The sequence below is a fragment of the Lolium rigidum genome, chromosome 5, assembly GCF_022539505.1.
Source record: "Lolium rigidum isolate FL_2022 chromosome 5, APGP_CSIRO_Lrig_0.1, whole genome shotgun sequence".
Lineage (NCBI taxonomy): Eukaryota > Viridiplantae > Streptophyta > Magnoliopsida > Poales > Poaceae > Lolium > Lolium rigidum.
Genome location: NC_061512.1, coordinates 206844420 through 206916508, shown reverse-complemented (window position 1 = coordinate 206916508; position 72089 = coordinate 206844420). Strand labels below are relative to the sequence as shown.

General features: G+C 47.0%; 2 protein-coding genes and 1 long non-coding RNA gene across 3 annotated transcripts; 1 reads left to right on the top strand and 2 right to left on the bottom strand.

Moving 5' to 3' along the window:
• Positions 1–24277: 24277 nt before the first annotated feature.
• On the bottom strand, positions 24278–25849 carry LOC124655289. The gene is made up of 5 exons (XM_047194208.1): positions 25836–25849; positions 25343–25760; positions 25110–25259; positions 24730–24993; positions 24278–24499 (listed from the first exon to the last, which is right to left on the bottom strand). The coding sequence occupies exons 2-5, from the start codon at positions 25562–25564 to the stop codon at positions 24347–24349; spliced, it is 789 nt and encodes a 262-aa protein (XP_047050164.1). The 5' UTR covers positions 25565–25760; positions 25836–25849; the 3' UTR covers positions 24278–24346.
• Positions 25850–25900: 51 nt separating this feature from the next.
• On the bottom strand, positions 25901–26869 carry LOC124651503. Its single transcript, XR_006987423.1, has 3 exons — positions 26676–26869; positions 26293–26430; positions 25901–26206 (listed from the first exon to the last, which is right to left on the bottom strand). It is a non-coding gene; the product is annotated as an uncharacterized LOC124651503 (long non-coding RNA).
• An 18977-nt stretch (positions 26870–45846) lies between these two features.
• On the top strand, positions 45847–47376 carry LOC124651304. The gene has a single exon (XM_047190403.1). The coding sequence runs from the start codon at positions 45937–45939 to the stop codon at positions 47137–47139; it is 1203 nt and encodes a 400-aa protein (XP_047046359.1). The 5' UTR covers positions 45847–45936; the 3' UTR covers positions 47140–47376.
• Positions 47377–72089: the final 24713 nt, after the last annotated feature.

Below are 72089 nucleotides of genomic sequence, written 5' to 3'. Positions count from 1 at the left end.
AAGCGAGGCCGGGTAGGATGCACAAGACATGGATATTTGTGCCATCACACCGGGCTCGCTTGCTCCACCCCGAGTGTACAAGTGACCAACCATTCTAATCATCGGCATATGCAAACAAAATTAACGACCAAATCAAGTGCGGAAAACGACAGAGCCATATATATAAGTTCACAAACATAGTCGAACTAGTAATTAAACAGACATGCAAGTAAAGTGCTGGATAAAGTTTATTACAACACAAGCTCGTCTTTAGTTCACAACTACATAACTAGGCTCGCACATCAAGACTCGGCTATGTGGACTTAGGAGCGTGGATAAAACCGCCGCCTTTCTTCAAGCACATCCATGAGCGGTAGTCATCACCCTGCATTTGGAGCACTGTGTCTATTTCATTGTTCGACGGCTGATAGCCGGCATAGAACTCCCCCGCGCTTCTAATGACATCCTGAAAGATGATTTCACAGAACTCTACTTGGATGCGAAAGAAGTCTTGCTTGATGCCGTCGTCAGGGACCCGCGACAATTTGTTGGCCCAGTCTCTGAGATGCTCAGGTAGCATAAGCTGTTGCTGGTCCCGTATGAACTTATCCATGTGATAGAGGGCGTAGTAGGCATCCTTGTTACTAGAAGGCGGCTTCTTAACGCAGGGAAACTTTGTTTGGTGCTTGAACACATGCTTCCCGTACCTAACATTTGGCCTCTGCATGTGGCCTTTCGCTTTGACGTAGCCATTGAGAGCATCATCAAGTACGGCCTTGACATTCGTGTAGTCCGTTTTTGACTCACCGTCCGCATCGAGGTATGTGGCCACGGAATGTTTCGGGGTTATGGAGATGAGTGTGCAGGTTTTGTCTCTGCGTAGAACACATAATGTTTAAGAACATGACGATTGAAATCTAAAAAAATCACGAGTTAAGACCGGTACGGTGAGGGGTGACTTACTCGGGAAATAGAGGCAGGAGGAGGTTACACTTCTTCTGGTTCGCTAGGAAGAAGTCTTTGAGGTATCCACTCGCGATTGCCCGGTCTCCGGCGGTGGCCAAGTGGACGGCACGCATGTAGAAGGGGTCGGCTATCGCGATGTCCGGGATGTTGTTTCTAATGATCCGCATCGCCTTGCTGAGCGAGTATAGGCGAATGAAGGTGTAGTGCAGCGGATAAGCTGTTCAGCATGGCGAAGATGTCATCATACCGCAGGAAGATCTTCTCCGCGTAGCCACTATCGACAAAGCCATGGCCCGAGGGCACCTTCGCAACATACACTGGGTATCCATGATCTTTCTCCTTGATACGCCGCTCCTCCATAAACTGAATACCGTCAACGAGAGATCGCATAGGACCGGGTGCAGCATCGTACAATCTTTGAATTAGCATCCGCTGACCCGACACATGCACCCTCGACTCGATATTCTTGGGCACTGTTGGCCCGTCCTGAGCACGGATCGGTGCCGGCTGGGCCGGCAGACTTGTCGTTCTTATTCTTTCTTTTCCGTCCCTTCGGCTTCGTATTTATTGGGACTGCATTCTCCTCTTCGCAAGCCTTCTTCAGTGTGTTAGGACTGATAACACTTCTCACCTCGGCTATCGGCTCAGTCTCGGTGAAGTCGGCAGCTAGAGGCGTCTCTTGAGAACAGAATAGGCACCGCTTGTTGCAAAAGGTTTTCCCCTCGGCGGCAGCTTGAGAGGGCGGTTGGCTACTGAGATCGTAGTCCGCCCCAAAATCGAAGTGGCAATCCAGGTTGGCGAACGTACTCGTCCTCGTCCGGACCATCGTTCGGATCCCGTGCCATATGCATGTCCTCGTCGGCTGATGGCGGCACCGTTGGGGTGGTCTTGCCATGGCTTGGCGCCGGCACGGCTTGGGGTGCTGTCCGTGGGGTGGTGTCGCTCGCCCCCAAACGAATCTGGCTCTTTGGCCAAACCATGGACCAATTGAAGCATTGGTGGAGGGCAAGGACCTCATCTGCGTCGGCGCCATGGGGTTGAAAGGGAGGTACCACGTCGTCATAGCCACTAAGCACCCGAACCAGTTGAATCCTATAGACGTCGGGTGCCATGGGTACACCGTGTAACTGGCGGTTGCTCGGTTGAACGATTTTGGCCTTGGCAACATCGATCAACTCGCCGTTCACAAAATGCAGGAGAGTGCATGGGACGTCGGCGGCGGCATCCTGCGGAAAACATGTAGGGCGTTAGGGATGGCTAGCGTAGTCAAAGGCAAGGATATGGAAGTCATATCGGAGACGAGGGTTGGTTACCGTGATGGCGTCCAGCTCGGCTAAGGTCGAGGCACCGCCGGCGGCGGGCGTGCCACTGATGGAGTGGCCGCTTGTTGGCGCGGTGCCGGGCGGCGTATTATCCGCAGCGACGGGTGCATTGAGCTGAAGTAATGGCGCCGCGGGAGACACCAAGGTTGGCGCCGCCGGAGCCACCAAGGTTGGCGCCGCGGGAGCCACCAATGCTGGCGCTGCCGGAGACACCATTGTTGCCGCCTGCGGACTCACCGATGGCTCCACGTTGTGGGAGTTGCTGCCCGTGAGCCGGGAACCGGGGGAGGCCCCTTTTTCCTCCCCTATACCACGCGTCCGGACCGGCAACCAAGGTAGGGATGATGGAGCTAAGCGTCGTGCCCACTTGGTCCTCCACTTGCTGTCGTTGCGTCCTCTGTTGGGTCTCCACGATATGTTGCACTTGTTGCCGCACTTGCTCCTCGACCAATGTCTCGACCAATGTCGGGATCTGCGCAACTTGTGCCTTGAGATGTGCAACCTCCTTCTCATCGATGGTGTCCTTTTTCTCCTTTTTCCCCGACTTATAGTATTCTGACCATTTCATAGAGCATCCTTCGCCGACCACACGACCAGCCGACGTCGGCTTACTCAATGGATCCCTCTTCTTGTGGGCATTCAACGCCCTATTTAAAGGGTTGTCCCAAGGGGCACACTGCGAGGAGCTCGTGGACCCCGCGCCACTACTAGCTTCCTTTTCACTTTTCGCAGCAATCTCCTTAGCCTACGGGAGGAACATGCATGAACCATTTAGAAATTTGGATTCATCAATAAGAATGCAACCATAAAGGAGCTAATTAAGCGGGTGCATTCCTTACCAGAAGAGCCTCAAACTCCTTCACATCCGGAGTGGTGGTGAGCTCCTTTGTTTTCGGGTCAATACGGTACCAGGCCAGGAGAAAGTTCCTGGTTTGCTTGTTTTTGTATTGCGGGAAGAGGAGCTCGAGGCCGTTCTTCACACGCTCATCATCCGCGGCGTCCCATTTCGGTTGCACCACCCTAAAACAGCCAGGGCCAAGTTTGTGGGTGCCTAAGTTCAGTTTTCGCATGTCCTTCCCCCACTGACTAGAATCCGACGTTGACTCGCTCTCGCACTTGATCTTGAAATCAGCGTAGTCTTGCTCGGTGATCGAGGGATTTAACTCCTTGATCTTCTCGTAACTCTCACCAATATTAATCATTTTCTTCACTCGGTTCCTCCAACTAGCGAGGGCGGTGCTCATCTTCGTGAGGGCGGCATTGTGCACTTTGTTCCGCATGAGACGCTTTTCTGAGCAGTCCACCGGGAACTCGTATCGTTCGTGCAGCTTCCGGAAGAGGAGGGTGCGCAAATTCGCTCGGTCGGGATGCTCGAGGTTCTCGGTGTTGATCGAGACCGTGCTCCGGAGGATGCACCCGAGTTGGGCCGAGTACCCTTTGACTAACTCAGGGGGCGCCGTTGGATGCCCACTGGCGTTCACTTCGGTGAATGCCTGCTTCACGGTGCTGAGCACATTTGGGCGACGCTCCCTCCATAGCTTCTTCCGTTTGCCGGTGTCATCCTCGCCGGCACCATCCGTGGTGTGGTCATCCTCACCGGCACCATCAGTGGTGTCATCGTCGGCGGCATCGTCCGCTCGTACTCTGGATCGGTGCCATCATCCTCGCCGTCGTCACGGCGAGGTTGTGACTCCATCACCTCCATTTCATCGGTTAGCATCCAAAATGGCTTGCTGCCGCTGCCGCCGGCCTCATCGTTGTCGGCCATGTTCGAACTAAGTAGGAAAAAATGCATAAATTAGCGCAAGATTTCACGGAAAAATTGGGCATGACCTATGCTAATTTATGTACATATGAGTGCCCCATTTTCGCTGAAACGGAAATGAATCAACATTTCGACGATAATGGGCAACTCTGTCGATCCCTGCACAAGAATATGACACAAATACACCAGGAAAACAATCCACCAGCTGAGCACCATGGCACATATACACCATGACACATATACAGTTGATCCTCCATGACACATATACACCATGACACATATACAGCTGAGCACCATGGCACATATACACCAAGGAGCTAATCAAGCAGCAAGTAGCAACAAGCGACAAGCGAGCAAGCAGCAACTAGCGACGAGCGAGCTACAGCTAGCAGCAAGAAGCAAGCAGCAGCTATAGCTACCAGCAGCAGCAGCAAGCAGCAGCTACAGCTAGCAGCAGCAAGTAGCTAGCAAGCAGCAGCAGCCAGCAGCTAGCAGCTAGCAGCTACCAGCTACAAGCAGCAACAATTAGCTACTGGCGGCAGTAGCAAGCAGCAGCAAGCTCACCGTGAGTCGCGTGGAGTCTCCGAGAGGTGAGCTGTTGCTCCGGGTCGAGGAAGATGCGGCAGCGACGGTCAGGTCCTCTTGTTCCAGGGCTGTGAATCTCGATCTGGAATCAAAACACACATCATTAGCAAAAATACTCCAAATGTCAAGAAAACAAACAATTTTTTCAGCCTTCTACTTTTGAAAGCCTACAAGACACTTGTATGCTTTCAACAGAGTAAGGTACCTAGGTTTAAAAATCTTAAATTGTTTTTACCTTGGTGTTCTCTCTATTTTAGTGCAAATTTTAGGTGTGCTGGTATGCAGAATACTAGGAACAACATGGCTTAGGTCATGCATCTTAAATTCTCAATGTTGAAGTGGTAAGTATGCTATTCACTCCACAGTCTACACCATGTTACATCATTTTCCTAACCTGTGAAAACATTCCCATCTGAAAAGCTGTGTCATATGAAAATAATTCAACTACTAACTATTGCAAAATTTGCAAATCCGTAAGCCTCCTACCAAAAAAATAAAAAACCAAGTTACTTAGCAATTTTCTTTTGCTTCACTAGACTATGAAGCATCTTGACAACCCCTAAGTTATCCATGTTAGCATGAACTGCTAGTAAACATAATGTTTTTCTCTCAAAAATGTTTTAAACTAAATCATTTAAAGAAAACTAAGCTAAACTCAAATGTTTTGCATCAATGAATGTCAGTGCTCAAGTCATTATCAATAATGCTGTAGCTAACATCAAAATACAGAGTTAACATTCATCTCTGAAGACACCCAACATTTGGATTCATCTCTTAAGTCATTTTCAATAATGCTGTTACATGTGCAACAAAACAAATGTGCAAAAAAGAACTACTGCAAGGACAAGCTACATTTGCAACAAAAGGGGGTATTTACTTAGCACAACATGGTAACCAAAGGACAACATATTACTACCAATTAACATCATCCAAGTCTTAATTCATGTGTTAATTCAAACAGCTTGGTCTTGAACTGAAATCCAAGCAAGCTTGAGCGCACGAATTACAACACAAGGATCATAAATCGCAAGAAGGTCTGCCAGAAAAAGGTAAAACCTACACCAACACAGATGTGACTTGTACATGACCTACAGAATAGGCTGTGACCAATAATCACACCATAAGGTGCTAAAAGATGACTGCGGCATTCTAACAAAATGGTAGAGGGGCAACCATACTTTATGCCACAAACACAGAGACTAGTAGAATCAAAGTAGAGTAATTGGCACTTGAACATAAATTAAACCTCGGAGATTTTTTGCGCGACAGACATATATGATGGGTTGTTTACTTAGCACAGCATGGTATCCTCAGTACACCACCAAATTCTTAATTCAAACACCCTGGAATCACTTTCTAACTTAAGTAAACGCTGAAACATCCTGAAATGGCTTCCCCATGGAGTAGCCGGCCGGGATATCCCCTGCTTAATCCCCGCCGTTGCGATACCAACACTGACAGGTACCCTAAGCGGCAATATTCGGTTCAATTCATCTACTAACCTCAGGAATCTAGGTTGTGAAGTGTAAATTTCGGTGGCAATAGTAGTGTACTGGTACAGAACATTTAAGCAATGTACACTAGGAGTAATGGCGCTAATTTAATATAATCAGGAAGTGCGAAGTGAGTACTGTAGTTGAGATCTTGGGATCGATACTGACCTCGCCGGAATTCGCCGTAGTGGGGACGGGCCTGGTCGTCTGCGGCGCTCCGCTCGACCTCGAAGAACTCCTCGAGCGGGTTCTGCGCCTTCCTGACCACCGACGTCGAGGTGGCCTGGTTCTTCGGCGGCGGCGCGATGCTTTCCGTGTCGAGGGCGCTCGGGAGGCGGCTCTTCTCCACGGGGGATCTGGCCGCCGGGGTTGAGGAGGGCGTTGCTCAGGGGAGAGGGGTGGCGGCCGCTGGTGGGAGGTGGCGTCGCTCAGGGGAGGCAGTGGCGCAGATCGAGGGACGGCGGCGTCGCTCAGGGGAAGAAGGGAGAGGAGGCAGTGGCGTCGCTCAGGGGAAGAAGGGAGAGAAGGGATCTGGTCGGGACGGGGAAGAAGGGGATTTTCTGCTAAGTCCCGATTCCCCTTAGCAATAGCGCACCTCTAGGGGTGCGCCACTATGAGGCTTAGCAATGGCGCACCTCTAGGGGTGCGCCACTGCCTCTTTAGGTTTAGGTCAAAAGGCGCGCGGCACCTACAGTTGACAAGAACCGCACTGTACCCTAATGGCTAGCTCCCCCTGTTTGGTTTACCCTGGCCGGCCAGGTTCGAACCCTGGCGGCCCCATTTTTTCCTTTTTTTAAAATTGATTTAACACTATAATAAATAGCACAATACACCAACATAAAAGGCATAAATAATTATAATTATGTAGAATATTTAAAATACTATAGAATCTAGAAAATATCCAAAAATATGAATTATATGTCTATTTTGATCGGTACAATGTGTAGATTAACAATATGACGAGCGCCCGCACTCATCACTCCCACAAGGGGAGCGCGTGCGTACGAGGGAGCAGAGGGAAAGGCAGATTTGGGTGGCGGAAAGGGGAGCGCCTTTTTCCTTGTGGGAGTGATGAGTGATGCGGGTGAGGGAGGGAATCTCCGGGAGATTGCTGCCGGTGGTAGGGGCGGGCGGTGCTCCACCACCGCTGAGCGCGCGTGATGGGTGTGGCAGGCACGCCATGAATGGAACAGTGGCTCGCTACAGGACCCGGGAGGGAAAAGGTGGAGCCGACCGCGCCGTGGCGGTGACAGGGAGGGAGGAGGCGGAACGGGGTTTGGACGTGCGAACCTCGAGGCCGGCGGCGATGTGATCCGGCGGCGGAGGCCGGGGACGAGGGGACGGTGGTGACGCCGCGAGCGAGGGATGCGCCGACCGATGGCGATGCGAAGGTCGTATCGTTCGGATCTTTCCGCGCTCTTCTTCTCCTTGGCAGCGGTGTGTTTCCCTTGTTCTGTGTGGTGGGTAACGTGGCCTTGTTGTGTTCGGTCGGTGATGGACTCTCCGTGGTAGGGTGCGAGCCGGTCCGTCTCGTCTCGACGCGACGCACTTTTTAGATTCTATAGTACAATAATTATAATTATGTAGAATATTTAAAATACTATAGAATCTATAGAATCTAGAAAATAATTATAATTATGTAGAATATTTAAAATAATTATAATTATGTAGAATATTTAAAATACTCGCTAGGGTGACATAGCAATGGCGCACTGCTTGGTGGTGCGCCACCGCTAAGCCTCTCATCTCTAAATGGGCTCGGCCACCCCCTAGCAGATGGCGCACGAACGACATGCGCCATAGGTAACCTATGTAGCAGTGGCGCACCACATAGGTGCGCCATTGCTAAGCCTATCATCTCTAAACGGGCTCTGCACATGTCCTAGCAGTGGCGCACCTCAACAACGTGCGCCATAGGTAAGGAATGTAGCAGTGGCGCACGACAGAGACGTGCGCCACTACTAGTTTGGGGGAGGAGCTGGACTCATGTCACCACTTACTTATGGCGCACCACAATCATGGTGCGCCACAACTACTTTTGTAACAGTGGCCCACCGTTTTGTGGTGCGCCACTGCTAAGTAGTAGTGGCGCACGGCAGTCATGGTGCGCCACTGCTGGCAGTCTTACGGCTAGGCCTTTTCCTAGTAGTGGTTCCCCTTCACGGCAACTGCACTGTAGCTAGGTAGGCGACGATTGAGCGTCGTTTGTATCGCTGACGCGTCGGGCCCGCTATTCCCCGCCTCGCTTCTCGCTGTGTCCGGCGCGCCAGGAGCGTCCCCTATGGGCCGAGGACGGGCTCGGGGCGCCGGACACCGTATTAAGCCGCGCCGGACGGAAATAGCCTTTGGAATACGTGGCTGAAAACGAGAAAATGTCCGGCGCGCCCCAAAACTGGAGATGCTCTTAGTAAGTCTTTTTACATTAAAATGTCAGACTGGTCGTACATCAAGTAGATCTGCTTACATTGGTGCTACCGCAGCTGCTCACTGTTATGCTGTGTTATCAAATAAGTGGAGCAGGTACAAAGGTTTTAAGTTTGTATCTTCAGTTTGGGCTTCAGTGTTGCATCTTCAGTATATGTAATTGCTGGAAATTCAATTCGGTTACCGGGTGCGTATGCTCCTTCTACCAAGAAAACATGTTTTGAAGTGTGGAAAATTTTTGACAAAAAAGTCTACATGTACATCTCCATAATATATGCGTGTGCGTCAAGTTTCACGAAAAAATAATATTTTTTGTGGCCTATGTAAAAAAGAGAAAACTTATCCTGTGAAAAGCATTGTTTTTAGCACTGAATTTTATCTTTTTTACACACGTCACATGATAAGTTTATTTTTTATGAAACGACTTTGTGAGCGCTTAGCACGTGAAGACGTACGTGCGAATTTTTTGTTTCAATTTTTTTGAAATTTAAAATATGTGTAAGATGCATTTCAAAATATTGTTATTAGACTTATTCCACTTGCTAGCACTTGCTACTTTCTCTTCTTACTCATATCCTGACTTTCCTTGCATAGATACCAAGAAAAACTTTCTTATGTTGCAGCTTTAGAAATTCTATCATGCACGTCAATAATGTTGTAAGGTCAATCAAGCACCGTTGTATATAATTTTTTGAGCTGAGGATCCTGTTGATGCCTATTTCCAGATAGAAGTAAAGTTGTCTTCTTACTATAAATAGGAGAGAAAATGATGATTAGTCCAAGGGGTGGATTTATATTATTTGTTCTTGGTGGTCGACTCATAAAGTGTTGTCATTAGTTTAGATAACGTTTCCTGTGTCGTACCGTTGAACATTTGGCTGTTTCCATATTCAGGCTCATCTCAAAAAGATTACACATCTGATGGATGTTGTTTCTGCTATATGTAGGTGTATGCATCAACTATTACAATGTGAGTTTCCCCTGGTAAGAAATATAGTGTTCATGCAATTAGTTTTCTTTTCTGAAGGACCAATTTTCTTTGGTTGAATTATTTTCTTATTCCAACTTAACTGGTTTGGCATGATCGTACAAAACAGGCTAATGAGTAATAACCGGATGATGTGTCATGGATTATATATAAATGGTTGACTGCTCACATGTTTTCCTCTGCCAAGTGTTGCAGCTTCACATCTTCAAATTATGTGCATCTGATTTATTTGCACGATCAGGATTGAGATGGTTTCAAATAACGAGTAACAAGCTCTTTTAAATTCAGTATTGCCCTGAGGGTATGCTTATCTGATGTATAATAGTGTGATCCATTTCTCTACATTGTGGATGAGAGGAGATGAGCAGAAGTTCTAAGCACTAAGGTTGGTGAAGTTACATGGCAAGGAAAAAAGAATTTATACTTCATCATTTACCCATCAAAAAAATTAATGTTACTGGCCGTGAACTAATGACGTTTATTATCTCATATGATTTTTTATTTCTAAATATCAGTCATATGCAAGGCATTTTAAACCAAACTGTAACATTGCTAGAAGTAGGAATAAAATTTGTGTAAGTTTGATCCATTTATGTGGTTGCCTCCGCTATATTGGACACTCTAACAGAGTCAAAGCGGTTAACCTTAGAGATTCTATGCCAGGTTTTTTTTTTTTTTTCGAGGGTACGCCAAAGGCGTACCAAATCTTTATAGAAGAAAGCAAAGCGTCATTTACAAGAAACCAACCCCACATCTGCGAACAGCGAGGGCTGGGACTCCACCCACGCACACCACACTCAGCTAAGCCTACTCTCTCGCGATCTGGTGCTCCCCTCCTCTCTTGGCTAACTTCCAAAGCTCAAACTCCTCCTTAATTCTAAATAGAAGCTGCGTGGTGGAGCATTGGAGCTGGGTGTTTCCGAAGACTCTGGCATTGCGTTGTTTCCATATCTGCCAAGCAATGAGAATCACTAGCGTATCGAAGCTCCTTCTATCCTTCCTTCTGACCAGCTCTCTCGCCGAGGACCACCAAGATTCTAATGAACTGTCTCTGTTTGGCTCCACAATATTCAGACCCACCGCAGTTATACAGCCAAACCAAACCTGGCGAGCATAGGGGCAGCGCATAAGCACATGGTCAAGGGCGTCCTCCTCCTGTAGGCACCAAAAGCATGCAGCTGATCTGTCTTGCAAGCCATGCCCGAATCTTCCGTCCGAGGTCCAAAGACGGTATCTCAAGGCAAGCCATGCAAAGATCTTACATTTTGGCGGAGCAAAGGAGTTCCAAATTGGGTCATGCATGCTGAAAACCTCCTGTCCCATGCACAGCAGCCTGTAGGTATCCTTTGCCGAGTAAACTCCATTTGCCGCTCCAATCCAGGCAAATCTGTCCGGTCTGCTGCCATCCCTTTCCACCAGCTCAATTTCCTCCCAAAGGTTGATGCATTGCGCCCAGCCATCCAACGACAGCTCGGGACCAATGTCACTTAACCAGGTGTTGTTGAGAAGAGCGTCCGCAACGGTCCTCGAGTTCTTTCTCCTGGTGGCCACCGATTCAAGCACAAGGGGTGCGATGTCCTGAACACAACGACCTGTAATCCACCTATCTTGCCAGAAGAAGATTCTGGTACCGGCGCCCACCTCCAGCTTGGCAAAACTGCGAAAAACCTCCTGCGCCTTGGCATCCGCGATCAGGTTGAGGCCCTGCCAGGGGCGCGATTCATCAGTTCTGCGGAGCCATTCCCATCTCACTCTCAAAGCAAGCCCCTGAAGCCGTAAATCCTTGACTCCTAATCCTCCATATCTCTTAGGCTTGCTGATGTTGTCCCAAGCCACCAGGCATTGTCCGCCGTTTGCTCGTTTCTTCCCCACCCAAAAGAAACCTCTAAGGTGTTTCTCCACCTCCTCCAGGAGCCATTTGGGCGGGTCCTCCACAATGATATGGTGTATTGGTCTCGCCAGCATGACAGCGTTGATCAAAGTAAGACGCCCAGCCCGGGCAATAAGGCCACGTTGCCATGCTGGGAGTGTATGCACCACCGCGTCTAACATGGGCTGCCACTCCGCTTTGGTGAGGGGTCTCAAGGCAAGCTGTAGCCCAAGATATTTGATCGGGAAATCCTGGCTCCTACATCCAATGATAGCTTTGGTCCTAGTCAGCTCCTCCTCAGTTCCGCGGATCATGGTGGCAGTAGTTTTGTTATAGTTCACCCTTAGGCCCGTGGCCTCTCCGAATAACTCCATGATCCGTTTGATCGTCGTGAGCTCTTCCTCGACAGGCTTGCAGAAGAACACGACGTCATCCGCGTAGATAGATATTCTTTGAAGAGCCGTAGTCCCTGCCAAGCCACCCAGTAAATTGTCCTCCACGGCTTTGACCACCATTGCTGTGAGCACTTCCATACCGATAACGAAAAGCATAGGCGAGGTGGGGTCGCCCTGCCTCAGACCCCTGGTATGCACAAACCTTCTGCCTGGAACCCCATTCACAGTAACCCGGGTGTTGGCTGTCTGCAGGAGCAGAGCGATCCATCTCAAGAACAGCACCCCAAAACCCATGTGTTGAAGAACCTCGAACAGAAAGCTCCAGGACATCGTGTCAAAAGCTCTGGATAGATCTAGCTTGAGGAGGACTCCTTTCTGTCTCCGGGTGTTTATCCTTCTCGCCACCTGTCTGACGAGCATGAAATTATCGTGTAGACACCTTCCTTTTATGAATGCCGATTGGTTCGAGCTGACCACCTCACCCAATCGGAGTCGCAAGCGATTCGCCACCAACTTGGAGAAAAGCTTGGCGAAGCTATGGACTAAGCTGATTGGCCTGTAATCACTGATTGTCTCCGCGTCAGGTTTCTTCGGAATCAGCGTAATAAGCGCTCTGTTCAATCTAGCAAACCCTCTTCCGTCGCCCACACCTAGTTTGGCAAGGCAGGCCATGATATCCGTTTTGATGACCGGCCAAGCCCTGACGTAGAATGCCCCACAGAATCCATCCGGCCCCGGCGCCCTATCCGCCGGCATTCCTTTGATCGTTTCCCAAACTTCGTTCTCCGTGAACATCTCCTCTAACTCCTGGAGGTTTGCCGTTTGCACTCCAACCTTCCCCAGGTCGATCGTGTGCTGTCTGGTGCTGATCGAGCCGAGCAAATCCTCGTAAGCATCAGAGAACGCTTCCACCTTGCGATCCTGCTCAGTAATGATCTCATCTCCCACCCGCAGCGAGGGAATGAAGTTTTTGGTCCTGCGTCCATTGGCGATTGTATGGAACAGTTTGGTGTTGGCATCTCCCTCCCTTAGCCATCTGACTCGCGATCTTTGTCGTGCCATGGTTCGTTCAAGCGAGGCAAGGCCGAGTACCACGTGCTTGAGCGTGGAACGGAGCCATCTCTCGCCAGCCGAAAGATCTCGTCTCTCCTGTGCCGCATCCAGGTGGAAGATCAACGAATTGGCTACTGCCAGCTGCAGTTTGATGTTGCCCGTTTTCTTCTGCCCCCAGGCCTGCAGCGACGCCGCGACATTGCGGAACAGGGCGTCCAGTCTCTTGAAGGGATCGGAAATCTCCTGATCGCAGATCCAAGCCTCCTTGACGGCATCATCGAAGCCTTCCAATTTTAACCAGTACATCTCAAAACGGAATCTCCTGCATGGGCGGAAGGAGGCCCCCAGGGACAGGTGGAGCGGCGCGTGATCCGAAGCCGACGAGGATAGCGCCTGAAGAAGCGCATCTGTGTTATGCAAATCCCAATCCACCGAAACCAGACAGCGATCGATCCTGGACATTGTGGGGGACGCCCTTTCATTGCTCCAAGTGAAAGATCTGCCATGCATGTATAGATCTTTGAGCTCCAATTGTAACGCAAATCTCCGAAACCTGGCCATCATAGCTCTATCCAGGTTAGTGTTGCTTTTTTCCGACGCGTACATGATCATGTTGAAATCGCCTATTATCATCCATGGGCCAGGGCAACTCGCTCTGCGCTCCTCTAGCTCCGTAAGGAAATTCAACTTGTCCTCCCTGCGTTGTGGCCCATAAACCGTGGTAATCCACCACGAATTTCCCTCCTTCGTGGTGATCTCACCCGTGATGGCGTACGAATCAAAACTCACGTTGGCGATATCGATCACGGTGGAATCCCAGGCGAGGATAATTCCGCCCCTGGTATCAATCGCGGGGAGATACACGTAACCGTCGAAAGACGGTCCAAGACATTGCATTACAACGAAATCGTCCACTACATCAAGTTTGGTCTCTTGGAAGCACACTATGTTGACGTGCAAAGATGCTACAAAGTCACGCACCGCACTCCTCTTTGCCGGATCATTCAACCCACGCAGGTTCCAATTGAGAATGCTAGGACTAAAATCCATTAAGTACTGCATAAAAACTCCGGTCTCCTACACGCTCAAAGCGCGTGCACCTCCCTCTGGGGCGGTACGTCGTCCTTGAACTCCCTCGGCATGACCTTCCCAAAGATGGAGGCCGCCACTTGCAGGTGCTTGTTGCTCAGCGGTGAATCAAAGAGCTTTTGCAGCGACTGAATGTCTTCATCGGACGCCGAGAGACCCTCCGGTGTGATGCCCAGTGCCTTCAGCAGGGCCGTCTCTGCTGCCGTTGCCTTCTTGATCTGCCTGCTGTGCGCGACCACCGGTGCCGCCGCAGCCCTCCTTGTGATTCTCCTTGGAGTGTAAGGCTCCGCCTCAGCATTCAGCTTCCTGGACGATTCGATCTCATGCAGCAGCGGAGGCGCAAGCATTTTTAGTATTCTAGCACAGAACGTCTTGATCCGAGCAGAGTCATCTGCAGAGCCCGGCTGTTGGTCGCCTGGTTCATCAAGGGGAGGGCAAACTGGCCGCAGCTCCCGTACCGCTTTGGCCGCAGAAGATCCACCCAACCCATGATTGGGGGAGAGCCCACAACCGTCCGTCTGGGAGATGGAAGGCCGGCTGTGGCATGGTGGCAGGTCCCAGCACGTGTGATCTCCTTTGTCTCCTTAGACGACGATCCCGAAAAGGAATCTTGCGCCCGCTGTCCAGAACCCTGTCCCTCATCGTGTTCCAGGGAGGACCCAGATTCCGAGCTGGCCGGCGAGCACGGGTGGGGTCTTGTCTGGCTGCTTGATGCTACGTTGGCACTGTGGTCCGACAGGGACACCAGAAAATACTCCTCTTTGTTAAACACGTGGCCCTCTTCCTCGGGATCACATCCGCCAGCTAGCGAATCAGGGGCATCTACCCAACGAATGGCCGCATCCCGATCCTCGCATGTGTCGACGGTTTCCTCCGTCCCGAGATCCAAGACGGTCCCAGCCTCAAGCGAGACCAACTCTGCGTGCAGAGGAGCAGAGGGCCTACCGCCAGCTCCAGAAGGGGATAGGGCCGGATTCTCCTCAGTGCCCCGCTTCGTGTTGGTCAAAAGCTCCTTTGACGACTCCTTTCGCACCCAAACTTGCTGGCTCCTGGTGGAGAAAGCAGAAGAAGCCTGCTTTTCTGCCACCCCATGTCCTGTAGCGGCAGCACACCCAAGACCTGCAGCCTTCGTCGATTCAAACTGCACCGCGCCTTGACCGGTCCTCGTCCTGACCGTTTGGGGATGCTCCTCGGTGGGTGAGACGTGGCGCACCATCTGGCTGTCCATCGGCGGCAGAGCCCAATCGAACGGAGCCAGGAGCGCTTGCCTGTACGAACGACGTCCCGTAGCGCCGGCAGGGTCACCGCCGCCGCCGCCGTCGCCGCCGCCTCCACGACGGTCTGGGACTCCGCGCTGCCAGCGAAGCTCTCGACGCCTCCTTCCTCCACCGCCCGGAGGAGCAAAGGGCCGATCGCTCCTGTCACCTCCGCCTGAAGAAGACCGGCCCAGAAAGACACCATCTTCCTCCACGCTGTCCACATGGATGAGAACTTTGTACCGGAGCGTGCTCACCTCCTCTCTGTAACGCAGCGCAAGAGCCGACGATCTAGCCTCCACCTCCTCCGGCTCGGGAATGACCAGCGTGCGCGCCGGCGGGATGAGCTCGATGTTATCTGTCCATGCCGTGAGACGGAATAAATCCAGATCAGCACGTGACCTCGTCTCCGGCGCCAGCTCCTCCACCACACAGGAGGAGCCAAGAAGTTCCTCCGCCACCTCCCGATCCCAGCCATGAGGCGGCACTCCTTCCAGAACGAGATGCACACGGACCCTTTGGTTAACCTGAGTAGCATGCACCAGCCTCGTCCACGGCTTGACGAAAAGAGAAAGCCCTTGATGGACGATCGCCGTATGGGACATAATCGTGGTGCGCAGATCTGCTGTCGCTAGAACGATGAGGAAGACGCCAGGCTGGAATGGGTGCACCGAACAGCCCTCCGCCGTGATGCCCAGTTCCGCTTCCAGAGCTGCGCCCACCTGAGCACACGATACCGCCCGCCGGTCTCCACCGACGGAGGCAAGCACCGCGTGGTGCAGGCGACGCTCGAGCTCCGCCATGTTCCTCGATCTGCGGACGATGCACAGCGACGCACCTGGGGACTCCTCCTCCAGGTCGACGGGTGCCGAAAGACGCCTCCTTTGAGCTTGCGGCTCACCTGGGCTCGACGGCCTCAGCAGGTTTGGGCGGGGCGGCTCCCTGCCAGGAGGGGGTGGGGGCGGGCCAGAGTCTGCCCTGGGTGGTGGTGGCGGCCTGGCACCCGGCTGACGACGAGGATGCCTAGGATCGCAAAGCCCGCGCGGGGACTGGCGCGCGAAGTTGGCCAGCGCCGTCCGCCGGAGCTCGTCCTCCGACGGGGGACTCCGGGGCCGCTTGCAAGCCTTAGCTTCGTGCCCATCCTGCCCACACCTGAAGCAAAGGGGGTCGTTTTGGCAGGCCAACTTGTGATGCCCAGGTCGGAAGCACTTGAAGCACAACCCGGCCATCTCCGGCGCCACCTGCCGGTTAGAGGAGGGGCCGACGACGCCGCAGTTCTCCACGCGGCCGCGCCACTTGGTCTTGCGTGAGGGCTTGGGGCGTTCCCAAGGCTGCTCCGGCGGCTGCGCGTCCTCGAGATCTCCGCGCTTGGCCACTCCAGAGTCCACTTCAGGGCTTCCCGAAGCGGAAGAATCTCCCGACAGCCCCATGCCCGAGACCTCGAGACGCTCGTCACTCCGACGAGGCCCCGCGGCCGCGGACTCCGGGCTAGAGGGGATGCGCCTCCAGATGGACACGGGTTCTTTGCCACGCGCGGCCGCGCCGGGGCCGCCCGGCGAAGCAGGGGAGGAACACGCCATGGGGGAGAGATGGAGAGAGGGAGAGAGGAGGAGGGGGCGGCCGGAGCCGGGGCCGAAGGGGCCGGCGGCGGCGGCGCGGGGGAGGTGTCTACCTTACCTACCTACCCTTGTCTAAACTGAAGAAAACTGAAACATCTAGCTCTACTTCTGAAATTGCGATTTTGCTCCACATATGAGACTTTGACTAGATAAGAGCAAGGTATCAAACCTCTATGCCAGGTTTATGTTTGTTGGTGAGCCACCTGACCTGGAGAAAAAAGAACTGGCGAAAAGGCGTGCAACTGATTAGCGCTATAACAGAAATATTGCAAGTTTTTTTTTATTCAATAGGTAAGTTTCCATGATCGGTTTTTATACTTTGGATGCCATGGTAGTAATGATCAGCATTGCATAACTCTAGCGTGTACCGAATATTCTAATCATTTTCATTTTGGGGTCTTAAACTTTACAGACCAGAAACAACTTGTACCATTGTTCCATCCATGAAATAAATAAATAATGGTAATATGAACTTCAGAACTATTTTTAGGCATACTTTGGATAGTTGCATCACTCTTATTAGGTTAACCACCACTCCCGATTTTTTCCATACGCGGGATTTTGGATTTTTAAAGCTTTTATTGTCAAGATCCTATATTTTTTTCACTAAAACGTCTGATACACAATTGTCCATCAAAATGAGCATACATTAATATAATCTGTAGGTAAATGCCTTGAAACTACAGCTGGCTCCACGACTTGGCTTACTCCTATCATAAACATCTTTATACGTCCAATGCATTACTCGGGTTGTGGCTAGCGGGTTGCACAAAGAGGTGTTCACCTTCGTCAGCCAGTTCCGCTAGCCTGCCAGGTTGGGGGGCAAATGCAAAGAAATAGGCGTACAAGAGGAATGAAAAAAAAGTTCCCGTGTGATACATGTGCTTGGTTGAACATGTTGTGTCAGAAAGATTTTAATTGATCAAAGTTTCAAACATGCATTGCACGTCTAGTGTGAAACTTAAAAAGTAGGCGAACCAGGGAGCGGCCGGCAGAGCGGGGGGGGGTGCTGTATTATGCCGCACGGAGCACGGAGCAGGCACAGCACACCCCCCACATAGATTGTTGGGCCGAGCCCCTATTTTTTGCTTTATTTTCCTGTTCTAATTTTCTTTTTATGTTTTCCAAAAGCTTATTCTTTTTAGATCCGATTTTTTAAAATTTGGAATTTTTAGATTTTTGTTTTTTATTTAAATATTTTCAAAATTTGAACTTTTTTGTTGAACATATTTTAAATTTGAAACTTTTTTCAATTTGAATTTTGTTATTTTTTAAAAAATCATTTTAAATATGATCAATTTCTAAATTTGAACAATTTTCACTTTTGAACGGTTTTTCAAATTTGAACGGTTTTCAAATTTGAACGGTTCTCAAAGTCGAATGATTTTCAAATTTGAACATCTTTTAATCAATTTGAACTATTTTTTAAAAATTATAATTTTTCGAATCTAAAAAATACAAACAAAATAAAAAAAAAGAAAAAGAGAAAAAAGAAAAGAAAAAACAGAAAAGAGAAAAGAAAAAGGAAACCGAAATGGAAAACTGAACTACTACAGGCTGAACATAAAAAATGAAACCCGACTAGGGGGTGTGTGTGGTGCCCTGTAGCCACCGACCTGGTCGGTGTATATGTTTTCTCGGCCGAATGTGCATGGCACGGCTCGCGCGCCAATTTGGCCGGCCGGCCGGCTCCCTTTCCCTTTTTTTTTAACTTTGGCTCCCTGGGAGGCTAATAAAGTAGGGATGTCCAAAATAGAAATTATATTTTTATTAAATTAAATATATTTCAATATATTGATTCATCCAATAAAATATTTAACATATCTTTAGTTGCTATCAGTTCGAGACACCTTCCAAACTATTCCGAACATCTTTCGGATTTTATCGGAATCCTATCCTAGATATGCATCTCAACACCTTTATGACCATCCTAGAAACGGTGTGGCGATTTATACAACGAAAGCATCCTCCGGTGACGGTGGTTAGATATGGTCTCATGGTATAAAGATTAGGTTACTACGCTTTCATAAATATCGTAACATTGAACTTGTTGTGACTTTGATCGCATTATAATACTTATATATGGGATTATCATTAATATCATTTCACTCAATGATATGACTCCATTTGTTAATAACTACGTGTCCATGATCGGGAAACCTCGACCAACGATTGACCACAATGAACTAGTTGTGCACGTGTGTGCTCACTAGGGACTCTGATTTGTTTGCAATAACACAGTGTATCAATGTTTCCGATTGATACAGTTATAGCATGTCACAAAACTATTATGAACTATTGATATATAATAATAAACACTCTTTATTATTTGCCTCTAGGACACTATATCTAACACCTCACAGAGAGAAACACCAATAAGCAACAAAAATATAAGGATGCAAAGTATGCAAAGAATTGAGCTCCCTAAGACGATGTGATCAAGTTACCCAACCTAAATCCCCCCTTGATAGTGCGCATATCTATCCTATGATCCAGTCTCCCAACAACCACCTTGAAACTGGTAAAAGGAAAACCTGGCAAAGCAATACCTTTGTCTCGCGCATCCCGCTTGATCTTGATGAAGACGCTTCATGCTTCATTGAAGCCGGAATGCCCACTTGATTATTGTTACTTCGTGAAGATGTATAATTGTTCACAATGTTGAGACTCATCTTTTTCATGTAGACTTTTTTATCTTCAATAGAGGCATGATTAGATAGATTACAATGGATTGAGATTGGATTAGTTTAGTGAAACACAACACATTTTAACGTGCATCTAAACAAACGGCAAGGCTTCTGTTTCTCCCACATATGAAAAATAGAATTGTTACAACCAATCAAAATGCATAAACAGATCCAAATCAAGCTTCCACTTATACAGCTTGGAGCGAGCCAAGTTGCATACGAAGGGAAAGCCATATGAGAACCAAACAAGACCCTACGGAGAGACGCGGAAAACATGACATCTTTGATGATGTCATAAATACCCCGACACTACGGAATGAGATCATCTATTTTTTCGGTCGTTGACATATTTGAACATTTTTGGTGGAATTTGGAGCTATAGGGGCGGTGATTTTGGAAGTTGGGTGGCTCAAGGATCTATGACTTTGATACCAAATGTTAGATCCTCACTACTGGTTCACTAAAATATGAAAGGATGTTATAAGTTTGTGTGAATTTAGATGTATCTAGACACTTTTTAGTGTATAGATACATCCAATTTAGATAAATCTTCAATACTTTTTTACATATGGAGTGAGTACTTAACTTTTTTGCATGTGGTTCTAGTCAGGTTTTGGGTTGAAAACATGAAAATTGACAGAAAATCGAGAATCTCACAGAAAAATGGACAAAAAAAATTAAAACTCAGATAAACAAACATCCAGGGAAATTCAAGAAAAATAGGGAGGCCTTCTTTGGGGTGAGGCGACGCATATAATCCGAACCGACCCAACTTGATACTCGTTCCTCCAGCTCACCACCGGTCCGTAACCGCTCGCTCCGCCTTACCTCGCCGCTCCTCCCCGGTTCTCCGGCGATGGAGGTCGAAGGTCACCCGATTGCGGCGGCGGAATCGTCGCCCCACGCCCACTCGGGGGCAACGGACGAGAGGCCTGCCGCGAAGGAGGCCGCGGCGAATGGGGACCCTCCCTCGAAGGAGGCGGGGGACGGGACGGCGGTGGCGAGGCCTCCTCTCTCGAAGGAGGCGGTTGCGGGCGGGGAGCTTGGAGCGGAGGGGGAGGGCCTCAGGAAGCCAGAGGCCGACGGGGAGGGCCACAGCAGGACCTGGCCCGGCTGTGCTGAACATTGGGTTAGCTCCTTGGATTGCAGCTAACTCCATTGGGCTGCTTTTGGGGGGTGCACTTCAACAGGTGGCACGGCTCTACGGGCTAGAGGTGGTGGAGGAGCCGAAGCCGGAGGGGAAGCCTGAGGCAGCCTCTTCACCAACGAAGACAAAAATCATCGTTAGCACGGTTGAGCAGGTAGATTACTCTGCACTTCTTGTGCAATTCTATGTCTGCATCTCTAGCGTTCAGCTTTATCTGACATGTCTCTGACCAAGTAGGTGTTCTGTGTTAAATTGCTTTGCTCTGCTCTGCTCAAGTTAGGAAAATGGAGCATTCTTCAGTGTCTTAACTTTCTGAATTATGTTCTGTCTGTTTCGTCTTTGTTAATCTGCATCCTAATTAAGCCGTGTACTATTTGTAGGCAGTAAAGGTTATCAAGTGGATTGGCAACGACTCTGAGGCTGAGGTGGATGTCGACCTGGATGTTACGTCATTCATGGCTATCAAGATTTACGAAGAGTTCTGTCCTTGATCAGTGGAGGAGCCACACTGAAGGCTAAGCGGGCTGCCTTCTACGAGAAGAACGACTAGTCGGGTCCAGGACCCTTTACTGGTTGATTGTTCTGCTGGTAGGAGTTCAGTTCTGTAGGCAGATGTAGCTCTGATGAGTCATTGTCACGAATAGAAAAACTGATCATTCTTTCATTCTTATCGATCTGAAATAGCATTGTAGTATACCCATCAGGCTTGCCTCGTCTCTATGATGAGTCATCATCATGAACAAAAAACTGATGGTTCTTTCTTGTTATCGATCTGACATGGCATTGTAGTATATCCCAGCAGGCTTCCCTCACCTCTTGTATTTTCTGAATTCGGCAAGTCAGTAGTTGACATCTAATTGCATTGACAGCACTGTGGAGTTTCAGCAATCAAAACAGCAAGAAGGCTCTTGCTACATGCAGAGGCTGAGCTCTACAGATATTTTGTCCCAGGGAAGGAATATGTCGAGAATACTCTTGCAAGTATAGCTTATCTCATCACTAAAATTATTAGCATTAGAAGGCTGAGCTTGATATGCCAAACACAAATAATTTTTTCCCATGCTGCACATATCATGTTACTCACAGATAACCTAGACCTACATAAATGACCAAAGCTTAGAAACCCTGCTCCAGTATCTAGTCTCCTGGCACTGGCAATGAGTCCACAGTGCCCTGTAAAATATATGGACAAAACAAATAAACACGTGGAAAAAATTAATAATAAAGAAAAAATTTGTTATGAAAAAGGGAATTAAACAATGCAAAAATTGTATCCAGCACATTTATGCAGCGACGACTAGCAACTTTTTCTTATGAGGAATATCAGAAAATAAGTACATGTTCAGTAAAAAGAAATCCACGAATGCCAATCTATTAGTTATACTACCACCAATTGATAAGCATACTGTCCAGTTGATGGGTGCAGGTGTGATTTGTTTGCTGACAGCTAGAGCAAAAGCTTGCAAATTTTGAGCATGTTGCTATACGGCAGGTTTCTCGTAAATCAGAAAGTACTTGCTACACTGCAGATTTCTCGTATCAGAAAGTACTTGCTACAAGGCAGATTTCTCGTATCAGAAAGTACTTGCTACAAGGCAGATTTCATCAAGTAAGCTAATGATGTATCTCACAGTACTTAGTAACACTTTGTCCTGCACAAGATACCATCAGTTTCACAGTAAAAGAAAAGAGCACGTTGTAGCACTTCAGTTGCATCTGGACACACAAAATTCATCACAAAAGGCAGATCAGATTCATTCTCGGTCCTTTTATGGTACTGATTACTGCAGATTTCTTGTCACAACTCGAAGCAGCTTCCAAAGGAAAGAAAGGATTAGGAATTGAGACACTGGTGTTCTAGGGATTAAGCGAAGAAGGGAGAGCCACACATCAAAAGAGGAAGGGGAAGCCATGGGAAGGGGCAGGGGGGGCGCTCCCAATGGGGAGAAGGAGGGGGCGGTGCCATGGGAGATTGGGATAGTAGACAGAGGATCAAACATTGAGCCAAAGTAGTGTCCTTCAGATAATAGCACTAAGAACTTACTTGACACAAAGAAAAAAAAATGAAAGGGAAGCCTCTATGGCGTTTTATTTCATTGACAGAAGAGTTACATCATGCAAAATAAAAGGGTGGATGAACCCGATCACCATCCCATACAAAACTCTCCTTTGTTTCATAAGCAAATCTAGCTAGTTCATGTGCCACTCAATTAGCCTCCCTCGGATAGAGCTTGAAAGTTATATTCTGGATATTGCTCGCCTTCAAAAGGCATAGGATTGCAAATTTCAATGGTACCATTACAGGCCTGTATCAACTCCAAAGAATCTGCCTCAATCGTCACATTGTTGCATCCCACAAACTCCAAAAGTTTCAGTCCCGTTAGGAGAGCCAAAGCTTCTGCAGTAGCTGCAGATAAAACATTTTCCAACAGACAGTACTCGCCCGCAATTGCCTCACCGCTGGTATTTCTCAAAACTACACCAACTGCTCCTGAACCATCACCAAAGAAAGAAGCATCGGTATTCAATTTATAACAACCCGGAAAAGGTTTATTCCAAGTCGTTAATGTGTCTTGCTGCTAATACTGCCCTTCCCGGCACAGCCCCATGAAGCGCCTTCCAGAGAAAAATCTGAACTTTACTTGGAACCGACAACTTCCAGAGTTTGTCCCAGACAGGATTAACCTGCACTGTTCCTGACACAAAGATATGTTTAGTTGGTTATTGTAATCGATTCCAGGAGCAGATGGATATCCTCTATTACATACATCAAGCACCGCTGCTTACCTGGCTGCTGCTGACGTGCATGAGAGCCTCAAATTGTTGGGTTAATTTAGTTGGATCACAATGAGCAGAATATAGAAAAATGTACTGAACCTGCATAACTAAGGGAAGCTATTCAAATAAAACAGCACAAGAAAAAATATATTATAAGATCATATATAGAGAACTTGAAGCTCCACAGAAAACTAAAGACAAGCAGCTACCTCAAAGTTAGAAACCTATGTATGCAGTATGTAGAAAAATAAATGGAACCAAATGGCATGATATTATTGTTTGTTGTATGGTAGCTGAAACTGTCTCAGACAAAAAGAGATCACCTCTTGGATCATCCACCCCCGAGAGGCATATGCTTCCTACACCACCGGCCAATGTGGAAGAAGAAACCAGAGAATCACAACTTGTTTGCTGAAGCCTAAAGGTTTCCTCCGCCTCCTCCCTGAGAAGATGCATATAGATCAGAATCAGTATTGTGAACTGCATTCGCCTTCATATATGTAGACCCTGAAATGTAGATGTACTTAACACCTTACGATTGCTAGAAGAAGCTTGTTCATTTGATCAGGTGATTCCAACTCCAGAGCTGTCACACATGATGAGATAATAAAAGCAAGCAGTTATCAACACCCAACACCAAATGCATAGAAAAATTAAAGATGCTCATCAGTGAGCAGAATGTTCTGTAGAGAAGGGGATCAAGGCGACATCAGTCCATCTTAATATTGAAGTCTGCACTGCAATTACAACAGTCTAATCTATGGTACATTCGCAGGCTACTATAACTATCATAAACTGTAATAAGATTGAGCGGGTTACCTTTGCAAGCATTAGGACAATGTGCCGTGAGCACAGCACGGTAAAGGAGACATGACATGAAAGATGGATCTCCTTGCAGCCAGAGCACCGGACGCTGCAGATCTCCAGTGCTCAGGTCATGAGTGGCGCGGTGCGGCAGCCGTAGGAAGAGAGGGAGTGGATTGCATTGTCCTCGACCGGCTGGTGATGAAGAGGACATCGCTTGCTGGGGTCACGGCCACCACGCCCGAGCGCCGATGTGCTTAGATGGTATCTAGTGCCAATCTGACAGCAAGAAAGCCCGAGGCGCTGAGGATTTAAATCATGGGATGGGATGCCGCTTTTAATTCAATATGGCAAAACATACAAATTTACATGGCCTTTAAATCAGGCTTGATGTACTACACTTGTTGCTTCCATGGAGTTCAAAAGTACACAGATACCTCTGCATATCTATCTTAAATAAGTGAAAGCTTTGCATGCGATGGGAGTCCCTTAAGGACAGGACCTCTAACCATATCAAGGGCCGCCCTATCTAGTGTTGGGGTTGCTTCATCTGGATCATATGCGTCAGTTAGTCTTTGAGTTGTATCTACAGTCACCCCTTGTATCGCAGGGGCATTCTCCACAACATGCATAAGGAATTCAACTTGGCCTCTTGCTCCTCTAAATCCTGTAACACGTACATTCTTCAGATTCACGTATTTGTATTCATTCGTGGGTATTTGTTGTCTCAAAGGCCCACAATTTGCAAACCACAAAGTAGGAAGGCAAAGAAACTGCGAACAACAATGTCAAAGATTACTACAGTTGTTGGAACAAAATACTAATTAATATATGCTAAGGTTGAAAATAATAGGTGATAAAAGAAGAGTAGATCGAGAATGCTACTCACATGTACTTCAAGCTTTTCAATAAAGGGAGCAGCCCTCAGAAAGGAAACTAAGTAGAGAATTTTGTCAGCGTCTTCATCAGTTGCGATGAGCAGTATCTGCACATGCCTGAGCTGAGAAAACATGTGAGGGCTGTTTAACACCCATCGGTTCTGAAAGATAAAACAGCAAAGGTCATCTTAAAATGCCGTTGCACAAATTAAATCGTAACTTCAATAGTGTTCCAGTAAAATACCTCTAGTCGTTGAAATGAAAACTGCAATGTTAGGTTTCGTACATCCGGAAGCCCATCAAGAAGTGAGGTGATAGCTTGCTGAAAAGTTGTATCGTAAAACCAAATTTTCGCCTTTTCAAGTTTCGAAGCATGACGGAGGGAAACAGGTATGAATGATCCTTTATAAACAAAGGTGGAGAGTTCTGCAGCATGGAAGTCTATCTTGGTTATATCGCAGTGCATGACTCTCAGATAACGCAGGTGGGACAATGGGCGAGTCACCTTCAGTTCATCCTTCAGATGGCATCTCACTATGCTCAGCCACTCAAGTTTACAGCAACTGCCCAAGATATTGTCGAGATCCTGATTTGTGGTGTCGAGTACGTGGAGAGCAAGCTTTCTTAGGTTTGGGAAACCTACGAACTGGGCAGGAGGTGGTCTGAAAGACACAAAGCAAAGCTGAAGACGCTGTAGGCAGGACGCACCTTCCCTGTCTAGAATTTCAAACGGGAACCTGTAATGATCCCCGTGCTTGAGGAAATTGGATGGTGGTGCCAGATCAAACGCTAGATTCTTCGTGTGGGCTGTCATCGCAAACCTGGTCCAGTTATCGAGATGGTCAGCGAGCTTGCTCTCGAATATAAACTTGATCTCAAACTGGTCAACAGCCCTGCCTCGGTGCCTCCGCAGAACCGCGTCGACACGGTCGATGAAAACCTGGGTGCCTTGTTCCGATTTCGCACCGCCACGCCCACTGCACACATCGGCGTCATTGAAGCTCAGCTTGATGCAGGTTGTCCACACGGATCTCCACTTTCTCGACAAGACGCTGGACCGCACGACCTCTCTTGCAGGTAATTTCGATAGAACCGTATGCAGCACATCCTTGAGAGAGAGAACAAAAAGGACATACCACTTATTAGTTCAGGAAATCAACAAGGCGATTTAGATTTAGGCACCCATATATGTACCTCTGGAAGGTCTTCGAGCCTAACAATCGGCCTTCCCTTTTCGTTTGTCAGTCTCCTCGCTGGTCTAACATGGGCATGCTGATCATGCTCCTGTGCCGATATTGTGCTTGTCAGATAGTTGCCCATCTTATTTTATTGCTGAAAATATTTTTTACAAAAATTGGTTATGTTAGATAAAAAAAAGAGAGTATAGTGGAGGCTTCAGCTAAGATAGTTCAGTAAAGCGAAGTAGTAGCAGTATGTTGTGAGCCATTTTTTTTCTGGATACGTCTAAATGTGTTTTCGTACACAACCTCAATTCGCTAGGGATCCAGGATGCATCGTAAAACTGGCATCTGGAACAAAAAGCTTAGCAGAGGAGGACTAAAGAGCAGAGGGCAAACCAGTGGATGCTCCGGCGGTTCCTCTTATTCCCCAATCGCCTCGCCGGCCGGGACGATGGATTGAGAGATCTGGCCGGCGATGGACGGTTTTGGGGTGGGCGGCGGAGTCGGCAACGAGCTCCTGATGCGGGCAACGGGTTCTCAATTCGGCCTCCGAGGCTAGCAGTGGAAGGATAGCGAGGGCTTCCTCCTTCCTCCCCGGCGGAGCCCTATGTGAAGGAGCAGGAACCCGACTCCGTACGGAATTGCTCTTTCTTCTCAGGAGTATCCAACGTGTGTACACGTTGTCGCATCCGGACTCCCGAGAACCAAAACCAAGCGATAATTTTTCGGATTTGCTAATTTCGCCTGCGAACCTGAGAATTAGTTAAATCTCAGTCATGTTTACAGCCGTTCGATATAACGTTGAGATTCCCTCGTTCGTGCTTTTTTTTATACCTACATACACGTTTCCGAAATTCCAATTGGCACCTAAGTCAGATCTTGGTCCGTTCATTCTAGTCGGTTGGTGCGAATCTTGACGCCTCCTACCTTCAGGCTTCAGTCCTGTTTTATTCCGATTTTTTTTTCACTCGGTTTTCCCCTGGCTTTGACCTTTTTTTTTTTTTTTTTGAGAAACACAGTACAAACGAAGGCGCTCACATACACGCGCATACACTCACCCCTATGAACGCACACACGCACACCCTACCCCTATGAGCACCTCCGGAAGGCTGAGCCGGCGGATTGGATCTTGAAATTGACGAAGTCACCACAGGCGCCTCGCTGTCGACGGGAACGTCGCCTCCCACTGAATGAATATTTCGCCTTTATGAGACACACAGATGTCAAACCTAGGGTTTGAACTCTGGTGGGCTGGGGGTACAACCACCCTCCTAACCACCCAACCTAAGGTTGGTTCTCGGCTTTGACCTTTTTTTGCTTTTGTTCATCGGCTTCATTTCTCCGTCCAACTCGTTTCCACGCAGGGGAGAGGGAGATTCAAGCGAGGCGGGTGGTTGTGCCGAGCTCTCCACCGGCGGAAATGGAATGGGGAGGTCACGGGTATGCACTAGGCTCATCAGTCACCACCAGATAGATTGGTAGATGGGTCCTGTGACGAGGGAGCCCCTCCGCAATGCCCACCACACTACAAGAAAAGTTGCCATAGCCGGCGAAGTTGAAGTCACGCCGTGGTTGCTACTGCACCATTGCCGACGATTTTTTGTCTCTCCGTGGTGCATATCAAAACTTTTTTTTTCTCGTTTTTGAGGCCACCTAGCCCGCGAAAACGTCCAAAACGTCGCGTATGGTGGCCCGGGACATGGTGCATCACGAATTCTCGGGTTCGCCGGCCGAGTCAACGCAAATCCGCACCGTCCAGGGATGTAGGGCCCAGATGGCAGCCTCTCTAGCATTATTTTTTCTCTCGATCGCGCCATCTCGTTCAACGCTCTCTGATCGAGCCGTTTACGATGCATGATCATGGATCCCGCATGTCATCCTCTATGAACGAAAATTCTTTCTTTTTTTTGGACTTTTTTTACCCCCTGATTTCTGGCTACTTCATTTTTCTTTTGATCCCGTGCCGCCTTGGAAACGTTGAGACCGCTACTGCTAAATGGGACCCGCATGTCATCCTCTATGTGCAATCAAGTTTCTTTTCTTGGAGTTATTTTTTGCACCTCATACTTGGTCACTTGCCTTTTTCTTTCGGTCCCGTGCCGCCTCTCAAACGGTGATATCGCTGCTGCAAAATGGGACCCGCATGTCATCCTCTATGTACTATAAAACTTTCTTTTCTTGGATTTTTTTGACACCTGATATTTGGTCACTTGCCTTTTTCTTTCGATCCCGTGCTGCCTTGGAAACTTTGAGACCGCTACTGCTAAATATGACCCGCATGTCATCCTCTATGTGCAATCAAGTTTCTTTTCTTGGAGTTATTTTTGGCACCTCATATTTGGTCACTTGCCTTTTTCTTTCGATCCCGTGCCGCCTCTGAAACGGTGATACCGCTGCTGCTAAATGGAACCCGCATGTCATCCTCTATGTGCAATCAACTTTCGTTTCTTGGAGTTATTTTTGGCACCTCATATTTGGTCACTTGTCTTTTTCTTTTGATCCCGTGCCGCCTCTCAAACGGTGATACCGCTGCTGCTAAATGGGATCCGCATGTCATCCTCTATGTACAATCAACTTTCTTTTCTTGGAGTTATTTTTGGCACCTGATATTTGGTCACTTGCCTTTTTCTTTTGATCCCGTGTCGCCTCTCAAACGGTGATACCGCTGCTGCTAAATGGGACCCGCATGTCATCCTCTATGTACAATAAAAGTTTCTTTTCTTGGATTTTTCACCCTTTGATTTTTGGCTATTTCCTTTTTCTTTTGATCCCCTGCCTCCTTTGAAACGCTGAGGACTCTGCTGGCTCATAGGTCCCACATGTCAGCCTGTATGAACGATAAAGCTTTCCTTTCTTGGAGTTTTTTTGAACCCCTAATTTCTGGCTACTTTATTTTTCTTTTGATCTCAAGCCGCATTTGAAACGTTGGGACCGCTGCTGCAAAATGGGATCTGCATGTCACCGCAGATCGCCCTATCACGGAATGGTGTTTGAAGCAATCAGAGCAACCTCCCTTGATAGCGATTAGATATGATCCCACGGTCTAAGGATTTAGGTTTCTACGCTTTCATAAATATTGTAACGTTAAACTTAGTGACATGACCGCATTACAAATCATATATGTTAGGTAAGTCCATCATATCATTTACCTAATGATATGACTTCATTGTCAATGACATGTGTGTCCATGATCGGGAAACCTCGATCATCGATTGACCTTTATGAACTAGTTTACGTATGCTTACTAGGGACCCTGGTTTGTTAATGTTTTCTATTAATACATTTATAGCATGGCACGAAACTATTATGAACTAATGAGATACAATAATAAATACTACTTATTATTTGCCTCTAGAGTGCTATCTACAACAAGATTATGGTTGGACTACTATAGGTTCCTTTCTGGGCTAGCCCATAGTACGCCAGGGGCGCTCGCCCTGGGCCCCGGAAGCTAGGGGCCCCAACCCAATATTTTTTTTACTCTTTAGGTCCGACAATTTAGAATAATTCTAATTCCTCAATCAATTAATTAAGGCGGGAACAGAAATATAGATGGAACAAGCTGCAACCTGCCATGTCTCTACTTTGAATGACATGTCTTACACAAAACAAATATTCCAACATTTCTGAATATTTTTTCACGATGCAAAGATTTCTTTCCAGCCTTACCAAATGTGTTGAATATCACCGGCAATCATGTGACTTTTCAAGGTTGTTAGTCTTCATTAGTGGAAACTAAAAACACAAGCACATAACTATAGCATTCCGTAAGCAGATAGCTCTCCTCCGATTCGCAACCGTTCTACTTGTTCCTAACATACATGTTTCAGAGACCATATTTTCCGTTCTCTTATTTATTTAGTGCCAAATATGTTTTTTACTCATATTTTACTCAGACATATGAATCGGTTACTCGCACAATTTTGTTCTCTGCAGATTAGTCTAGACGAACATATGTATATACACGGTGTGCAGAAGGAGCTATTTGTAGAAATAAGTATCATGGTATATAGTTCTCTCAATAAATAGAAATAACTAGTTTTGAATGTCTTCACAGAGATGTGAAAAATCATGGATCTATCAAATGTATGGATTATTTAGTTTACTATTGCATTACAGTAATATTACGGAATACTAATATTATTTTAAGTCTTTTCGGTGTGATAAAATTGCGGAGCTTGACAGTGATTGTTGAGGGTCCAAGAACACTAATCATGCTTAAGCTTTGAGATTTTTTAAAAAACTTAGCATAAATATTAGAAATACTTTTCTTGAAGAGAACTGTGCGGAAACTTCTGTGACGTTTTCGTACATTGCGACCCTCTCTAAATGGACTGCACATTGCTTGATGGGCTGCATATGCATGAGGCAAATGATTGTACAGTACTCATATCATCCAAGTAATGGTCACCTCGAAATTTCGGAGAAAACCGGCATCGATCGGCCGGCCTCGCTTGCAGGGCAGTTCGAATGGGACGGCCGGAGGCCCCAACAAAAAAATCCAGGTGGATCCGCCCCGGAAAGCTCCTACAGAGCCGAGCTGTGATCGAATCAAAGCCACACCTGCTGCCGCTCACGGCGTCCTGGCTGGTGTGCGTGCACCTGCAGCCACGAGCACCCTCATAATTTACGACTGCCAATACATGTCTACTCCACCTCGTCGTCTTTCACTCTTTCTCCCGGCAGGCACGTGCACTGCGAGACACGAACAAGTTTGCTGCCGCGGCAGGCTGGCGCCCGTAGGCCGTATCGGCGCCACGGCGCTGCAGCAAGATCCTGTCTCGCCTCGTGCCAACGCTCTCACCTTATACAAGTGCTACCACTTGGACGTCCGGTGTCTGCCTGCGATCGGAAGCGTCCATTCGTGCAGGTGCAGCGCTCATTTACAGCATCGTTCGTCGGCAGGCACCAGGCAGCTGGATCGACCGGATCGGGGCGCTCTCTTTGCTTTGGTGCCGGGAGCCAAGGATCCCAGCTCCGATCGCCCGGCCGGAGCACACGCGCCGCGCTTTACAGCGCCCAGACGTGTGTGAAGATTCGACGTTATACGATCCGTACTACAGTACATAGTCGACCACACGGTCGTTGGTTGGGGGAATATATATATTGCTGGCTGCCGGCACCGTGACCTGGCTCTGGTTCTGTCTGTCCGGCCGACAATGGTTCTTCCCTTCGCTTCGCGCACGCTACCAGCATCACATCCATCGGGGCTGTTCAGATATACTCCTACTATCAGATACACTTTCCAGTGTAACCAACGATGCATGCTTTGTTTCGCGTGTGCTCCCTCCCTTGTCAGACAAAGCCAGCACGGCCGCGACGTACGTACTAGCTCGTCTTCTTGTAATGTCTCGGATATTAGCTAGAAAACCAAGTATGAACTGACCATGAAAGTGTTCTTGTAAGGCCATTATACTACTGGTGCAAGGAGCCAAGGACGACACCCAGGATAACCTTGGGATAAGAAGGTGGTACTCACTCCGATCCTTTTTAGTTGGATCAAATTTAGTATAAAATTGTATCAGACTCGAGTCAATTAAAAAGGATCGGAGGGAGTACAATTTGTCAGTTGCTGGATTTGAAATTCGTGGCGGATTTAGACCAAAAAAGTTCATAATTTCTCGTTAATTAGTGCATGCACCAATATTATCACATGCATGAGAGGAGAGATAGACAAATACGGAGTAGCACATTCATTGGTGGAGAAAGGACAGTAGATAAGAGTGGGGCTTATAATCCCTAACAATCTAAAAATCTCTCCAACCTCATAATCCCAAACGGAGGGAGTATTTAGGACTGTAATCTGTATGCTTGATTAATACAAAACCCATTTGCAAAAAAATAAAGTGTTTCACCAAGTTTTAAACATTCGATTTCCATAGGTACCAAAAAAATGCTCTGAAGAATTTTTTAAAAAACCACAATTTTTGGATTCAAAAAAATTTGAAATTAAATAACCATATAAATATAAACATTCCAAAGGTATGGTAGGAATTTTGAAGAAAAATATGTTGTATTTTGAGTTATAGAAAAAAGACAAATTTCTGACAAATATCTACCCGTATACGTAGCTATACTTTTTTTTCTATACTTTTTTTTTCTGTAGCTCAAAACATTCCAAATCCAAGATGGAAATGTATTGGCTTCTAATTCGATTCCGTTGTTTGGATGTGTTCGGAAATTGTTGTTGGAATCAAATGTTGTAACCAATTCCAAATCTTGTTTGGATCAACAAACTAGTAATTCGATGAATTTTGTCCACCGCACCTGGCCGGTAGGACGAAGCTGCCAGGCACACCAGGAATCCCCTCCAGGTGGCGGTGGCTGGAATCCCCTCCAGGCGGCGGCGGCCACCAAGCGGAGCGTCAGGGCGGGAGGGAGTCGGCCGGATCTCCTGTAGGCGAGCTCGCGGCGACGCGGTTACAGGGCCCGCGTGGCGGCGGCGGTTGCAGGGTCGTGGTGGCGGCGGCCACCAGGCGGAGCATCGGGGTAGGAGGGAGTCGGCCGGATCTCCTGCAGGCGAGCAGGGCCCACGCGGCGGTGGCGGTTGCAGGGCCCGCGCGGCGACGGCGGTTGCAGGGTTCACGGTGACGCGGTTGCAGGGCCCGCGCGGCGGCGGCGGATGCAGGGCTGGCAGCGGCGGCAGCAAGGGAGATGAGGAGGAGGGTTGAACCTGCGTGGCGCCGTCGGTCACCGGTCGCCGGTCGGGAGCAACCGCGGGGAAGGAGGAGAACGATGGTTCGGGTATGTCCTGTGGTCGCTCGCGTTTCCGCACCTTTCCGAGGTTGAGAGCTCGGAAACTGGGCAAGTGAAAAGGTATGCGGGCTGGGATGGCTCGGAATTTGCCTCTCTTTTCCAGGCCTCATTTCTAAGGCAACCCAAACAGCTGAATTGGGCCAATTGGCCCCAAATTCCAATTCCACACTCAAATTCTATACATCCAAACACAGCTATGCGAATTCTACCGAAACTTTGCACGAATATTCAGAAGATGTCTGTGTATTCATGGAATAATTGTGATAATTTGTTGAAATACAGACGTACAATTTTTAAATATTTTAAAAACTAGGAGCACTGATGCTCATGTGCACCAAATCTACTTACGGTAGTGCCCCTCTTTTCCCATAACTTGGCAGCATCGGCAACAATGGGTCATTGGACCATAGCTCCGTGCAGGGTTGGTGCACTCACACACACGGGCATGCTGCATGCATGCACGGGTGGGCGCCAAGCCGCGACGCCAGCGGCTTTCTTTACCTAGCTGCTCCGGCGGTGATCACGCCGGCGCATTAAAAGCGCACCACCCTCGGCCGCGCGCGCGCGCAGAGCTCGAGTGGCCAATCGAGCTCAAAGCTGTCCATGGTTCACAGATCACAGGCAAAGCGAGAGCGTCCGGATGGTGCCATCGAAGACGCCAGCCTAGCTTGTTCACGTACGGTACCAGCCCTGGATCATCACGGGCTACCCGCGCGCGCGTGTGCAACTTGGTAGCACCAGCGATCACGATTCACGAGGGACAAAAGCATTCCTTTTGGGTGGGTATACCGTGGCGCAGGGGCTGGAAAGGGATGGGCGTGCGTGCATTAAGAAAGTTTGCGCCAAGGTTGGGATGCAGTTGGAGAATGCTCAACACTCAAGCAAAGCATTCATGCATGCATGCATGATGCACGCACCTTCTGCTCTGTAAACCGTAGCCCGAACTCTTGGTAGCTGGTCAAAACTAGCACAGAAGGGGTAGTGATCATGGGACTAATGCGTTGGATTACCAACGTTGTGTGAGCCATTCGTAATCTTCTAAACCCAGCTTCCGCTCGCGTCTGGATGCGGTGGAAGTTTCGAATGATCTGGTTAATCTAACCACTAATTAAATCAGAAGCAGCAACGTCGGCACCCACACGCCGTGGCTGGTAAAGATTCGGTGCAGCTAACGGTATCCAACACACAGACACAAGAAAAAAAGATATCCATGATGGAGGAACAGGGAATGGAGGAAGAAGGTGCGTGGCCAGTGTTAATTTCTGGGACATTGTTTCCTTGCAATTAGCGGTACGACACGCACGTGGACACACATAACTTTGTAGTCGATAGAGACGGGAAGGATGGGTCCCGTATCATCTTCTCGTGTGACGGTGGTGACAACTCCTGTGCCGCCGTTCCTGCTGACGATCGACAAGCTTTTCCGTCCAGCGAAGTTAACCCTTGCCCATAGGGTTCGTGCGCGGGGCTCGCCTTCACCGACTCTCATCCTCCTGATGGGGATTGGCCACACGGTGAGCACTACATCGACTCGGGGAGGTGGGCGAGATGGGCCACGCTGCCTCGGACGACGGAGCCGGGGATCCTCGGCCTTACGCACACCTACCTCGGAGTTGGGTGGCCTCGATTTGAAAAGATTAATTTGTAGTGGCATGGGTTGAAAAGATTATTTAGTTAGATATGAAAAAATGGTCGCCGATTAAACTTTTATTACTTTCATAGAAGTTGACATACACATGTTACACGAAAAATATAATACATGGGTTGGGAGATGATTTGGAGAATGGAGGATATAAGAAAGAGGTTAAAAATATATCAAAATAGAGTAGTATACTATACTATAATTGGGTGACATGGACTTTTTGAAAATTCATAATCTTTGTTTTCACATGATCATTCATAATATTTTGGTTATATCTAAATTACCATAATTTTCCATGGTTGTAGAATAATATTAATTACAAATTGATATTTTTATTTCTATAGCACCGTAAATTTATTTCTGACGGGCAATCAATTCTTAAGAAGATTCCCTGGCAATTGTGAGAGCCACATGGCTAGTTTGGTAAACAAAGATATGAACATTTGTGGGGATCGTCCGAGGCGGAGCCGAGAAATATGAGAATGGTAGAATGTATGCTGCGAAGTAAAAACTCTATAAATACCATGACAAAGTTTGCGTGTGTGGGTTGGGGCCTGGGGGGGGGGGGAGTGGCCCCCGCCTACACTCAGCTTCGCATCTGCTTGTACTACCTAGGTTAGAACGGCGGCTCAAATCCCACCAAGCAGCAATGTAGAGAAGGAATCAGATTTGTTATGGACTGGTAAACGATACAACGTTGTCGGATTACACAGAAACATAAACGAATATGATTTAAGGGGAACAATTTCCATCGCCGTCAGGTTACGTTACAAACAACGAAGCGAACACGTCCTCAATCCTTTTACACCCCATGATTTTAGCGTTACTGATATCTGACAATACTTTTGTTGGGCAGGCGTTTAGGAGAGATCCCTATCCATCAAGGAAAAAAAGTTGCATCTTGTAGACGGCAAGACGGAGATGGACCTGGTCCGTATCCTCATGCTTCTATCGAGGATCTGGCACGTGTGCAATGAAATCTTGCAAACAAGCTTGTTCATTCTTGGGTATTATCCAGCGTTTATATGTATTGTTTGTATGTTCTTCTAAAAGGGTGGACGATTTTGTTCATAATGTTCTAAAGTTGATTCTCATTCGATAACACTCGTTCTGAGAGTCGAACGAAGAGTGTGCAACCTATAAGGTACCAAACTCCAGGGATAAGATCAGCTTTGAAGGAATTGGTGAAGGTTTCTACTGATGATCCAACTGCAGTAAGTGATGCTCTTCTTTGGTAAGTGCACTTGAGAATTTGAAACTTCGGTTGGTATGGTTATTTGGCATGATATTTTAGTTTCTATAAATATGTTGAGCAAAAATTTGCAGGAAAAAGTTCTGCTCATTGATGATACTATCAAACACATTGAAGTGGTCATATCATTTTTTCAGAAGTTTGGAGATGAGAATGCCAAAGCCACCGCATCATATATGTTAGCTGTTGAATTGTTCATAGTTCATTAATTTCTTATCATTTTCGACGCTACAATTGCGTCATTGACTAGTCGATTTGAGCAGTTAAAGGCATTTGAAAAAGTGTTTGGTTTCTTATTGTTCTCAAAAAAAATCTGAAGTCCTTGGATGATAGAAATCTATGAAAATATTGCACTACATTTGTATAAACTTTTACTCATAAAAAGTCGTGTGATGTTGATCTTGATGGTTTTTGTTTCTAAAGCAAAATGATGGAAACCAAAGAAATATTATTTGATGTCAGCGCTTTAGGTTCTTCACTTTCTTATAGTTGTAGATCATTATCCAAATGTCTGAGTTGCATACCGCATCCTGTTGGCTATACATGTAATTGTAGTATGGATTAGGTTTTTTTTTTCAAAATGGATTAGGGGATAGAAGTTTCTCTAAATTGAACCTACTGGAAAATTGTTTGAGGTCAAGTATGTTACAAGACGGATTGAATGATTTGGCTACATGTTGTATTGAGCAGGATACCTTGGACAACATTGATCTAGATATTATCCTCAATGAACTTTTATCTACAAATGTGCAAAGAAATTGTTTTTCATAAAAAAAAACTGAAGCATAATTGTCGATGGAGTCAATGTAATGTGGTTTTTATTTGAGATAATCAAATTAGTAGGGAATACTAGTTATATTTTGCTACCTATTTTAGTGTTTTCTACTTTAAGATGACATTGCTTCAGTACAATTATTTATTGATGTCTTACACTAAGAATGTGTGCTTAGATTTTAACTTTGAAGTTTTTGCAAGTGAAAATAGGCACATATGTGTTTATATATCTAGTTACGCGTACATTTTGCCCAAGGGACAAAAAAATATAGAGCCGGCCTACGGGTTGGACACCGTGGCATGGTCCCAGCATGTGTCCCTCCTGTGTGTTCCTTGCTTCTAGAAGGAAAAAGGCGGCAACAAGATGAAGAAGATAAGAGAAGAGACAGATCGGCTCCACATCCACGTCACCGTAGTGTCCATGTGTGCTACCAAGTTAGGCTAGCAAATGTGCTCCATCTATCAGAACTCCTTTTTTTAGAACTAGTAGTTTTTAGAGAGAGAAAACTATACTCCCTCCATTGCAAAAAAAAAGGATGCTCATCTTTTTGATATGGATGTATCTACATGTATCTACACACCATAAACATATCTAGCCAAACTGGAGCAGTCTTTTTTAGAATGGAGGAAGTACCAACCACTACAGGAATGGACGCATAGGCCGACGGCCAGCTGCCCTCGGCGTAGCCACGCCTGGCCCTCGGCATAGGCTATGTCGACGGCAGCCCTCGGCGTATGGCGTCGGCGTTTAGGTCCCTCGGCATAGACAATATTGCCATCAGCGTAGATCGGCCCTCGGCGTAGCACGCTACGCCGACGGCAAAACCGTCGGCACACAAATTTTACAAATTTGAATTTTCTTTTTTCCAAAAAAAAAATTCGAAAAAAAATAATTTTTTTTTATATGCTGAGGGCTTTGCCGTCGGCATAGAGTTTTGAATTTTTTAAAATTTTAATTTTTTTACACCATTTTTTTTCTTTTTTATCTTGCACCCATACACTTTTAACTCTAAGTACACTTAATTTTAGTTCAAATTACAATCATGGTTAAACTTTCCAGTCGGTCACCTATCTCACACTACTCCAACCTCAGCACGCTTAACTTCTTGGTTCCATTCGGATGAGCTTCCCTTAAAGAATTGACACCTTGCTGATAATAATAGCCTATCAACCCTATTAACCCTTGGACCGTGATGTCACAACTCATTATTTTTGAATTCCAAACAATTAGTTATGTAAACAATAAAGAATATATAAGTAACAATGATTAATAATATTGAATTCAAATAAAAATAAAATGATTTTATTTTTGGTTTTTTATTTAATATGGAATAATTAATATCTTTAAATCAAAAAATCGAAATTCCACAAATAATATGTCTAAATCGATCAGAAAAATGAGAGGAATCTAAATATAACATCCATATCATCATTTGAACCTAAAAATTAGAGGAATCCAAATATGACGTCCAGTTTGCCATCTGGCCAAAACGGCCCCCTCGGGAGATGCGAAATGGTCGTACCGAGCGCGCTGGTGCACTGTTCGCCAACACGCTAAACAGAAAAAAAATTAGCACATAAAGTGATGTGCTATAGACCTAAAAACATTTTTCGCGGAATTTATTGAGCGACGGAAAGTGTACCCCTATTTCAAATCCGGTCAGTATCCAGCGGATTCGGTGGGACACTGCAGGAAGCCGCAGGGATTCCCAGATAGCTAGCGCGCACATATGGCATGTGATATGTGGTGCGGAGGCGGTGTCCTACCACTACGCGGAGGTCTCACGCAATACTAAAAGACGCCCCATGTAGCTGCTTCACAAAAAAAACTCGTTTTGGCACCCCGAAAATGAAAAAACCATCACCCATGGGTCAGATTGGAAATCCGCTCCCGGGGGCATGCCTTCCTTCCCAGGGACCACGCACGTACCAAATATGGCCTCGTTCCGACAAACTATGCGGTGTCACAGGCCGTTTCCTACTCATTTGTCCTAAAATCCATAGAACTCCGGACATGATAGTCCTATTTGTGAAGGGTTTTCCAAAATAACTGCCGTATTCTAATTCCGACTTTTGGAGTGGTTACCAGGACACATAAAATGATGCCATGCGGCTCCAACGGATTTTCTGACTTCGTTTAAATTGTCATTTTGCCAAAACGGCCCCCACGGAGATGCGGTATGGCCGTACCAGGCGCGCTGGTGCACATGTTCACCATCACGCTAAACGGAAAACATTTAGCACATAAAATGATGTATCATAAACATAAAAACATTTTTCCCGGAATTTATTGAGCGACGAAAAGTGTTCCCTTAGTTCAAATCCGGTCAGTTTCCACAACGGATTCGGCGGGACACCGCAGGAAGCCGCATGGATTCCCAGATAGCTAGCGCGCACATATGGCATGTGATATGTGGTGCGAAGGCAGTGTCCTACCACTACGTGGAGGTCTCGCGCAATACTAAAATGCGCCCCATGTAGCTGCTTCACAAAAAAAGCCTGTTTTGGCACCCCGAAAATGAAAAAACTATCTCACATGGGTCGGATTGGAAATCCGCTCCCGGGGCCTTCCTTCCCATCCTAGGTACCACACACGTGCCAAATATGGCATCGATCCGACAAACTATGCGGTGTCACAGGTCGTTTCCTACTTATTTGCCCCAAAAGCCATAGAACTCCGGACGTGATAGCTCTGTTTGTGAAGGGTTTTCCAAAATAGTTGTTGTATCCTAATTCTAATTTTTGGAGTGGTTACTAGGACACATGAAATGACGCCATGTGGCTCCAAGGGATTTTCTAACTTAGTTTAAATTGCAATCCGGCCAAAACGGCCCCACGGAGATGCGGTATGGCCGTACCGGGCGCGCGGGTGCACCCGTTCACCATCACGCTAAACGGAAAAAATTTAGCTCATAAAGTGATGTGTCGTAGACCTAAAAACATTTTTCGCGGAATTTATTGAGCGACGGAACGTGTACCCTAGTTCAAATCCGGTCAGTTTCCAACGGATTCGGTGGGACACCGCAGGAAGCCGTAGGGATTCCCAGATAGCTAGCGCGCACATATGGCATGTGATATGTGGTGCGGAGGCAGTGTCCTACTACTACGCGGAGGTCTCGCGCAATACAAAAATACGCCCCATGTAGTTGCTTCACAAAAAAAAATCGTTTTTGTACCCCGAAAATGAAAAAACCATCGCCATGGGTCGGATTAGAAATCCGCTTCCAGGGCCTTGCTTCCCATCCCAGGGAGCACGCACGTGCCAAATATGGCCTCATTCCGACAAACTATGCGGTGTCACAGACTCACAGGCCGTTTTCTACTCATTTCCCCTAAAAGCCATAGAACTCCGGATTTGATAGCCCTGTTTGTGATGGATTTTCCTAAATAACTGCGTATCCCAATTCCGTCTTTTGGAGTGGTTACTAGGACACATAAAATGACGCCATGCGGCTCCGCGGGATTTTCTGACTTCGTTTAAATTGCTATCTGGCCAAAACAGGAACCCGAGGACATATAAGAAAGTGTTTAAATTGTTACTATGTTAACATGGTACTGTACATGATACAAATATACATGATTTTGACATAAATGGAGGATGTTTTTCTGAACATTTTGATACCTTATACGCATTTTTCTGACATCATATGAATTAGTTATGATTTTTACAAAATTAGACAAATTAGAAAAATAGTCTACGCCGAGGGTGGCCGTCGGCGTAGCCCTGTCTACGCCTAGGGCCAAATATATGCCGAGAGCTGCCCTCGGTGTAGACTTCGCTACGCCGACGGCAATGATACGCTAAGGGTCAGACGGCTGGCTGGCTGTGCCGGGCCATACGCCGACGGCCCCGACATTTGGCCGTCGGTGTACGCCTCGCCATTCCTGTAGTGAACATAGCACTATAAACCAAACCCCAAATATGTTTTTTTTTTCATAATTAACACCAGCCAGTCAGTCTGTCTTTGCTAAGTTGCTAACTTACTCCTAACTTGCAACGAATCAGCCATGAACGTCACAGAAAACTCAGTGAATCCTCCGTCATACACTATCAGAGGAAATTACCATGTCCATCCAATATAACATGAGTAATGCCCAAAAGTTGTAGTATTATACAGGTCGGTGGTTCACGCTTTGAGTAAAAGGAAACGTACTGTTGGTACGTGAGCGATCTCGCGTGGAAACAGGACTCGGATTCACAAACCAGCACTGGCCGGCTAGTCGGTTAGTCACGGTACGCTCGGGGTGTGCACATGCCCTCACGTGCGCCGCGCACCTGCTCGTGTTGACATTATACATTTATACCTGCCCGCACGATTACACAAGCCACCCACACCGGACATGCGATAGCCTTTTACTGCAGATCTCGTGACTTCCGGTCCGGTAGGAGTAATTAGCATCGCCATCACCTAATCCAGCACTGTACAACTACTGCTCTATAGCCTGCAACTGCTTGGTACTTGCGCGTCGAACTGTTGCGGAAGATGCATGCCATCTCGAATTCTCGATCGATGTATGTAGCTGCTTCTGTCAGTGATTTTTTACGCTTGAGAAGGAGACGGAAGCTGGGGACCCGAGAGCGTGTAAATTACACTAGCAGAATCCTTCGATCACGAGCTCTGGTGTCAGCCTCGTGCACCGAGAGTGTACCAGGAGGAACAAGCATCATCATTAAGTAATGTGGTGGCTCGATTACAAATGAAATACAGTAATTAACAAACTGATCTTCCGTTCCGTGCCACTGTCAGCGTGCTGCAAAATATTACTGCAGCTGCAAGCACACTACCACTAGTGGCATCATCTTCTGCCATGCGAGCCAAGTAAGCTTTGCAGTTCTCCTGTGCGCAAGATCGAAGGAGCCGAATTTCGCAAGACAGGAACTGCTCGCCCAGGCGCGCGAGCCGCCGTTCGCCGCCGGCCGGCCTTCTTGTCGCTCTCCGTTGAACGCTAACGCAGCTCTTATTTCCTTGTCTCAACTAAGACTACCCACAATGGGAGTATCATAGGTAGTATCATGCATTCCATGTATGCAAAATGCTGATGTAGCGATAGTAATTAAGCGATGAGAGAGAGATGCTTAAGTATCATAGGTAGATATCAGTATCATAAGCACATACTACTAAAAAAATTAATGTCAAGTAAATCTTGTACATATATTTGCATTGAGATTCTACAAAACAATTAATATACGAAGACTATGATACTCAAGATATGATACCAATGCGATATGGAGATAAGAATACGTAGTAGTATCATAAGCATGATACTTCTATATGATACTATGCATTGTGACTAGTCTAACACACAGGCCACAGCCCCGTGCGGCACCCATGTTACTACACGAGCCGGAGCCGCCACACCCCGGTCATGTCATTCACACCGTGAGACCGACCCACGAAGCACAGTGGTAAATCTAAGATCGATGCTGGGGACCGGGGAGATATCGCCTCACTAGCAAAACATTCTTCAAGAAGAACAGTTCACACCTAGTACACGTTTTGACAAAACCACACAATCTTCAGCTTCCTGCTAGTAGCGCTTATCGCTTCATTTCGTCGCTGTCACTTATATTCTGACAGCGCCATGGACGAGTCGACGACGAGGAGAAAAAAACGGTAGGACGGAGATTGCCCAAGACAGCAAGATGCCGAGATTCCCCTAAGATGTTCGTGTAGCCTAGCCAGCTGCAGCAGCAAGTGTGCTGGAACTGTCACTGCGCTAGTGGTATATCGGCAAAGCGCCAAAGCGAGACGGTGGCAACGGCTAAGATTTGGACGTCGCGTCAACTCGATGGCTAAGATTTCATTGTCACGTCAGCTTTTATGAGGCTCAGATTAGTCTCTGGTCCTGCATGCTGCGCGGAATCAAATGCTGCCGTTCCTCTTCGAGACAGACAACGTGTTTTATCATCCGATATCCGACGTCGAAAGGGCTGCAGGCGTGGTGAGCCAGGGTCGCTTCCCTCGATGAGATGGCACGCGACAGGTGAGCTAGCATCTCCACAAAGCTATCAAGATTAAATTTTAATGTTTTTTCTTCCTTGTTTCAAAAAAATTTGACAGTTTTTCTAGGTCCGTGATAATTAGGGCTAATTCTCGGTCCATTGACACCCCTAGCTCACCTGCTGATGCATTTGTTCTGCCTCCGGTGGGCCTCCTTCTTCCATTCCGGAGGTTACTCCTAACAACTGCCACCAGCATCACCGCCGTCGCCCCCTCCCCTCCCCCCACCTAACCGTAAGTTTTCGCTGCGAGCTGGCCTTCGGCGAGGTTGGTGGTCGGCTCCCTCCCCCCTCTGTTTTCTGGTTCGGTTCCTCTTCGAAACAGGTTTTTCTACTTTATACTCCCTTCTTGCCACAATGTAGTGTGTATAAGATATTTTAGAAGCCAAACGGTGTAAAGATTGACCGGGTTTATTAAGGAAATTAACTATATCAACAATACCAAATGTGTATAATATGAAAATACACATCATAATTAATCTAATAATATTTATTTGGTAATCTAGATGTTGGTATTTGTATCCACATACTTGATCAAAGTTTACGTTTAAATCACATCACTATCCAATAAAAATGTATGCACTACATTTTAGCAAATAGGAAGTAAATAAATTCACACACATGTTGAACCGAAACAAGGTGATGAGAAAAAATAGACGAAAGATGGACCAAAAAATGAGTGTGACTATTTCTCAGTCGACTGTATCGTTCTCGATTAAATGATGTCATCAAATCTCAGTTGCAATTGATGACAAACACGAATCACGAAGTAAATCAAATGGTGTAATACTTGACTGAGCACGAACTTAGTTCTCAGGTAGCTGTGAGCTAGCAAAACCCCCAAAAAATACCGTATGGTGAGGAGGGATGAGGAAGAGATAAGTTAGACTGGGACCACTAGCACGAATCTTGACTAGGCATTAATCTAATTATAACTAGTTGAGAATTAGCAAAACATTTTTTTATAAAAATAGTCATGTCACCAAAAGACTGTAGAACCAAGAAGGCAATTGCCAGAGCGATTGCGCGCTTGTGTGTCCATCAGCACCGACTCAACATTTTCCAAGAAGCTGCGAGCAAACTCAATCGGTGTTCTCCCGTGCTGGTAGTACGTACGCATTGCCGTACAGTGGGTACACGTACCAACCGGAGCCTGAACAGTGCCGTGGCCATCGGCTGCTCGATCAACCCCATCGGCAGGTGTTTGGTTCTCGGGAGACCAGAATCATGGCGCACCACAGGTGGGCTCCGACCATTATCTAGGTACATTATTGGATGTTGCAGGCGATGAACACCGAAGCAAGCTGAAGCAGCACCCCCCTCTCCCTTTCCTAGGCACATCTGGATCCCTATCCTCGTGCACTGTTTTCTTAGGCCATCCGTTGTGTTGGCCTTTGGGGATTTGGGGTATGGATACAGGGTGTCCTTGCTGCTCCTGCTCCATTATGACAAGAACTAGCCACATTTTATAAAAAATAGCCTATCAAATAGTAATAGAAATTAATAAATATGTGTTTGGATCACCTAACGACGACTACAGCGGAACCCCTAGGGCTTCTTCGCGTGGATGCGGACCACCCCACCGCTTGCAACGATGACTTAGTGAGGAAGCGACGCTGCGACACGACAACATTCGTGGCGCATACTGCCACACTTACTACGGCCTCGCGTCGCCGTCCGTGATCTACATTGACCTTAGAATCGACACCGACAAGTGAGAATGTCGCGTCGCCACCACACCCATTTCGTTTTAGTAGAATTAGGGATAGCGGCGAGCAAACTAGATTAGATTTGCGATGTAGCTTCCTACGAACTATGTCTTTAACTGAACGTTGTTATGTTCATGTTATCCGAATAGCATCTTTCTCTCGGAAGCTCTTTTTTTCACAACTTAAAGGTTTTGTATATAGTGTGTGCTCTGTGTGGCGAATGTTGAGACTACAAACTTGATTTGCGGCGCACTTTAAACATAATTTTACAGTTTCTATTTTAAAGGTGCTATAGTTGCTCCAAGGAATACTAGCCATCAAAACTCTTATTTGTTGGTGATCTAGTCAAATCTCCCTTCCTCATGAAATTTACATAACTAATGATGTTCATTTAACAATCTTGAGTGGATGTTGGCTCCATCCCTAGCTAAGGGAGCCACATTCCAACTTTAGAATGAAATTGTCAGCTCATTATTTATAGAAAAACACTAAAAAAAATTTTAACAAGAACAAAACTCGCACCATTGAGAAGCTATGATTTGTCACACCTTCAAGGCCTCAGGGCCGCTGAGGGTGGTGTTGATCGGCGAGGTCGGAAACTCACTTGGGGCTTGTGATCGATGTAATCTTCAAGATTCCAATAGTTCTTACAATAGTGAATGCCTTTTAGGAACCGAGAGATCGATGATCACGCACTTACGTGGTGTTGTCTCCGGGCGAAAGCCTAGACTCGGAGTTGGATCGGCGTGATAGCGGCGTTCTCGGCGCCGTTCCTCAGCTGGGAGTATCGCGCTTGGAGACACGGCTAGGAGGTCCTAGGTTGCGCTCCTCCGGTGCTCGCCGCTGCCCAAAGTTGTTCTTCAGGGCGCTATGAACGCCATCATCGGCGAGTCCATGACCAGGCTTCCTCGGGTTCCTCCGAGTCCCATTGTCTATCTAATGTAGATGGTGCGTCGATAAGGAGTATCCTTTTTGGAGGGTTTGTTCTTCGGAGGCGTTCGATGTTGGTCGAGACGTGGCTTTGTAGTATAGCTTAGGTCAGGTTCTTCTAGGGTTTGTTGTTGTTGTGTCGATGGTGGTTGTCTTCGGACTAGCCGGTGTGAAGTTGTGCTACCCTCATTGCTTGCAGTGAGTGGTAGTTTTTTTTTACTTAAACATCTTATCTGGCTTCTACGTTTTTGACTTACTCTGAAAAAAAAAACAATTTGAGGGACCAATTGGTAGACAAAAAAATATGGCGACACAAACACACTCGATCACCCCCGGACAACATCGAGCGCCAGGACATCAGATCTCCAAAGTGGGGCCTATACCCATGGCTATAGGGCCCACCCCTGTCGTTCGCTCTCCTACAACCCGCACGGCCACGGCTTCCCGCTATATAACGTCTTCTTCCCTTCCGTTACAGCCCTGCCCACCCGTCTCCTTCACACCGCAACGCAGCAGCCGTTTCCCTCCACATCCAGACGCAGAGAGAAAGCAAAGCAGTGAGCTTTGCGAAGGAGATTCATCAGACAGCTACAATGGTGGACGTGGACCACCGGATGGCGGGCCTAGCCCCGGCGGCGCACGCGGCCGGCCTGCGCCGCCTGTCCACGCGCGCGGCAGCTGGCCCCTCCTCGGCGTCAGCGTCCCCGCGCCACGGGCTCTACTCCTTCCACGCCGTCGCCTCATCCGTGCTCTCCCACCTCCGGTCGTCGGGGGTGGCCATCCTGCCGGGCCTCTCGGACACCGAGCTGGCCCGCGCCGAGGCCGAGATGGGGTTCACCTTCCCGCCTGACCTCCGCGCCGTGCTGGCGCTCGGGCTGCCCTCCGGCCCGGGGTTCCCGGACTGGCGGTCCCGCGCGGGCCTCCGCGCGGCTTTCGACCTGCCCGTGGCGGCCGCGTCGCTGCAGATCGCGCGGGGCGCGCTGTGGCCGCGGTGCTGGGGCCCGAGGCCCGCCGACCCGGACCGCGCCAGGCGGCTCGCGCGCTCCGCCATCCGCCGCGCGCCGCTGCTCGTGCCGCTCTTCGACCGCTGCTACCTGCCCTGCCGCCCCTTCCTGGCCGGCAACCCGGTCTTCTTCGTCACCGACGACCGCGTCCTCTGCTGCGGCCTCGACGTCGTCCACTTCTTCACCCGCGAGTCCTCCTTCCTGCCGATGGACATCTCTTCCTCGCTGGCCGCCGCCGCCTCTTCCGGCACCAGCAGTGCGCCGTGCACGCGGCGTAGCCTCGACGCGGCATGCGGCGGGCAGGCCCCGCGCTGGATCGAGTTCTGGAGCGACGCGGCCTCCGACCGGCGCCGCCGCGACTCCTCCTCCTCCGAAGCCTCCACGGCCTCCACCTCCTCCTCCTACTCCTCCTCCGGCTGCGCCTCCCCGCCGCGGAGGTCGACGCCGCGCTGGGTCGACACCTACCTCGACAGGCTGGGGTCGGTGCTGAAGCAAGGCGGGTGGAGGGACCGGGAGGTGGACGAGATGGTGGAGGTGGCCGCGTCCGGGATGTTCGACGGCGAGGACGCGCCCCCGGCCGCCGACGCGGAGGCCGTGCTGGACACGCTGCTGCTGCGCACGGACCGGTGCTCCGACTCGCTCCGGCGGGCCGGGTGGAGCTCCGAGGACGTGTCGGACGCGCTCGGGCTCGACCTCCGGCGCTGCAAGGAGCCGCACCGGAGCGCCGTGCAAGTGCCGCCGGAGATCGCCGCCAAGGTCCGGCGCCTCGCGCGCGCGGTGGCGAGGTCCTGAAAGATCGATCGAGCTCACCGGCGTCGCCAGTTAATTAGAAATTTTTTTTTTTGTCCCCTCCAAGGAGGGATTAAACAACACTTGTGAATGCTAGTGAGCAAAAGTAAACTGGCCCATGTTCGTGTGCATGGATACGCAAGTAAATTAATCCGTGTTCACGTGCATGTCGTACCGTTCATTGCAAGGAAACAATGTCCGAGAAATTAACACTGCCCAGCCAGGCACCTTCTTCCTCAATCCCCTGTTCCTCCATGGATATCTTTTTCTTGTGTCCATGTGTTGGATACCGTTAGCTGTGCCGAATCTTTACCAGCCACGGCGGGTGGCTGCCGAGTGCCGATGTTGCTGCTTCTGACTTAATTAGTGGTTAATCCACATTATCTTCATGTATTAACCAGATCATTCGAAACTTCCATCCCATCCAAACGCAAACGAAAACCGGGATCAGAAGATTACGAATGCTTCACAACGTCTGTAATCCATCGCATTAGTTTAGTCCCATGATCACCCCCTTAATCTGGCCTTTGCATTAGTTGACCAACTTCCAAGAGCTTGTGCGACGCTTTACAGAGCAGAATGAAGGTACTCCCGTGCGTGCATGCATTCTTTCCTTGAGTGTTCAGCAAACTCCAATTTGCATCCAAATTAGCTGGTCTACACACAACATTCTCTCTGCTATTCCTTCTCTTTCTCTGCGAGCCAAGCAAGAACATGCGCCATTTGCGTAGCGCGAAGAGACTGATTAAGAATCACTAATCGGGTTCTCTTCTAGCTCACAAAAATTAACTTTCTTAATCGGAAGTAAAGGGACATTGGGGGAGGAGGAGGGAGCGGAACACACGATACCGCTTCATTGCCCTACTCGCCGGAGACCAGCGATAAGTCCCCTTCCTCCCCGTGCGATGATGATCTGCTTCATCTCTTCCGATGTTCGGGCCATGAAGCCGGAGTGGATCCATATGCTTGTCGGCGGGAGTGCTCCGTTTTTTTATGTGTTTTTCAGTTTGATAACTTTTTATGTCCTACTTAGGGAGGCGTGACTGCGGTGGCTCTTGATGACGGAATAAAGTTCTCTCCGTCTTGCATCTGTCTCGACGGTGGGTTCTCGATGAACTTGCTCGGTTTTTTTTTCTTGATCTACGCTTCTCTTTATCTGTAATGGTTGAAGGCTTGAAGCTTTTGTGCGTTGGTCCTTTAAGGTCTTTGCATCGAGAGTTCCTATATGTCTACCACAACAAGCCCTATTATGATAACCTTTGCCTAGCTCCAATGAGGAAGAGGCGAGAACGGCGGCGTGCTTTTGACTCGATTGAGTGGTTGTAATCCTCCCTAGGTGGTTCAAGGACTCGTCTGAAATTTTCTGTTACTTCTAGGATATTTTTTTTTTTACTATCATTGAGGGTTATGAATATATCCGTAGATTTTTCGAGGAAAAAAAGGAACTGACATTGGAGGAGGATTAGGGAGTAAAAGCAGTTGGCCGTGCCCCTGTATGCATCGCACGCACGCCCGTCCCTTTCCACCCCTTGGCTACGGTGTACTCACCCAAAAGTAAGGCTTTGTCCCTTGTCTTCGCTCGCTGGTACCAAGTTGCACACTCGTGCGCGGGTAGCCCGTGTGGTGCCGCTGTAAACGTACGTACGTACGTACCCCGTGATGATCCAGATCTGGTACCGGTACGTGAACAAGGCTGGCGTCTTCGATGGCACCATCCGGACGCTCTCGCTTTGCCTGTGAACCATGGACAGCTTTGAGCTCGATTGGCCACTCGAGTTCTGCGCGCGCGCGCGCGGCCGAGGGTGGTGGGCTTTTAATGCGCCGGCGTGATCACCGCCGGAGCAGGTAAACAAAAAAGCCGCTGGCGTCGCGGCTTGGCGCCCACCCGTGCATGCATGCATGCCAGTGTCTGTGTGTGAGCGCACGAACCTGTGCACAGATGTGGTCCTTCGTTGCTGGTGCTGCTGCCGAGTTCAGGCAAAAGAGGGACACTGCCACCCACACCGATGACTGCCATTTTCATGGTTTCATACTTTTTTTTTTGATCTAGATTACGGCGGGCTTACGCCAGCCTGAACAACTTTATATCAACCAAAAGATCATACAGGGGTTTTCTGTTACAATGCTAGAAAGAGATCTGAGGAGCAGAAGCTAGGAGAGGGAGGAGCTCAGGGGGGATCATAACCATTACACCAGGAATTTAGAAAGGAGGTAGAGGAGGGAGTGGTGCATCTATAGGCCCAGAGCCTAATATCCTCTATACATCTGCGGGAGACAAGAGACAGGTCCTCAGAGACGCCATTAAAGGTTAGGGCGTTTCTGCGCTTCCAGATGGTCCAAGCGATGGCAGTATTGATGGTGGATTCCTCGTAGGTACAGTTGCGTTGAAGGCAAAAGTCCGAGAACCCCGTGTAGGCGCCAGGGTCAAAGTTGTGGTGGAAATGACCCCAAACTTCCGTTGCCTGGGGGCAGAAGAGCAGCATGTGGTCGGTGTCTTCATCAAGGGGGCAGGAGAGGCAAGTCGCAGAGGTGGAGAGGTGGTGCCTGAACCGCCGCTCGTTTGTGGGGAGACGCTTTTTCCGGGCAAGCCAGCAGAAAATCTTGCACTTTAAGGGGGCAGCACTCCTCCAAACCGTTGGCGCAACGTCATCAATCTGCAACTGCCTGAAAGAGTTGACATAGAAACACTTGTTTGAGAGTTTTTTGTTAGTGAGGCGAGTGCCGCGTAGGTCCGGAACGTCGAGGCGGAGTTCCACCAGGTTAAGCTCGATTGTCAAGGCTCGCAGGTCATCCTCCACGGCAGCAGTGAGGCGCGGTCCAAGGGAGCCACGAGGACCCACAGAGAGGGTGGTCTGAACATTAATGTTGGGGCGGGTAGAGTGAGAGAAGAGGTCAGGGAAGCGTTCCTTGAGGGTTTGAGTTCCATGCCAACAGTCGAGCCAGAAGGCCGTGGAGGAACCATTCCCAAGAGAAACTTTGGAGATCAGACGGAAAGAGGAGAGCCCTGCCACAATGTCCTTCCAGATGGGAGTGTCAAGGTGGTGACGATCGCCCAAGTCCCGAGAGTTGTTCCAACCATACATACGGCGGAACCAGGAAGCCCAGGGGGCAGAAGTGTCAGAGTGTAACTTGGTGAGGAATTTGGACATGAGAGCAGAGTTCTGGGCTGGGAGGGAAATGACGCCAAGCCCCCCAAGAGCTTTTGGGGTGCAAACGTCATCCCAGGCAACCTTGCATTGGCCGCCATGACAAGTTTCTTCACCAGTCCAGAGGAAAGCGCGACGCCTTTTGTCAATGGCCTCCATAACACCGACGGGGAGGAGTCCAGCGGTCATGGCATGAGAGAGCATAGAGGTGAGCACAGAGTTGACAAGGATCAAGCGGTCGCCAATGGGGAGGCAACGGCCGCGCCATCCAGAGAGACACATGTCGCTTTTGGTCATGATGGTGGCGAAGTCTCCGAAGCGCATTTTGTACGGGGAGAGCGGGAGGCCAAGATAGGTTTGAGGGAAGGAGGAGACCTCGCACCCAAAGGCGGCAGCCATGGAGGTGGCGACGGGAGCGTCGATTTTAATGGGAACAAAGGTGCTTTTGTGGAAGTTGATGGCTAGGCCGGTGGCAGCGGAGAAGTCATCAAGAATCTTTTAAAGATTAGCAACATGCTCTGGGATCGCACGAATGATGATAAGAGTGTCATCGGCATATTGGAGAACAGGACAGGGTAGGTCGTCTACCAGGGGATGGAGGAGGAGCCCCGAGAGGGAGGCAAGGCGGAGCATCTGCTGAAGAACATCAGCAACAATGTTAAACAGGAAAGGAGAGAGGGGATCGCCTTGGCGGAGGCCACACCGGCACTGGATCCAGCGTCCAGGGATGCCATTCAGGAGAACCGTAGTTTGGCTAGAGTGATTGAGAAGACTGACCCAGGAGCACCAAAGATCAGGGAGCCCTTTGGCTCGCATGATGCAGTCCAGGGCATCCCAGCTAATGGAGTCGAAAGCTTTGCCGAAGTCAAGCTTAAAAACAGCAGTTGGGGCAGAGCGCCGATGACAGGATTGGACAATGTCAGCGGCATAAACAAAGTTTTCCGCGATGGAGCGGCCAGAGATGAAGCCAGTCTGGTCCGGGTGGACAAGGTAAGGGATAAGCCCCTTAAGGCGAAGGGTGAGGCATTTAGAGTGGACCTTGAGGCAGCAATTTTGGAGGGAGATTGGGCGGAAGTTTTCTGGTTTGTTAGCGCCAGCTTTTTTGGGGAGAAGGACAATGTGGGACTTGTTAATGGGTCTCAGGTCGGTGGTAAGGGAGTGGAAGCCGACGAGAGCAGCAAGCAAATCGTGCTTGACGAGGTCCCAATTCTTCTTAAAGAAAGCGGGGCCGAAGCCATCGGGGCCCGGACTGGAGTTGTCGTTCATAGAGAAGAGGGAGTCTCGAATTTCTTCCAGGGTGAAGGGGCGAATGAGGGAGGCGGCTTGGGATGGGGTAAGAGAGGTGGATTGAACTAAGTGGGGGAGGTTGAGGTTACTGCTGGCCGGAAGCGGGGTGCCAAGAAGGGATTTGAAGAAGGTGTGAAGAATGGAGGCCTTGGCAGAGTGAGAAAAGGTGAGGTTGCCATCATCTTTCCCCAAAGTAGCCTACGTGCAGCATTACATTTTCCTTTTGAATGTTTCAAATCTAACTGGGTGTAAATTCTTCAGAGCATTTTCTGGAACCTATGGAAACCCAACTGTTCAAAAGTTTTAAAATTTAAAACAACTCTTTATATCTCACATACGCATAGCATCCTCAAAGACTTTCACCCGGTCTATTTTCCAAATAAGCAATAGTGCGTCTCGCTCCATCAATTTTACTCGTAGGATAATAATGAGACAAGAAAGCTCGTGATAAATTCTTCCAGGTGTCTTTCAATTCAGTGGACAAAGCCTTATACCAAGCTAGTGCCTTGTTTTAAAGTGTGTGACCAAGTAATTTTCGTTCATATGATCATAAGAAAAGGCTTTCAATTTAAAAGTTTCACATATATCATTAAAGTAATCAAGGTGTGCTTATCAATCTACCTAATCATCTTCTCCTCCAAATATTGTTCTAGCATGTAGTATCTGAAGTAGATAAGGATTAATCTCACGTTCATCAGTTTGTGCCGTTGGATATGGCCTCGATTGAGCGATATTAAATCGATCTCCCAAGTCCTTTAAACTTGTGGGTTTGGGTCGATTCCCAAACACAGGCATGGTGCTTGCCTCGAACCTGCAAACAACTAAGTATAACTAGTGAGATAAAGTAACTTGAAACGAATATGAAATATTAAAAAGCAATAAGCTTCCTAACAACGGCGCCGTAAAAATAGCTTCATGTCTGCAAGGTCACAGGTACCGTGTACCTAGTTTTTAGAAGTTAGAGTATCGCTTGATTGGTAATGGTTTCATTGCCTCTTGTTACCTTCACTTAAAGGTACATGCAAGTTGTCTTCAAATCTAAAGAAAAATAAAATTAATTGTTTCGAGAAATTGTGAACAAAGTAAATAAAATAAAGTAAAATAAATGATACTATGTGAATGATAGTAAAGTAAATGAAACTCAATAGGGCTAAAGCGTTCTCGACGAGTTGAGGATCAACCATTATCCTAGGTATGGTGATTAGGAATATCCATTTTGTATTTTTGATATGTCTGTGTGTCGAAAGGTTCCTTATATGGATGTTCCTAGAAGCACTGTTTGATGAGGCGGTGTCAACGACGAGTGGTACGGGTAGGCCTGACATCACCACATGTTGTTAAGTCTTCTGTGAATGCCACTTAGCGAATTATTGCCTTGAGTTGGTATGGGTTATTGTTGCTATGTCTTTAATGCCCAAAATCATCATTGTTTCGCGCATATTTGACCCCTTTTGAATTGGTTGCAAATCCTCCTCTTTATTTCCAAGATCCCGTGAAACAAATAGAATAGGTGCACGCCGACGTGGTAAAATATGAAAATCCTAACACTACTTGGGCATTTAGCTGCTATAAACATGTTGCTTTGTGCACTCATCACAAACCTTTATATGCCAATGTCTCTTTTGTCCTCCCATCTAATCCTGCCAAGATGCCGCCCTCGCCGAATAACAAATCTACCACAGAATATACAACAACAGTTGGAGTGCAAGGTTGGGGAAGGCGCGCTTGGATCTACTTCAACATGCTTAGATGGCCAACAACAACATTGGCAACACCTCCATCTTTGTACAAGCATTCCCATTAGGTACACCCGATTTCTTCGCAGATTTAACCGGAAGACTTCATAGCCTCAACACCGATCCGGTTCCCCTTGAAGGCGCACATGATATGGATATGTAGACCGTGACCACATTGTATCTAAAGCCTTCTAGTATGTCTTTCACTGCGTAGTTGAATTTCCTGTGCAACTCCTTTTTCGAAAAGGGGATATCACCCCAGCCTCTGCATCGTGGTGGTACACACGGCCTTTATTAATAGATTCGAGTCAAAACAAAAAGAGTTGGTACAAAAATTTACGGATCACTCGTGATCGATACATAAACCAACCATGGAAACATCAAAAATTAATAAGCAACTCCTACAATGCTGCTTCCTGGGATTTGAGCAACCACTCCAACTTAAGCAGTATAATTAGAGCCGAAGCTTACAATAAGCTAGGGGGCCACTACCCCCCACCCATCTAACGTTGTTATGGGAGTGATACATTATATGTCTAAGGACATATGTTTTAGCGTTCCCATTTTGCACGGAAGTTCTTTAAAAAAGACTTGCAGAAATGCTGAATTTTGAGAGAAGTAGATTATGATGTATATACTGCAGACAATGTTGTGTTCCCCTATGTGCGAAAATTCAGCTCGAAATACCTTAATTACATGCGTTGTTACCACCCTATCCCAAAGGTGTGGACATGTTATTTATGCCAAGCATGGACAGTCTAGTAGTTATCTGGAGATGATCTGAGTCTGATCTCATTTGCCCAAATACTTGTGAGGAAAGTTCCCACCACTTGCCACCAAACTTAATTGGGCCACGGGACTATAAAGTTTTTTTTTTTTTTGAACAGGGGAAGGGACCCGAAGGTCCCAGAACTGGCATTAATAAACAAAATTTTTACAATACTGCAGGAAGGACCTGAAAGAAAATGAAATTACAACCATGTCCTTCCGATTTGCACAAAGGACCCTAGAAAGATTTCCAAAACGCCATCGAGTCCTCCCTGCCAATCCCGACCTCGCCGGCGATGCATTTGCCACCATCGCCAGCCGCGTCCTTGCCGTCGAATAGCAAGGTGAAGAGGGCCTCCCGCCGGAGGTTGTAGGAGGGGGCACGGAATAGATCCGGCGAAGCCTGAAAAAGCCGGAGAAGCAGCCGCGCCACCCAAGAAGCAGGCTGGATAGGATATTGTAGATCACCACGAATCCAGCCGCTGGAGAGGTCGTCGCAGTAGAAGAAGAAGAGTTGAGGTCGCCCATGCCAGACAGAGATGGAGCGAGGAAGAGCAGCTCCGGGATTCCCCTCCGTCGATCTGCCAAGAACAGCGACCGACAAAGATTTCATCTTCGTTGCCACCTCCATGGTGGCGATGAAGAAGAAGATCTAGGCCGGATCCGTCCGGATCGAAGGAGAAGCCGACGAGCTTTATTGTTGGGGGTGAGGAAGCGCCGCCGCCTTCCGCATCCGGCTCCTCCCATCGGAGCGCCGCGGACAGCAGCCACACCACCAGCAGCCACCGTAGCAGCGCTCGAACTCCGGCGTGGCCAAGCCCCCAAGGGCATATCGCCGATCTCCACAGGGGTAACACTAAGAAAAACAGAAGATCTAGACCTAAAACTACACCTAGCTACTCCGGCGCCCTTCCCTGACCAGCTCCGGCCGGCTATTCCGGCGGAGGAGGCCCTGGAGCGGCCCGGCCACCGACGGCCGACTCTCAAACCCTGTAGCTGAAGGAGAGAGGAGGAGGGGGGAAATGAGCTATGAGGGTCGGGAGTAGTACTAGTTCACGGGACTATAAAGTCCGTGCACCTTTGCGCAGACAAAATCGGGACGTATTAGCCTGTCGTACCGATCGGTGGACACCGAGCCTGTCCGTAAGCTCTTGGCGTCGCCGCAAAGAAAAAAGAAGGCAGCTACGGGTTGTACTTGTACGTAGCCGCAACCACTGCTGGATCGAAGGAGGAATGACATTGTAATCTTAACCGGCCACGAATTCCAAGTCCAGCAACCGACAAGCTTTAAACTACATGGCGCTTTAGTAGTATATCCAAGGTTGTACGTATGAGGTTTGTTTAGATGTTGTACGCGCGTACGTACGAGTTTTATCCGTCGTGTTTTGTTTCCCTGGACCACGGTCACCAGCTTTGTTTGCAACTTGGCATGCGTCGACACTCAATACCAGGTCGATCGAGCAGTGTATTAATTCGCGCCCTCGTGTGTGACAAGCATCCGAGGTGCAAAGCCACGGAGGTCCTGCACGGGCTCGCGTTCCATGACCTGGGCCAGGGCGATATGGTATTCCTGGACCACGGCCGTACACCATGCGGCACTTGGTAATATGTTTTGCTTGCTACTAGCAGCGTCCACTGTTAGTAATCAAACAGCCCAGATCGATGTGATGTTTGGAGCGTGCGTGAAGGGAAGCATCCTCCTCGGCCGGACAGACACAACGAACGACCGTGATCGTCCACTAGGTAGTACGGATCGTATCACCGGGCAAGTAGTGACGCACGCACGTCCGGGCGCTGTAAAGCGCGATGCGTGCTCGGCTCCGGCCAAGCGATCGAGCTGGGATCCTTGGCTCGCCACACGCCCGGCACAGAGCGAGCGCCATGATCTGCTTCGTTCGTGTCTCGCGGCGCACGTGCCCGGAGAGACACGACGAGCTGGAGCTGGAGCTGGAGCAGGCGTGTAGTATTGGGCTATTGGCAGCGGCAAATCATGAGGGCGCTCGTGGCTGCAGGTGATACTGCAAGCCGGCGGAAGCAAAGGAGCGGCAGCAGGTGTGGTTTGTTTCAGTCCCAGCGCGGCTTTGTAGGAGCTTTTGGGCGCCCATCCACCTGGAGGATTTTGTTGGGCACTCCGGCACTGCCAACCTGTGCAAGCGAGGACTGCCGGTCGACGCCTGTTTCCTCCGAAATTTCGTTCGTGTGATCAGGGCGTGGTGATGATTTAGAGCATCTCCACCGGCAGCTCCCAAATAGCCGCCGGCAGGCGCGTTGGTACTGCAGTATGCGGTCGTCAACAAAGCATTCTCTATTTGGGGAGGCTGCTCCCACACCACTAAAACCTTTCAGTAGCTCTTTCACAGTATAATTCAATTCCTTGTGCAACTCCTACATCACTGCTTGCTGGGATTTGAGCAACCACTTTACAGAATTACATGGGAAATTTACTATAGACTAGGGGGCAGTGCCCCCCCCCCCCCCACCACCACCACACCCACACACCCATATAATGTTCTTATGAGATTGATAGTATACGCCTCACAACAAACATTTTAACGTTCCTATTTTCCATGGAACTTACCAAATGTTCAAATCTTCCTTTTTAATTTTTTTTTCCATAATTGCTGATTTTGTAGAGGAGTAGATTATGATGCGCACATGAACGTTCTAGTATTTCGAATGCAAATTCCTATTTCAAAGGAGAAACACAAATATAGACCGACCTGCATGTAGCTATTTCTCTAATAAAAAAATTCCAAATGGTATTTTCCAGGTTTATTTTAGAAACATCTAAAAATAAACCTAGGTGTAGACCATGTTTTGTTCACCTGCGTGCGGAATTTCAGCCCGAAATAGCTTACATTCGAGGTTACCACCTTAGACTAGCCACAATAGGAGTATCGTAAGTAGTATCATGCAAGTCATGTTGGCAGAAATCTGATATAGCTCACTAATTAATGAGGTGAGAGATGGGAGTGGTATCATAATATGATACCGAATCATAGCACGTAAAACTAGAAAACTTAATGGCAAACACATCATGTGCATTAAGATTCTATAAAACATTAAATATGATGATACTATGATACTATTATTTTATTATGATACTATGCATTGTGTAAGTAGTTCAAATATCTTTGCCCAAGGTGAATTCTCATTGGCTCTAAATTTGCACGTTAAAACATGCAAAAACTTTGCCTTTCACATGCATGGAGTACTAGTGCGCGGTGGTTTCACATGCATGAAGTACTAGTGCGTGGTGGGAGATGAAAAGAGAAGTGTTTGCATGCAAAAATGAATTAGTTTACTCCCACATTAAATGCAAAATGTGCCTAGGAGGTGAGGGATTTTGGGACAAATATTTTTTGAAAATTTGCCTTGCGAACTGGGATGGAGGGAGTATGATACTTCCCATTGTGACTAGTTTTATACCGAAGGTGTCCTCAGGCTATGCTAAGGATCAACGGTCGAGAATTTGATCTGAATCCGATCTCATTAGCCTTCGCGACGAAAGTTCCTGCCACTTGACACGATACACTTAAATGGGCCATGAGATTAGTAGGATTCTACATAAGACTACTCATAGTGGGAGTAATTTCACTAGTAACTAAGTGTCCAACTCAGCAAATTTTCTTATGTGGCAGTGAGTTAATGAGGAGAGAGGAGGATGGAGTAACATAGCTAGTTACTGTAACATCACACTTCTCAAGATACAATGAGTTTATAAGCTAATTAATAAAGACATATATGATACTACTTTGATGTTACTAATCACTATGAAGGTAGTAACATATACTAGTAACATGTGCATGTTACTACTCTATGTTGCTTCCCACTATGACTAGTCTAAAGCCTCTCCACTGACAAAATCAGGACGTATTACTCTGTCCGTAATCTGTTGGCGTGGCCGCGCAAAGGAAAAAAGAACGCACCTACAGACGGCCTCTAACCGCAACTAGTGCCTGATGGAACGAGGATTGTCGCGTTAATCAAAGAGCGCTCTTCCAAGTCGAGCAACCGACAATTCTTGCAGTACTACTACCCGAAAATACGGTGGTGCACTCGGGTGCACCAACCCTGATATGAAAAACATTCGAATAGTACCCTATTTAAATATGTTAAAAATTTGAAATAATTCACACACGTACATGTCATCATGCTACTTACTCGTGAAAATTTTCAAGAAAAAAAATTTGAATTTTTCTGACCTACACAAAAAAGAGAAGATAGATTTTCGCTATATTGTGAATAGTACATGTATACTGCTATATTGTGAACAGTACATTTTGTTATTTTTGTGTAGGCTACGTAACTTAATATTTTAGTTTCCGATTTGACGTACGCATGTCTTTATACATTCCCTACCAATTTAATTTACGACATTTTCTTTTCTAAATTTCTGATGTGTTTCCAATATAGGGTGCGTGCGCACCTGAGAGCCAAAAGTCCGCGTCATACTACTACCAGCTTATTATCCCAAGGTCATCCTCGGCGTGGTCCTTGGCTTGTACATTTTTTTAAGGTTGTACGTACGTACGAATCTTAGCCGTCGAGACTAGGCCCAGAGCACAGAGGCTCTGCCCGTCCACGCCGCTCTTCTTCAACACCCTCTACGACCCATGGCTCCCGCGTCCCATGGCTCCCGTGAGATCTCCGCCGCCGCCGCGCTGCCATCGCCGCCGACCTCTCCCCCGCTGATCCAAGCTATTCTCTCCTCCATCTCTCAAGGAGGTGAGTTGATTCGCCTGCGCGGGTTCATCTGCAAAGAGCCTGATTTCACCTGGTTCTCGAGGATCGATGGATCGAAGTTTCTCTCATGGCGATAGGAGCAGATCAATCAATTTGAGTTTGGCGCCAGTTTTGCGATTGACGGGTTCAAAATCAAAGTTGGACCGAATGCGAGATCGATTTTGGTGCGTGATCTTCAGCCCACGCCGCCCTCTGCGCGTGTGTGTGCGCTGTGATTCGCACGGGTAGTTAGTTTGGCCCGCTTGCATCCATGGTGGACTCAGCTCCTGGGCTTCAGCCCAATACTGTTCATGAAGACAGGGTTAACCCAGGGATCCATCCAGGCGGCCTATCTTCCCCATTTCCTCAATCCGTCTAAACCCTAGATCGGCGGATAGCGCGAGAGTAGTTTTCGTCTCAAACCCTAACCCTAATCCAGTTCATCGTGATTTCCACCCACAAGACTCAATCCAAAGCTGGCAAGGAGTGAGATCTGGTGACCGTAGATCCTTTGCTGCTGTAGTTTCCTCTCCCACGAGCATGGATCGGAGATTCGGCGCCCCTCGCAGATCGCCACCGCGCAGATCTCCCGTCCGCGGTCGATCCCCACCGCGCGGCTACTTTGGTAACCGGCCGCGCGTTGGATCTGAAGCCGATCGGTGTGAAGAGCAGCGCCGGTGGGAAGACGAACACCGCCGTGAGGAGACCTGGCGATGGGAAGACGAACGCCGTCGTGAAGAAGATCGTCGTCTTGCGGATCAAGAGTGTCTCCGTGAAGAAGAAAGAAGAAGAGGTGAAAATCGTCGTCGATTGGAGGATGAACGTCGGCGAGAAGCAGCTCGCAACACGGAGCGCCAGGCCCGTGAGAGAGCTCTTGCAGAGAAAAGACGCATCGAAGATGAAGCTCGAACACGAGACAGATGGGCGCACATATCCGAGATGCTGCCCGAATCCTCCAACGCCAATCCTTCTGCAAGAAGTAGATCTCCTGATGTAAGTCGTAACACCTCTATCATCCCCCCATCTGATTGTATTGATACTGTTATTAGTAATCAGTCTGCTCAGGAAGGCCAAACACAGAATGCAAGAAACCCTGCTCGTTCTGCTACCCTTTCTTCCATGCCTGGTCCAGTGGGGTCCTTTGCACCTCCAATGGCAATGGTTCCTAGCGTTGTTCCAAATAGGCAACATGCTGCTGCTGTCTCTTACCGATTGGTTTGTACTCGTTGTGGATCCAATCACCTGTTGGAAGTCTGTCAGGACCGTGAACCCTGGGAATATATTGCTCCATATTATGGTAGTGAGGAATTTGGCTCTGGATTTTATTCTATTCCTGATGCTGAACTAGAATCACCTCCTTTAGACCAAATGAACTATGCTCACATCACAGTGGAAAAGGGAGATGTCAACTGCAGGGATATAGAGCATGAGTTTGATGTTTGGGCTGACTCCATGAAGATAAACTGGAGATTCTTTGCAAAGGTTGTCTCCCCAACTGAATTTCGAACAAGATTTCCTTCTGCCAAAGCCATTGAGGAGCTTGCACACTTTGGTAAGTTGTTTATGAAAACTGTTCCTGGAGCCATCATTAATCTTGAGAAATGGACAGGTGACATTGAACCCATCAGTGTAATGGATGAAGCTTGGTTCAGGATCAAGGGGATTCCAATGAAATTCAGAAGCAAGTCCACTGTGTATTATGCTGCTAGCTTTGTAGGGAAGCCTCTAGCTCTGGATAAGAACTGCCTGAGAAATTTTGCCTATGTAAGGGTCAAGATTTATCCCTGGTTCCCAATACTAGGGTTGGAGAGATCAAGAAAGGTTTTTATGAATTCCAGTATACCAGAGAATTGTTTGAGCCAAGCCCTCCACCTGGTACTAGAACTAGAGCTGCTGAGACTGTTCCTGGAAGTGGTGCTGAACAGGGGACTCCAAAAATACAGAGGATTGGTGGTAATGAATCTGAATCAAGATCCCAATCTGCTCCCCCAGTTGTTGGCATGGGTTCTGCTGCTGGTGCACAAAGACAAATCAATTACAACAATGCTCACACCATACAATTCACTCAAGCAGAAAAAGGGAAAAACAAAGTTGGTGAATCCAATTCTTCTCCTCCTCCTTGTAATGTTGAATCAACAGGACAGACTGTGCTCTCTGAACCCCAGAATGAAGTGGTAGCTGCTCAGGTTCCTGTCCAGGTAAGAATGGGACATATAGACTTTGAAGAAGAACTTCTTGCTCAGAGAAATGACCCTTCCTTCCAAAAATTCATCAGTGGTCTAGCTTCTTCTAATAGTGACAAATCCTTTCACTTAAAGAAACAATTATGTCACATCTTACCCCCCACTGAAGAAAATGTTGCAGAGAATGATGGCTTCCTCGATGAACAGGTGGACTATGGTAGCAGTGGTGAGAGTGGTGAATCTAGCCAGGCTACTGACATGCCTCTTATTACCCCAGGGTCAGGGATTCTTGCACTTGCAGTTCCATCTACTAGGCAGGAACACATGGCAGTGGATATCCCTGCAGATGGTTCCCAGCCAGAGGTAGAGAGCACTCAGGAGGAGCTGGCTTCTCAGGACAATCCTTCAGTTGCTACAAGAGTACAACAGCCTGCTGCACAAACTGCTGTTGATATAAGGAGGAGTACTAGGGTTGTTGACCAGGGGAATACAACCATCAGGATTGATGACAAAGTCAAGACTGCTGCTGAGAAGAAAGATCTGACATGTACATCTCTCAACTCATCTAATTCCTTTGCTGCTCTTGATGATGATGATATTATTGCTAGAGCTCTAGAAATGGGTATTAGTCATGATTCTTTCCCCCCTCAGAAAGTTAATTACCTCAAAGATCTAGAAATAGCTAGGCACTCTATCAATGAAATGCAGGAGAAGAATGAATCTGCAACAGTCTCAGATGAGCACACTCAAATTCTGCTACTAGGTATTTCAGAGAACTCTGATGATGATATGGAAGAATTCAATCCTGTGGTCTCCAGGAGGACAAAGAAAAAAATAGGAAATCAACAGAAAAAAGATCTTTGAGAGGGACACTAGCCAAATCAGGTGTCACCTCTGGAGGAGCACATTCCAGATCAAGTGATGCCTCGGTGAAAGTTGCAAATGACCACCCTTTGTGTGGCATTGTGACTGGACCAGAAACAGGAAGCAGAACCATAAATATTTATGATAGGAGCAACTTTGAATTGCAGGGGTGTTGGTAAGAAAGGTATGAGTGTGTTCTTGTCAGATTTGCTGAGAGATCAGGAGATAGATTTTGTGGGTCTGCAAGAAACACTAAAGAAAGATTATTCCTCCAGTTTCTTTAGAAGATTTGACCCTCATAATTTGTTTGAATGGAGATGGCTACCTGCTGTGGGTAGAAGTGGTGGGATTTTGGGTGGCTTTAGGCTATCCAGGTTTGATATTCAGGACACCAGTATGGGTAAGTTTCATATCAAAGTGACCTTGCTGGATCTGAAACTGCAATTGAAGTGGAATTTGGTGATTGTTTATGGGGCAGCACGGCTGGAAGATAAGGAAGAGTTCCTGACTAAACTAGGTACTGTCTGTAGTGAGCAATCTCTTCCCCTCCTTGTGGGTGGGTGTAGGGATACGTTGCATAGAAAACAAAAAATTTCCTACCGCGAGAACGCAAACCAAGCCAAGATGCAATCTAGAAGATGGGAGCAATGAGGAGATGATAGAGACTCACCCTTGAAGATTTCCAAAGCCTACAAGATCAGGCTCTTGTTGCTGCGGTAGACGATCACTTGCCGCTTTCAAAAGCGCGTAGAAGATCTTGACGGTGCCACAATCGGGCAGCACCTCCGTACTCGGTCACACGTTCGGTGTTGATGAAGACGACGTCCTTCTCCCCGTTCCAGCGGGCAGCGGAAGTAGTAGCTCCTCCTTGAATCCGGCAGCACGACGGCGTGGTGGCGGTGGCGATGGAGAACTCCGGCGGAGCTTCGCTAAGCGTTGCGGGAGAGCTGGAGGAGGTGGGGCGGCTAGGGTTTAGGAGAGGGGGAGGTGGCCGGCCACTATGAGGGGTGCAGCCACAATGGCTTTGGTGTGGCCGGCCCCCTCCCCTTGCTCCTCATTATATAGGTGGAACACCCAAGAGTTGGTCTACAAGTCTTCGAATAAGACCCCAAACCAAAACCTTCCATATGACATGAAACCTACCCAAGGTGGGATTCCCACTTGAGGTTGGACTCCCACCTTTCCTTGGGAGGGGGTGGCCGGCCACCTTAGGTAGAGTCCACCTGGGACTCCACCCCCTAGGGTTGGGCGGCCATGGGTGGTGGAGTCCCTCCGGGACTCCACCTTCCAAAGTGATTTCTTCCGGACTTTTCTAGAACCTTCCATAAATGCACCGGATCATTTCCAAACTTGGAATATGACTTCCTATATATGAATCTTATTCTCCGGACCATTCCGGCACTCCTCGTGTTGTCCGGAATCCCATTCGAGACTTCGAACAATACTTCGAACTCCATTCCATATTCAAGTTCTACTATTACAACATCAAACCTTAAGTGTGTCACCCTACGGTTCGCGAACTATGTGGACATGGTTGAGAACTCTCTCCGACCAATAACCAATAGCGGGATCCGGAGATCCATAATGGCTCCCACATATTCAACGATGACTTAGTGATCGAATGAACCATTCACATACGATACCAATTCCCTTTGTCACGCGATATTTTACTTGTCCGAGGTTTGATCATCGGTATCACTCTATACCTTGTTCAACCTCGTCTCCTGACAAGTACTCTTTACTCGTACCATGGTATGTGGACTCTTATGAACTTATTCATATGCTTGCAAGACATTAGACGACATTCCACCGAGAGGGCCCAGAGTATATCTATCCGTCATCGGGATGGACAAATCCCACTGTTGATACATATGCCTCAACTCATACTTTCCGGATACTTAATCCCACCTTTATAACCACCCATTTACGCAGTGGCGTTTGATGTAATCAAAGTACCTTTCCGGTATAAGTGATTTACATGATCTCATGGTCGAAAGGACTAGGTAACTATGTATCGAAAGCTTATAGCAAATAACTTAATGACGTGATCTTATGCTACGCTTAATTGGGTGTGTCCATTACATCATTCATATAATGATATAACCTTGTTATTAATAACATCCAATGTTCATGATTATGAAACTAATCATCTATTAATCAACAAGCTAGTTAAGAGGCTTACTAGGGACTCATTGTTGTTTACATATCACACATGTATCAATGTTTCGGTTAATACAATTATAGCATGGTATATAAACATTTATCATAAACATAAATATGTATATATAATAATCACTTTTATTATTGCCTCTTGGGCATATCTCCAACAGTCTCCCACTTGCACTAGAGTCAATAATCTAGATTTGCATTGTAAGGTACCTAACACCCATGGCATTCTGGTGTTGGTCATGCTTTTCCCTAGGGAGAGCTTTAGTCAATGGATCTGCTACATTCAGATCAGTGTGTACTTTGCAAATCTTTACTTCTCCATCTTCGATGTACTCGCGAATCGAATGATAACGCAGCTTGATATGCTTCAGCCTCTTGTGTGACATTGGTTCTTGTGCATTGGCGATGGCACCCATGTTGTCACAATAGATGACTAGTGGGTCCAATGCACTAGGAACCACACCGAGCTCTACAATGAACCTCTTCATCCATACCGCTTCGATGAAGCCTCCGAAGCCGCTATATACTCCGATTCCGTTGAAGACTTCGCCACCATGCACCGCTTCGAGCTTGCCCAGCTTACTCGCAGCGACCATTCAATATAAACACGTACCCGGACCGTGACTTAGAGTCATCGGGATCGGTGTTCCAACTTGCATCGGTGTAACTTGTTACAACGAGCTCTTGGTCACCTCCATAACAAAGAAACATATCCTTAGTTCTTTTCAAGTACTTCGGGATATTCTTGACCGCTGTCCGAGTGTTCCATTCCCGGATCACTTTGATATCTCGCTAGTTAAACTAACGAGCATGTGCTATATCCGGTCTAGTACATAGCATGGCATACATGATAGAGCCTATCGCCGAGGCATAGGGGATCTGACTCATCCTTTCTCTTTCTTCTGCCGTAGTCGGACCTTGAGTCTTACTCAAGACCTTGCCTGGTAACATAGGTAAGAATCCTTTCTTACTTTCGTCCATTCTAAACTTCTTTATAATCTTGTCCATGTATGTACTCTGTGATAGCCCTATTAGGCGTCTTGATCTATCTCTATAAATCTTGATGCCTAATATATATGATGCTTCACCAAGGTCTTTCATTGAAAAACTATTATTCAAATAACCTTTTACACTGCTTAATAGTTCTATATCATTCCCAATCAATAATATGTTATCTACATGTAATATCAGGAACGCTACAGAGCTCCCACTCACTTTCTTGTAAATACATGCCTCTCCATGACACTGTATAAACCCGAAGTCTTTGATCACCTTATCAAAGCGTCGGTTCCAACTTCTCGATGCTTGCTTCAGTCCATAAATTGAACGCTGAAGTTTGCATACTTTGTCAGCATTTTTAGGATCGACAAAACCTTTGGGTTGTACCATATACAACTCTTCCTCAATGTCTCCATTAAGGAACGCCGTTTTGACATCCATCTCGCCAAATCTCATAATCGAAAAATGCAGCTATTGCTAACAAAATCCTCACAGATTTTAGCTTCGCTACAGGTGAGAAAGTCTCATCGTAGTCAACTCCTTGAATTTGTCGGAAACCCTTTGCGACAAGTCGAGCTTTATAGACAGTAATATTACCATCAGCATCTGTTTTTCTCTTGAAGATCCATTTATTCTCGACAGCCTTGCGGCTATCAGGTAAGTTTACCAAAGTCCATACTTTGTTATCATACATGGATCCCATTTCAGATTTCATTGTTTCTTGCCATTTGTTGGAATCTGGGCTCATCATCGCTTCTTCATACGTCGCAGGGTCTTCATCATTGTTGTCCACAATCATGACATTTAGACAAGGATCATACCAATCAGGAGTGGCACGTTCCCTTGTCGATCTGCGAGATTCAGTAGCTCTCTCATTCGAAGTTTCATGATCATTATCATTAGCTTCCTCTGTTGCCGGTGTATGCGGCACAGGAACAACTTCCGGTACTGCGCTACTCTGATCAACAAGTGAAGATTCATCAATCTCATCGAGTTCTAATTTTCTTCCAGTCACTTCTTTAGTGAGAAATTCTTTCTCAAGAAAGGTTCCGTTCTTAGCAACAAAGATTTTGCCTTCGGATCTGTGATAGAAAGTGTTCCCTATAGTTTCCTTAGGGTATCCTATGAAGACGCATTTCTCCGCTTTGGGTTCTAGCTTGTCCGGTTGTAACTTTTTTTTACATAGGCTTCGCAACCCCAAACTTTAAGGAACGACAGCTTAGGTTTCTTATTAAACCATAATTCATACGGTGTCGTTTCAACGGATTTTGATGGTTGATACGTCCCAAACGTATCTATAATTTCTTATGTTCCATGCTACTTTTATGATGATACTCACATGTTTTATACACATTATATGTCATTATTATGCATTTTCCGGTACTAACCTATTGACGAGATGCCGAAGAGCCGATTGCTTGTTTTCTGCTGTTTTTGGTTTCATAAATCCTAGTAAGGAAATATTCTCGGAATTGGACGAAATCAACGCCCAGGGTCCTATTTTTGCACGAAGCTTCCAGAAGTCCGAGGGAGAGACGAAGTGGGGCCACGAGGCGCCGCCACAACAGGGCGGCGCGGCCAGCAAGGGGCCCGCGCGGCCCCATTGTGTGGGGCCCCCGTGGTGCCTCTTGACCTGCCCTTCCGCCTACTTAAAGCCTCCGTCGCGAAATCCCCAGTACCGAGAGCCACGATACGGAAAACCTTCCAGAGCCGCCGCCGCCGCCAATCCCATCTAGGGGGATTCAGGAGATCGCCTCCGGCACCCTGCCGGAGAGGGGAATCATCTCCCGGAGGTCTCTTCATCGCCATGATCGCCTCCGGATCGATGTGTGAGTAGTCCACCCTCGGACTATGGGTCCATAGCGAGTAGCTAGATGGTTGTCTTCTCCTCATTGTGCTATCATGTTAGATCTTGTGAGCTGCCTATCATGATCAAGATCATCTATTTGTACTGCTACATGTTGTGTTTGTTGGGATCCGATGAATATTGAATACTATGTCAAGTTGATTATCAATCTATCATATATGTTATTTATGTCCTTGCATGCTCTCCGTTGCTAGTAGAGGCTCTGGCCAAGTTGATACTTGTGACTCCAAGAGGGAGTATTTATGCTCGATAGTGGGTTCATGCCTCCATTAAATCTGGGACGGTGACGGAAATTTCTAAGGTTGTGGATGTGCTGTTGCTACTAGGGATAAAACATCGATGCTTTGTCTAAGGATATTTGTGTTCATTACATTACGCACCATACTTAATGCAATTGTTTGTTGTTTACAACTTAATACCGGAAGGGGTTCTTATGATAACCCGAAGGTGGACTTTTTAGGCATAGATGCATGCTCGGATAGCGGTCTATGTACTTTGTCGTAATGCCCCGATTAAATCTCATAGTACTCATCATGATATATGTATGTGCATTGTTATGCCTTCTTTATTTGTCAATTGCCCAACTGTAATTTGTTCACCCAACATCTGTTTATCTTATGGGAGAGACACCACTAGTGATCTGTGGACCCCGGTCTTATTCTTTACATCTGAAATACAAAACTGCTGCAATTGTTCTTTACTGTTCTTTGCAAACAATCATCACCATCCACACTATACATCTAATCCTTTGTTTACAGCAAGCCGGTGAGATTGACAACCTCACTGTTACGTTGGGGCAAAGTTCCGTGATTGTGTTGTGCAGGTTCCACGTTGGCGCCGGAATCCCTGGTGTTGCGCCGCACTACACTCCGCCACCAACAACCTTCAACGTGCTTCTTGACTCCTACTGGTTCGATTAAACCTTGGTTTCTTACCGAGGGAAACTTGCTGTTGTGCGCATCACACCTTCCTCTTGGGGTTCCCAACGGACGTGTCAACTACACGCATCAAGCAAATTTCTGGCGCCGTTGCCGGGGAGGAAAGGTAAAAGGCACTCATACTTCGGTCCCAGGTAAAGTACTTTTCTGGCGCCGTTGTGTGTGTGCTCGAAGCTATTTCCTTTAGATCCTGCAATTGCATCTTTTTGTTTCTTGTTTTACACTAGTAAGGCATAATGGAAAACATCTGTGAGCTTTTTATACTATTTCCTGAGTCAAGACATGAATGGTTTAATGCGAAAATTAAAAAACCTATGGAACCTTATTTGCATGCTAGTAGCAATGATATTAGTATGAACACTTTGAACACCATTGTTGCTAATGATATGGAAAATTCTAAGCTTGGGGAATCTGGTTTTGATGAGCATGATATTTTTAGTCCCCCAAGCATTGAGGAGAAAATTTTCTTTGATGATACTTTGCCTCCTATTTATGATGATTATAATGATAGTGGTCTTTTGGTGCCACCTACTATGGATAGTAAATTTTATTATGATTATACTATGCCTCCTACATTTGATGAGAATAATAATGATAGCTACTTTGTTGAATTTGCTCCCACTACAATTAATAAGAATGACTATGCTTATGTGGAGAGTAATAATTTTATGCATATAGATCATGATAAGAATGTTTTATGTGATAGTTATATTGTTGAATTTTTTCATGATGCCACTGGAGATTATTATGAGAGAGGAAAATATGGTTGTAGAAGTTTTCATGTTACTAAAACACCTCTCTATATGCTGAAATTTTTGAAGTTACACTTGTTTTCTCTTTCTATGCTTGTTGCATCATGCTTCATGAATTTGTTTATTTACAAGATTCCTATGCATAGGAAGCATGTTAGGCTTAAATTTGTTTTGAACTTGCTTCTTGATGCTCTCTTTTGCTTCAACTTTTATTTCTCGCGAGTGCATCATTAAAACTGCCGAGCCCATCTTAATGGCTATAAAGAAAGCACTTCTTGGGAGATAACCCATGTCTTTATTTTACTACAGCAATTTTGTTTTATATTTGAGTCTTGGAAGTTGTTACTACTGTAGCAACCTCTCCTTATCTTTATTTTATTGCATTTGTTGTGCCAAGTAAAGTCTTTGATAGTAAAGTCAATACTAGATTTGGATTACTGCGCAGAAACAGATTTCTTGCTGTCACGAATTTCAATATGCCTCTCTGTAGGTAACTCAGAAAAATCTGCCAATTTACGTGAGTGATCCTCAGATATTTACGCAATTTTCATTCAATTTGGGAATTTTCATCTGAGCAAGTCTGGTGCCTCTTTAAAATTCTTCTTTACAGACTGTTCTGTTTTGACAGATTCTGCCTTTTATTTCGTATTGCCTCTTTTGCTGTGTTGGATGGATTTCTTTGTTCCATTAACGTCCAGTAGCTTTGAGCAATGTCCAGAAGTGTTAAGAATGATTGTGTCACCTCTGAACATGTGAATTTTTGATTATGCACTAACCCTCTAATGAGTTGTTTCGAGTTTGGTGTGGAGGAAGTTTTCAAGGGTCAAGAGAGGAGGATGATATACTATGATCGAGAAGAGTTAAGAGTCTAAGCTTGGGGATGCCCCCGTGGTTCATCCCTGCATATTTCAAGAAGACTCAAGCATCTAAGCTTGGGGATGCCCAAGGCATCCCCTTCTTCATCGACAACTTATCAGGTTTCTTCTCTTGAAACTATATTTTTATTCGATCACATCTTATGTGCTTTACTTGGAGCGTCTGTATATTTTTGTTTTCGTTTTTGTTTGAATAAGATATGATCCATCATGCTTGTGTGGGAGAGAGACACGCTCCGCTGTTGCATATGAACACATGTGTTCTTAGCTTTATTCTTAATGTTCATGGCGAAGGTTGAAACTGCTTCGTTAATTGTTATATGGTTGGAAACAGAAAATGCCGCATGTGGTAATTGGTATAATGTCTTGAATAATTTGATACTTGGCAATTGTTGTGCTCAAATAGATCATATTTAAGCTCTTGCATCATGTACTTTGCACCTATTAATGAATAACTACATAGAGCTTGTTAAAATTTGGTTTGCATGATTGGTCTCTAGAGTCTAGATATTTTCTGGTTAAGGTGTTTGAGCAACAAGGAAGACGATGTAAAGTCTTATAATACTTACAATATGTTCATATGTGAGCTTTGCTGCACCTTTTATACTTGAGTTTGCTTCAAACAACCTTGCTAGCCTAGCCTTGTATTGAGAGGAATTCTTCTCGTGCATCCAAATCCTTGAGCCAACAACCATGCCATTTGTGTCCACCATACCTACCTACTACATGGTATTTCTCCGCCATTCCAAAGTACATTACTTTAGTGCTACCTTTAAAATTTCTATTCTTTGTCTTTGCAATATATAGCTCATGGGACAAATAGCCTTAAAAACTATTGTGGTGAAGAATATGTACTTATGTGTCTTATTTCTTAATAAGTTGCTTGTTGAGCGGTAACCATGTTTCGGGGACGCCATCAACTTTTACCTTTGTTGAATATCATGTGAGTTGCTATGCATGTTCGTCTTGTCTGAAGTAAGGGAGATTTTCATGATCAAATGGTTTGAGTATGCATAATGTTAGAGAAGAACATTGGGCCGCTAACTAAAGCCATGATTCATGGTGAAGTTTCAGTGTGGACAACTAATCCTTAATCTCTTATGAGAAAATTAATTGTTGTTGAATGCTTATGCATTAAAGAGGAGTCCATTATCTGTTGTCTATGTTGTCCCGGTATGGATGTCTAAGTTGAGAATAATCAAAAGCGAGAAATCCAATGCGAGCTTTCTCCTTAGACCTTTGTACGAAGCGGCATAGAGGTACCCCTTTGTGACACTTGGTTGAAACATATGCTATGCAATGATAATCCGTGTTAATCCAAGCTAATTAGGACAAGGTGCAAGCACTATTAGTATACTATGCATGAGAGGCTTGCAACTTATAAGATATCTTATACATAACACATATGCTTTATTACTATCGTTGACAAATTGTTTCTTGTTTTCAAAATGAAAAGCTCTAGCACAAATATAGTAATCAATGCTTCCCTCTGCGAAGGGCCATTCTTCTACTTTATTGTTGAGTCAGTTTACCTATTCTTTCTATCCCAGAAGCAAACACTTGTGTCAACTCGTGTGCATTGATTCTTACATGTTTACCTATTGCACTTGTTATATTACTTTGTGTTGACAATTATCCATGAGATATACATGTTGAAGTTGAAAGCAACCGCTGAAACTTACATCTTCCTTTGTGTTGCTTCAATGCCTTTACTAAGAATTTATTTCTTTATGAGTAACTCTTATGCAAGTCTTATTGATGCTTGTCTTGAAAGTATTATTCATGAAAAGTCTTTGCTATATGATTCATTAGTTTACTCATTATCTCCATCATTGCTTCGAATCGCTGCATTCATCTCATATGCTTTACAATAGTATGATCAAGATTATGATAGCATGTCACTTCAGAAATTATCTTTGTTATCGTTTACCTACTCGAGGGCGAGCAGGAACTAAGCTTGGGGATGCTTGATACGTCCCAAACGTATCTATAATTTCTTATGTTCCATGCTACTTTTATGGTGATACTGACATGTTTTATACACATTATATGTCATTATTATGCATTTTCCGGCACTAACCTATTGACGAGATGCCGAAGAGCCAGTTGTTGTTTTCTGCTGTTTTTGGTTTCAGAAATCCTAGTAAGGAAATATTCTCGGAATTGGACGAAATCAACGCCCAGGGTCCTATTTTTTGCACGAAGCTTCTAGAAGTCCGAGGGAGAGACGAAGTGGGGCCACGAGGCGCCGCCACAACAGGGCAGCGCGGCCAGCAAGGGGCCCGCGCGGCCCTGTTGTGTGGGGCCCCCGTGGCGCCTCTTGACCTGCCCTTCTGCCTACTTAAAGCCTCTGTCACGAAACCCCCAGTACCGAGAGCCACGATACGGAAAACCTTCCAGAGACGCCGCCGCAACCAATCTCATCTCGGGGGATTCAGGAGATCGCCTCCGGCACCCTGCCGGAGAGGGGAATCATCTCCCGGAGGTCTCTTCATCGCCATGATCGCCTCCGGATCGATGTGTGAGTAGTCCACCCCTGGACTATGGGTCCATAGCAGTAGCTAGATGGTTGTCTTCTCCTCATTGTGCTATCATGTTAGATCTTGTGAGCTGCCTATCATGATCAAGATCATCTATTTGTAAT

Coding starts and splice junctions, on each gene's coding strand:
- LOC124655289 (XM_047194208.1), bottom strand. CDS start 25,564: ATGCACTGCGATATAACCAAGATAGACTTCCATGCTGCAGAACTCTCC. Junction 25,260..25,342: donor TTTCATTTCAACGACTAGAG/GTATTTTACTGG, acceptor TTTATCTTTCAG/AACCGATGGGTGTTAAACAG. Junction 24,500..24,729: donor ATAGGGCGGCCCTTGATATG/GTTAGAGGTCCT, acceptor TCTTGCTGTCAG/ATTGGCACTAGATACCATCT.
- LOC124651304 (XM_047190403.1), top strand. CDS start 45,937: ATGGTGGACGTGGACCACCGGATGGCGGGCCTAGCCCCGGCGGCGCAC.